Source organism: Rousettus aegyptiacus, unplaced genomic scaffold (assembly GCF_014176215.1).
Source record: "Rousettus aegyptiacus isolate mRouAeg1 unplaced genomic scaffold, mRouAeg1.p scaffold_m13_p_2, whole genome shotgun sequence".
NCBI lineage: Eukaryota > Metazoa > Chordata > Mammalia > Chiroptera > Pteropodidae > Rousettus > Rousettus aegyptiacus.
This window is the reverse complement of record NW_023416295.1, coordinates 153,890,862-153,962,950: the sequence shown is the minus strand read 5'-3', so window position 1 is coordinate 153,962,950 and position 72,089 is coordinate 153,890,862. Positions and strand designations below refer to the sequence as shown.

Below are 72,089 nucleotides of genomic sequence, written 5' to 3'. Positions count from 1 at the left end.
TAAATAGGCCTAAATGAAATGCCTTCAAGTTTACTTGAATGTCAGAAAAGAAAGTCCAAGTGACGCATTGAACGAAGAGACAGTGCTGATTCAGATTCAACACAATCAGGTGCTAAGTTTTTAGAAGACTACTTAAGAAACATTTCCTAATCTGTTCTATTCTCCATCCTCCTGTTATTTTTCTTTTCTGAGATATGAGTTCCTGGGTCTTCCTACTCTCTCTCTCTCTCTTTTTTAATTTATTGGAGTTGCATTGGTTGTTAATAAAATTATACAGGTTTCAAGGATCCAATTTAATAATACATCATCTGTATATTGCATTGTGTGTTCATCACCCAAAATCAAATCTCCTTCTGTCACCATATAGTTGACCCCCTCTACCCTTATCTACCTCCCCTCTACCCCTTTTCCCTCTGGTAACCACTAAAAACTATTGTTTATCTCTTTTAGTTCAGCCATTAGTTGAATATTTCTTAAATACAAGTTTGATAATGCCACTTTTCAAATTATGCAATCAGGCATTCCCTTAGTCTATACCTTTTTGAAGCATGCATATAAAGTTGTATGGGAAACAAACATCTTGATCCTAAATCAGGCTCTAAAAATCAGAGGGAGACCCTTTATGGTGTACATTTTAGACATATTTTAGAAACCACTTTTATTTAAATTTCCATCCTGTCCTAAGATGCATGAGGTGCAATAGCAACATTGGTCCCCTCTTTTATCTAGATCCTGACAGTGACTTCCTGAATCTTTAAGATGGTACCCATGGTGTGTGAATGTGTATAACACCTAACTTTTTCTCCGGACCTACAAAAAATCCATGCTGATAATTTCAGGCTGTATAGTTTAAAATGTAAAAATATCTAAATAAATCATTAATTTATTCATTAAGCTAACAATTCTTAAGAGTCGACATTATAACAAGGTATCTGCTAGGCACTGAAGACACACAGGTACTATAATCCACTTGTCTAGTTTATTAAAAAGATATAGAGATAATTATAAATAATTGTGGAAGGGGCAGTGGTAGGGAGGTGCAACCTGAAAGTAAACCACAAAATCAAATCTTGTCATGAGTTGAATGGAGGTTAAGAACTGTTTTATTTTAAGAGATAGTATCTGATTTGAGTCCTAAAGATTTATCAAGAGTTAATGATGTAAGTTATAGGAAAATCAGACAATACAAAAAAAAAAAAGACCCATAAAATCATATATACAGAACATTCAGTCCATCCATAAAATGTTAGGAAAGCAGTGAGAGGAAATAAAACTAGAAAGATAGCAGGAATGAAGAACAATCTTGTGTCTCTTTAAGCAGCTTTATTATTATCCCATAGGCAGCAAAAGCTAATTAGGTTGCATAAATGACCTGACTTTGACTGATTTGGCCTTACATATATAACTGGCTACTGTGGAGAAATGAATTTGACATTTAAGAAAAGCAAGGAAGAACATAAAGAAACAAAGTACCACTGACAGTTTGGGAGAAACATGACAAGGGTTCTAATGAGGAATAGGAATATGAAATGTAGTAAATAATAACAACATTGATTAATAAGAATAATAGTATATCTATGAGTGGTACTATCAGGGTATTAAATTGGCATTATCTTGGAAACTGAGTTGGCATCAGAGGTAGAGATTACTTAATATTTAGACATGTTTAGAATGAGGAGTCTAACCTCAGAGTTTAAGAATTTATCCTGCCCAAACCTGGAGTTTTAAAACACTAAAGGACAGCTTTCAAATGACCCGGGTGAACCCACTCTGCCATATATAAAACAAATTAGTCTGAGTCTTGGTTGACATTGATTTAGCTCTTGAAGTCTGCAGGTAAAGAAGACTGACTCCAGCTTAGAATCTATTCTGTTTAGTTCTGTTTAGACGAAAAAGATAAGCCTACACCATTTTTTGTTTCCTGAGTCTGTCTCAGGACAGAAATGAAGGTTCTAGGTTAAAATCTTTGCTAAATACATCAGTAAAAAATAAATTAATTAAATACAGAAATGTTTACACTATTTTCACATATACCCCAATTTAAACCTTGCTAAAACCCCTGAAATATTTCATGAGTAAAAAAATCAAACAGAAAATTCCAAAAATGCTCTTTGATCTCTTAGCACTTAGATATTAATATGTAGTTAGGTCTATAAATTCTAAGTACTATAACAAATATATTTCAACAATTAAGATTTTTTTTCAAATAAGCACCAGCAAGTAACTAAATTTCCCAACAATAAGACTACATTCAATTGAAATATAAATAGAGCTTATACTGAACTCTATCATAAACTAAATTCTTCACTTTATTGCATTCCAACATAATAATTCAAAGTTTTGTGAAAATTAACCCATCATTTATTAGAAAATAGGACACTTTGCAATTTTACTCTGAACTTATAAAGTCACATCCTATTCCTTTATAACATTTAATCCTTTAAAATTTTAAAGACTTTCCTCAAATTTGCACATACCTAAGCATTAAAATGCCAATTTCTACAACCTTGGGTTAGAGGATTTTCTAAAATTTAGCTAGATTTTAGACTGATCTTTTCAGCCATCGCTTTTAGGAACTTGGTCTTATATTTTTCCTTTCTTTCTCATTGAATCAGTAGTTGATTTCGTATCTCGTACACTATCACTTCTAGGCTAAAGGAATTTTGACAAATATATTATTCAGAAATAAAAAAATAAAATTAAAGAGCTTAACATTAAATTCAGCATTAAATACAAATATTTAGTAGAACAAATAGTATTTTTTATATTAATCCCCAATAAATCTTATCTCTGTGTACAGGAAATTTCAAGTTTATAAAACACAATTTTTTATTTCTATAATTGAAATGTTAATTAACAAGACAAACTGCTGTCAAAACAAATCACTTTCAACCAGAAAAATAAAAGGAAAACAACTTAGTCTTCTTAACAGCATTTTTATATTTTAATATTAGTTCTAAAACCAATATGAAAACATACAAAATGTTATATACACAGGAAAATCCAAAATATCTAACAAATGGACCTCATATGTTTAATGAAACATTAAAATGTTTTTTTAGTCATGCCTTAGTAGAATAAGATATTCAATATTTTCAATAGATTTGTAAAGTCTTTTTCAATCACTAACTCAAAATCATTGATTTAAATTTGTTCTGTCAAATCCATTTTCTAACATTAAATTTAATATTTATATTATTCCGTTTATAAATATAAGCAATAATAACCCATTAATTCATGGATATTAGTATCTTTTCTAATAAAAAGGTGATTTAATTTTAATATCGACATAATCCCTAAGCTTCCAGACTCTCCTCTACTTATGTAGGCATGGGTAAATTTTGTATGTTCCATATAAAAGCCTAATCTTCTCTCTACCTCTTTTCTAAAATATTCGCGAACATCTACAACAATCTCATTTTCTCCTCTGGTGTCTTATTTACTTTATTGCTATGAAAAGTTTCCCATTTCATTCTCTGTAGTAATCTTGTTGCCAAAAACATGTTTACAGAAAAAGCTTGATCTCAAACCTTTCCATTAAGCAAGTCACACATAATTTAGGGCATTATTTCAGCCAAATAGAAAACAGCACCTCCGACCATGTAGACGTCATAAGCTGAGCTACACATGCCCTGGAAGCCACAGAGTCCACCACAACCTTGTTAGTGATAGTGTTCGCTATACATCTAGAGGTGTGAACAGACACCCACTGCACACACCCACTTGCATTCACAGTGATTTTTTAATTTATGCTTCTATTATATATATATTCAGTTTTTGTATACATTCAATTTTACTGGTCACATTTCTTTTGTTAGTGCTTCCTGAGTGTAGGAGTTATACCATCTCATTTTTCAATTTTGTTCTGTTGTTGTTTTTATTGGATAGAGCATACAGAAATCACTGAGACAAAAAGAACTTAACCTTTAAGGCTTTATGGGGAAAGAAAGTGTCAGGACCAACAGAGGAAACCAAAAGGGAAGCAATGGCAGGGCACCCAGCCCCCCAATCTTAGTTTCAGCTCCAGTCTCCAGCTCAGGGACAAATTCTGGGTTTGACAGCCTACCCAACCCAGCTCAGTGACCAGCACCAGCGAATGGCATTGACACCTCTGAGACCATTACCTCTGAGGAAGTAGGTCTGGATTTTAAGCCAAAGTTGAAAAGGATATGTTCGATAGGTCAAGAGTGAGAGACAGCAGTGCTGATCATTTTTCTGGGCTAGGTGAGCAAAAAGAAAGACCAAGTCTGTGGTGTTCTCAGAACTTCTATTCCAAGAGCTGGGATCACTTCTCTGCTATGGCAACGCAGCTGGGTTCTGACCTTTTGAGTATTCATCAGGAAATGGCATGTAGGCAGCTTTGCTGAGCCTGCTCACAGGGGGAAGGGGCCCCCCACCATATTTGTAGGGAAGCCTTGCCTGTTGCTCCCACAGAATGGGGGCCTGTTGGCTTCCTTAAACCAGGACTTTCTGAGACTGAGTGACAGCCCAACAGAGGATGTGGGTCTCCTGCAGGGAGCTAGAAACTTCTTAGCCATCAAGTATACACTGCCAGAGCTAAGCTCAGGAGTTTCCTGCCCCTGCACATGTGCAGAGTTTGTGCTTGCTTGTGTATGTGGGGGACCGTTCCCTTGGGACACGTGTGAGCTCTACCACTGGGTCAGGCTCCTTGGTCTTGGGTTCACCTTTATCCAGTTTAGAGCATAATTTGTTTTTGGCTATCTCTCCTTCAGCCCAGAAAATTTCCTCTGGTGGTTGCTGTAGCAGTGCCCTTCCAGTTGGAGAATTTGAACAGAGATCTGTTAATGAACAGTTGGAGGGCAGAGGTCAAATGTCACAACCTGTGGAGACCTTTACTAGGACACTGCTTCTCATCTAACTCTGTCTCTCCTCATGAGGTGTGCTCAGGACCTCAGAGTTCCCGCTTAGCTTTTACACCTCCTTCTCACCACTGTGGAATTGAATTATGTATACATATTTTTTAAAATAGTGTATCTTTTAACATGTTGTGTCTTGCCCAATATGTTCTTTACTCTCTTTCATTGGTTAAATTTTACTATTGCAAACAACTATTTTGGAATACACTCTACAGCCTACATTTGTGTGATGCCTACTTGACATCCTCTTAACACAGCCAAGGTCCACCTTTGCCGTCATATTAAATCTCTGAACTGTATTATCTGTGTCTTGCTCCGTCATAAACTATAAGTGTCTTGATGGACTATGCTTACTTATCTTTGTAATCCTGAGACTAACACAAATATTAATAAATGTGAGTTCAGTGAATAAATAGTGTGAGATTTATTCCTGTAACTTCTATTCTTTCTGTACCAGATAGAAAAGTACAAAATAATGTTTAAGTTATAACTCAAGTAACTGAAACGAATCTCTCTCTTTTTTTTTCACTTTTCTGACAATCATAATTTTGAAAGTAAATAAAGAAAAAAGCATTTGTGAAAGGCATATAATCAATTAGAATCCAATATTTTTCAAAGTAAACCATTTGGAAAATTTTAAATGTTTAATACAATTGAATTTCCACCTTTTCTACTTTTAAAGCAACTCTCCTAAATAGTAGACTCAACCATCTGCAGTCAAAACTAAAAATTGCTTCTATTAAATTAGTTGTTAGTGAATATAGTTAAGAAGTATTAAAATGAAAGTGTGACTTAAATGTGAAGACTGCAAATATGATCCTCTTGTTTCTATTTTCAATTAACAAAAATTTGATAAAAATACTTCAAAATATTTTTAGTAAATTTTACAACTATCAAATTTATTTTTATTATATAGCCAGGTAACCCTACTATTACATGTTCTAACAAAACAAGGAACATATCACAGATAAAAAGAGTCAATTGAAAATAACAAAGGCATCAAGTATCCAAGAAGATGTAAAAATCCTTAGTGTCTGTACCTAAGTGTAGAATATAAAATACAAAAGGCAAAAACTGATAACACTACATGGAAAACTAGATTAACTAAATTAACTATTATTGTTGAAGACTAACACATTTCTAAGAGTAAGTGACAGATTTAGCAAGCAGAAAATCTATGAGGATATAATTGACATAACAACACTATCAATCAACTAGACATTATTTACTTTATAGAATAATTCATCCAACAATAGCATACATATTCTTCTCAACTTGCATAGAGCATTCACCAAGATAAACCACATTAACAGCTGTAAAAGTCACCTTAATAACCTTAAAAAATAGAAATTATTTTTAAAAAAGAATAGGAATTATACAAAGTATTTTTATAGACTATACTAGAATTCATATAGAAATCAATAATAAAAGAGAGCTGGAAAAATCTCCAAATAATTGAATATTAGACAATACTCTTATAGAAACAAATACATCAAAGAAAAGTCTGAAGAGAAAGAAAATATGTTTTCAACTAAATAAAAATAAAACAGCAAAATTTGTGAGATGTAGCAAAAGCAGTGCTTACAGAGAAAATTTAGAGCATTATCTGCATATGATAGAAAGATAAAAACAAAAATTCTAGCTTCCATCTTTAGAAACTAGAGAAAAAGAGAAATTTACACTTAACATAAATAGGAGAAAAGATAAAATGAAAATTAGAGAAAAACTAAATAAAATTGAAAACAGAAAGCAAAAGAGAAAAATCAATGAAACCAAAGCTCGGTTCTTCAAAATATCAACAACAACAAAAAAAGATAAAATTCTAGCTACACTAACCAAGTAAAAGAGGACACAAATTACTAGCATCAGAAATGAAAGAGAAACATCATTATAGATTACACTGAGACAGTATGGTATTAGCATAAGGGTAGATATTACAATTTAATGAAACAGAATAGAAAGTATAAGAGAAAAAACTAGAGTTATGGTCAATTATCTTTTGACAAATGTTATTTCCTTTCCTTTCAATAACTGTGGAGTCTGTAGCTATGCCTTTTTAATTTCTGACTTGTTCTTTATTTTTTTGCCTCTTGGTCAATCTTCCTAAATGGTTTATCAATGTTATTAATTTTTTTTTAAAGATTGATTTTAGTTTACTATTTTTCAACCTTCAGGGCCACATTCTTAGTTCCTACCTTTATTTCCCAAGTTGAGTGTGATCTTAACCATCTGATTTAAACATTTTCTATTTTATTAATCCAATTTTTTTGAAGTCTTTTGTTGGTCTATAATTATCAGAAAAGTAGTACTTTAAACATTTTATAAGTGGTTCATTTAGCATAAATTATATGATATAGTAGACAGAGGAATACCATTTAGGTGAAAACACAAATAAAGAGAAAAAACTAGAAAGGATTTAATGGTCAAAAGGACTCAGTTATGTCATTTGATGTACTAGATACAGGTAAAATCCAATAAGTGAAAATTTATTGAGATAGGAAGTGATTTAACAGTATTTTGTATGTTTTAAAAGTAATTTGTATGTTTTTAGAAAAAAATTACATAATAATAAAAAGTGAATTTAATAAATATTTATATAAGAAAACTGATATTAAGACCAAAATGTTCCTAGGAAAAAGCTTATAATTATAACTTTTATTATTTAGATGACAAAATTATCTATTCTAACAGGTGAGTAAAAACGAAAAGGAAAAATTGTCACATTTCTTTCTACTTTAGTTTGCTTTGTAACTTCTGATTTTTGATTTGCATCCAATTTTTGTTTCATTTTTGGATATTTCAATCAATTTAGAGTGATGTGTTAGTTTTCTTCTGTTTCATGGTTGGTTTTACATGGGAGAATTTTCATCAGCTTAAATGTTTTGATTTATCTTTTCTGTGTTCTTCCTATGGTATTTTCAAATAGGTGAAAAAATACTTTTCGTGGGCTGAGATGGTAGTTGGGTACTTTGTTGGGTCTCTAGGTCAAGAGTGCCCTCTTCTGTCAAGATAATGCAATGCAGTCTCTTAAATGGATTTTGGAAGAGGAAAAGAGGTGTTTTTTAAATGTCAGTCTGTCTAACACATCCTGACCTCTACCTTCTTCACACACATTTACTTACTTCTTTTTCCTTTCACTGCACAGGTCCAGGTGTGCTTCTTCCTTTCTTTTTTTTTCCCCCCAGAGCGTTGCTTTGACTGTTAAGTCCTTTTCTACCCAACACCTGATCTAGCAAGACTCATTTTCAGGTATTTCAAACAATTAATGTGGTTTTCTCTTTCTGGGGGTAGTCTCCAGTTTCTCCAAAACCTCTAGAGCTCCATAAAAGGTTAGAAATCGCTACATAAAATTTTTTTACTTTTCTATTTATCAGTAATTTTAATTTTTAGTGTTTTCTGGCTCCTAGTCACACTAAATTTGTGTGCATTTGTGTGTTTAATTTTTAAGGTCATATGTATAGTTTTGAAGACTATTTTAGGATATTTGGATTTAGATAATTGCTGTTATCTCTCTCTGTATAAATCATGGGCTCTTAATTCACTTTCGAAATTATGAAGGAAAACATTAACTATCACTGTATTACTTTTTCTTAGTCTTGGCCTTTATGTCATGAAGAAACAAAAGCAACAGAAAGGTAGGATATAACCAATGTTTTGTTTTTCTGCAGCTTGGTTAACTTTAGTAAATTTCTTAAATTTCTTATACAGAAATTACAGTCCTATCAATCTATCACATATTTTATTAATAACGAATAATAATACTGTCAAGAAGGTAATATTTTATAACAACAAAGATGGAGAATTACAGTTATCTCAGAGAATGTGAAAATTTAGGTCATTTAAGTGGTTATCAAAGCAAAAATAGAATGAAATGTGGATTAACCAAAATCTTCCCTGACTACTTTACTTAAACATGAAATCCCTCCTTTGACACTTTGATGGCTTTATTTTTCTCACTAGCACTTATGATCACCCATTACATGTACAATTTACTCATTCACTGTCTGTCTTTTTTCCACTATAATGCCACTCCATGTAGACAGTGACTTTTCTTAGTTTCGTCCATTTATATATCTTCAAACCCTAGAAGAGTACCTGGTATAAAGGAGATACTTGATAAATATTTGTTGAAAAAAAATAACTTTTAAAAATATGTTCTTGAAACAATATAATTATAATCTTAAATTTGGTTAAAGAATATGTACTACATATAAAGATGAAAAGAATGAGAGAAAGAAATAAAGTATATTTGGTACAATCTGTTAGGACAATTCCAGTTCTAAATTGTGTCTTTATAATATCTCCAATACAGCTGCTATTAACATCCATTAAAGTGACTGTAGAGAAATTAATTACTAATATAAACAATCAACCTAGTGCTGTTACCCTCCTACATGCCAAGCACTTAGTTTGTAGAGCAAGAGTGTCACTAGAGATAAGCTCACCATGTCTCAACTCCCAGCAAAAGAACTGTGCTCAAATAACTTGCACAGGGAATATTGTTAACAGTAATTTCTTTTGGGATATATCTCCTTGGGCAAGGGAAACAAAAGAAAAAGTAAACAAATGGGACTACATCAAACTAAGAAGTTTTTGTACAACAAAGGAAACCATCAACGAAATGAATAGACAACTGACTGAATGGAAGAAGATATTTGCTTATGATACATCTGATAAGAGGTTAATATCCAAAAACATATTTTAAAAACCACATAACTCAACAACACAAAAACAAACAATCCAATTAAAAACTGGGCAGGAGACCTGAACAGTCATTTTTCCAAAGAGGAAATACGGATGGCCAATAGAGATATGAAAAGATGCTCAAGGTCACTAATCATCAGAGAAATGTGAACTAAAACCACAATGCGATGTCACCTCACATCTGTCAGAATGGCTATCATCAATAAATCAAAGAACGACAGATGTTGGTGAGGATGTGGAGAATAGGGAACTCTCATACACTGTTGGTGGGATTGCAAATTGTTATAACTACTATGGAAAACAGTTTGGAGGCTCCTCACAAAATTAAAAATGAATATACCTTTTGACCCAGCACTTGCACTTCTGGGTATTTATCTAAAGAAAATATGAAGAATAATCTAGGCACTCCTGTGTTCACGGCAGCACAATTTACAAAACCAAGATATGGAAGCAACTTAAATGCCCATCGATAGACAATTAGATAAAGAAATTATGGTTCATATAAAAAAATGGAGCATTACTCCACCATTAAAAAAAATGAAATCCTACCATTTGCAATGACACCGAGGGACCTAGAGGCTATTATGCTAAGCGAAATAAATCAGACAGAGAAAAATAAATACCACGTGATTTCACTTATACGCAGAATCTAAGGAGCAAAAAGAACAATCTAATCAAAAACAGGCTTACAAATATAGAGGACAATTTGGCCATGGCCAGAGAAGGGGAGGGTTATGGGACTGGAAGAAAGGGGAGAAGGGATAAAGAGGTACAGATTCGTAGATGATAGATGGTCACGGGGGTGGGGAGCATGGCATAAGGAATGCAGTCAGCATTAATGGCTACATGGAGAGCTATAGGAAAGAACAATGAGGGGGGTTGTTTTATAAACTCTCTCTCTCTCTCTCTCTCTCTCTCTCTCTCTCTCTCTCTCTCTCTATATATATATATATATATATATATATATATAATCAATGTACTATATACTGAAAACTAAAAATAAAATAAAAATTTTAAAAAATACATACATACATACAAACAATTTTCACAGGGAGTGAAGCAGACCAAAGAGCAAAGTTCCAAATTCTTCCCACAAGGAATTGAAGGTTGTAGAACAGGGTAAATGGCTTGCAAAGATGTTCACATAGTACTCCCAGAACTCATGAATATGTTTGTAACATGGCAAAGGAGAAGCATTTAATTGGCTAACCTATTTTACATGCTAGGGTTCAGAGAGAGGAAAGATTTCCTCTCCCCTTTTACCTTTCTTGGTGAAGTGCAAAAGATAGCTAACAATTAGAGTCAAACAATGCATTGCATTCTCCTGGTCACCATTATTGTTTCAGTGTATGCTGCTCAATCTCGATGAAAGCTGGGTGTTTTCAGGAACTATTAATTATGAATTATTCCTTTTATTTACTCTAAAACTATGGGAATAAAATATTCATAGCCTCAATAGCCATCTTGTGACCTTGAGTAGGTAATCTATCTAATAATAAAGTCAGTCAACATAAGACAAAAGATTTTAAATAATTTTTACATTTGAGCAAAACTTTTTTGTGAAACTGAAATTTTCAGAGATTCACTGGCAAAGGTAGATTATTTCAAACACATAGATCATTAGTTCAGAATCAATTTCTTGTCTGGTTTTTAAATCTTCTAGATCTCTTTCCTTTGTTTCTATTTAGTAATTGTGTGTGAATGAGAAACCTGATGTGTGAACTTTCTCTCATCAACTACCCAAAAATGATATAAATAAAATGACTGGAATTTTCCTGTAGTAAATTTCACCTCCAGCAAATAAAACATCAAGTTAAAGTCAATTTCAAAAAAACAAAATCATATGTAGCTTAATTTTTTTCAAAACGTTGCCACTACTGCAGAATGAAATAAATCATCTCTCTCTCCTTTCTGTCTTTAGAAATTACTTGCCTTTTCTTTAAAACAAAAACTGTTCGGCACTCAAACAAAATTTAAAGAAACCACAACATAGCTTTTTCTTTTGAATAAAAAAATCAAGATAATATTAGTAACTTACCTTCTTAATTTAAAGAAGAAAAAGATACAGTAAAAAATTTTTCACTGTCGACTATTCTGTGTCTTCTTAAAAGTACAATAGCAGACTTCTATATAAAATTTGTTTTCTTGTAAAGTTCCATTAAAAAATATTTATCTGTAATCAACTGAAAAAAAAAATACTTTCTATCATGTTCTTAGAATAAGTAGTTAAACCTTTGCTAGTCCTGAAGATAGTATTGTGATTATACATGCCTGGGTATTATTACTGATCTAAAAGAACACCAAAGCCTTAATGCTAACTGCATTCCCCATGCCACATTTGGCTAGGTGGAGAGTCAGAGAAGAGAAAGGGCAATTACAGGGATCATTTTATAAACTATATAAATGTCTAACCAATGTATTGTATACTTAAAACTAATCAAATAAAATTTTTAAAATGAATGAATGAATGAATGAATGAATAAAAGAACACCAATGCTCATGTGTATTTTTGAAAATATATTCCCTCAATAGTTCAAGAGGAAAAAACTGGATAATCAAAAATTTTCTTCTGTGAGTGGAGGGTTATTTAATTGTTTTTTTTTTTTGTAATTTTAAAGTTTTGAATCAACAGACTCAGAAAAAAAGTCCCTCATATAGGATTTAAATATAAAAAGTGGTGTGTCCTTGAGTATATATAAGTTCTTGGGAAAATAGTTAAAATATATATATATTATATGCTAAAGCAACTGAGAATGGTTAGGTAAAGTCTGTCTTCCTTTGAAATATCTAATATTTATGTGAACTAATATTTAATCCAGTACTTATCCTCTTTGTTTCCATATTCTTAAGTGTTGGGGAACTTACTTTTCGATTCATAGATCATTGGGTTGAGAGGGGCCATACCTGAGCATCTGATCCCAATGAACTTCACTCAAGGGTCTTCATTCACATCTTGACTTGATGTAAATAATGACATTCTGGACTTCAGAGGAGTGTATTTCAAATGTGGGAAAGATGTGAACTGTGTTCATAGGGTAAGCTATTGTACATTGTGTTTCCAAAATTAGCAACAAAAAATAACTCCCTTATCTTATGCTCTCTGTTATGGATCTGTACTTTCCCTTCACTAAAATGCATAATCTATTTCCTTTCTGCTTGGGCTGGTTTTATGATTTGCATTAGCCAATGGAATATGGCATAATTGAATCTGCATGATTTCTGAGTCTGGGTTATGAGATGCCTGAACCTTGCACTCTTACCACTTAGAATGTTCCCTTTTTAAGTTCAACCAATAAATTCTGTAACTAGAAAGGAGAGCTATAAAACTCAGGAAGAAAAAAATTAGCCATCAGTTTGACAATTATTTCTTGAAGCAATTAATGCAATCAGAACCCTAATCTTAGCTAATATATAGAAGTTGCTTACATAAAAATATGACAGAAATTAAAGAAATATATGAAAAAACTAAATAATTCTAAGAAGCTAAGCAAATTAGACAAATAGGGACTACTAAATGCCAATAATTTTATTTTCTTGATGGATTGAAATTATCATTTAAATTTTTCTGAATTTATATTTTGCATAAATTATGCTAACAAATAAAAGGAAGATAATGGAACTGAACTTTCTGACCCTGTCTGTGTTATAGGTTCTTGTTTGGAGTTCCTTGATCTATAGAATGAAGATTTAGACAACTAGATAATATATCTATATGAAAAGTACCATCTCGAGGATAACATATTGCTCTTGTTCTTCTTTCATATGTTTGTTCAAACCATTATTGTTTTATCACACATCTTTATATTCAAAATCTTACAGACATACCATTGCCTATCTGGTGAATGCAAAGAAATAGAAATGATCACTTTGTACCTTAATGGTTAAGCCAATTATCATTTCTATCAAGTTGAATACAATTATTGGATTGTTAGAGATAATTTTTTTCATAAAGAATACAAATAACTCTATTAATGTTCACCCAGTTTATCAAAAACCATGTGCCTGAATGTACATTTCCTAAAAAAAGAACCACTTAGACTTGGAATAAAAGATATTAACAATAAAACAACTAAGGCAGAGATTACTAATAATTCATTCTTCTGCATGTTAATACCAATTTTTTTCATTTTATGAATCAGTAGAAGAATCAAAAAATAGACAACTCTGTGTAAATTAGTTCTTTCAAACTATCATTAGGCAATCAATAAAGTTTATATTAAAATAAAAATATAATGGTGTGTGATTTTAAGAATGTGCATGTGTGCAAGCTTGTGTGCATAATATGTATATCTAATGAGAAAACCAGCCTCACTAAACAACAGAAAAAGAACCTGAGAAAAAAATTAAATTAATCAGCTATCAAAATTATCAAAACTTTGAAATATTAAATAAGATAGGCACGGAGTGATGTAACAGCTTGTGTATATATATATTTATTTATTTATTTATTTATTTATTTATTTATTTATATACAAAAATATTTTTTGTCATAGTTGTCTAATGCAATGTTTCTGGATAGCAATTTAACAATATGCACTTGAAAGCATAAAATGGCCCCAATTGTTTGGCTAAGGGATAACAATTCTGTACTTCCTCCCAACAAAATGCTAGAGGTAACCTAAAATTCATATGTAATGAGGTTCGTTCCCCATATTATATTTATTATCTGAAATACTAATCAATCAGAGCATCTAATTTTAAAGGTACATTTATACAAATTGTGGAATATCTAACTGACTTACTGAGTTATAAAATTGTTGACAGTGATAATATAAAATAATGTGAAATAACAAAAGCAGGGTCTCAATTCTGTCCCCCGGAATCATCTCTATTTTCTCCAGTTCTTTAAGCAAAAGACATTGAAAAAGGAATAAGGAATTGAATTATATAGCAGAAACTTACAGGCCAGGAGGAGAGGAGTCATCCTCCCACTTCCATTCTTTGTCTTCTGTCTTGTAAGACAGGCCAAGACAAGTATGATTTACTGCAAGTAACTTCATGATATTCTTCATGGAGCCAAAATACACAAAGACATTAATACTGAACGTGCATTAGAGACAAAAAATATGAAACTTGCATCAAGTGAGAAGTAAAGAATCATAAAAATAAAAATAATGCAGTCTATACATGCCCACTGATAAATAAAACATCAAAATATATTTCAGTACTATAGCGTCTGTACATTTCTCAAACTAGGAATTACATTTTTAAACAACAGCTAATAGAAAATTTTTCTTTTTTTTATTGTATTAAATTTATTGGATGACATTAGTTAATAAAATTACGTATGTTTCAAGTGTACAATTCAATAACATGCCATATGTATATTGCATTGTGTGTTCACCACCCAAAGTCAAATTTCTTTCAGTCACCATATATTTGCCCCCTTCTATCCTTTTCTACCTCCTCTCCTCTAGGCTCTTCCCTCTGGTAACCACTAAATTGTTGTTGTCTGTATCTATGAGTTTTTATTTATTCATCTTGTTCATTTGTTACTTACAGTTTTATATCCCACATTGAGTGAAATCATACGGTTTTCGATTTTTTCTGACTTTTTTCACTTAGCCTAATTATCTCAAGCTCCATCCATGTATTCAAGAGAATACTACACTACAAAAAAAAAAATACTTTTCGTAATTCATTTGATCACTTATTCAACTCTGTGCATGCCAGTTCGAAACAGATATATCATTGAACGAAAATGAGAAAAATCTTTGTTTCAAGAGGATTTGAGCCAGATAGAAATAAACATATAGAAGATATGGCATGTAAAAAGGTGACAAGTGCTATAAAAAAAAATAAAGAGAGAGCAGGGTAAGAAAGACTAAGAGTACAGAGGAGGGCTTCTGGGGGGGAAGCTGACACGCAGGATGCAATTTTAAATAGGACCGTCAGGTCGGGTCTCGTTATGAAGGTGACAAATGAATAAACACTGGAAGGGAAGTAGTTAACCATGGTTGTATCTGAGAGAAGAGCAATACATGCAGAGGGAACATAAATACAAAGTTTCTGCACTGGGGGCATGTGTGGTGTGACAAAAAAAGAAAGACACAAAGGTGAGAACAGTTTAACCAACCAAGAAACCATTTCCGTGCTTTGGTGGTGGCAGTGGTCTCTGTAACACACCCAGCCATGCAGAGGAGGGCCGCATCGGTCTCCCAGGAAAGAAAATATTTATTACTCAGAGCCCACAGAACCTCACAAACAAGGCCTTATGGCTTCATAGTTTTTTCCTCTCAAAAGAATGAGGATGTTCTTAAGAATTATTATCGAATCAAAATTATTTCACTTCCAAATTACTTTGTTTCTCATTTAGTTCTTATAAAGCCCTGGTTTCAGAACCATTCTAGGGTTTCTGTACAGAACAACAAAACTTAACATTAGATGAGAATACATATTACATCTGATTTTTTTTTTTTTTTACTATTTCAAGGGTCATAGTAATAATAATAATCAAGTGGGAAAATATATAAATAATTTTAGTCCACTTCCCTTCCCTACTGAATTAGTTTCATCTCTGGCTGAAATAATCAATTGCTTAGAAACTAACCTTTTAAAATGCACAAGGTGGTGATTATCGACAACAATCCTGTATTATAAACTCAAATTTGTATATTGAGAACAAATCTTATTTGTTCTCAATAATAAATAAAATCATGTGATATGATAAAGACATTAGCAAACAATATGGTAGTAATCATCTTGCAATACATAAATGTATCAAACCAAAATGTTGTACACCTCAAATATATATTATGTCAATCTTTTTTCAATTAAAAATTTTTTTAAAAACAGTCTCTCAACATGACCAATCACTAAAGAACTCTCACACGTTTGATTTAATTGTTTTAAAAGGTTTAATACCTAACAAGAAAAAAAAATTAACATTTTAATGCAAGACCTTTGTAAATATTTACTTATCATAAACAGACTACTTTTATATTACAATTTAATTAGCATAAAATAAACTTACAGATTATTCTAATATTTTAAACTTCTCTCCTTAGGAGGCATTTAGAAGCTGTGAAATGATGATTGCTTTTCAGATATTTAAGTTATTCCATTTTAATGCTCCCTGAACATCTTGCACAAACAAATGGAGAATCTTGAAAGCAGCAAGAGAGAAATAATGCATCATACATAAGGGATTATCAATAAGATTTCCAGCTAATTTATCATCATAAGCTTTGATGGCCAGAAAGCATTGGGATGACATATTTAAAAGGCTGAAAGAAAACTGCAGCAAGCCTATTTCTTTTGTTACTTAGTTCGTGGACGTTTTGCTAAGTTTTATGGTTATATATTGAAGGTGAAAAAAAAAAAGAAAAAAGAAAACTGTTTTTCCCCAGAACTTGAAAATCCAGTATGAAAAACTAATCAGGAAGCCGTAGATTTTATGAGGAAAGCATCTCAAAATTCCTTTTATGTTGGCTTCTTCACTTTTTTGTGTTTTTAACATATTCTTAGTCACTTATACAGTCTCAAGCGATCTATAAATCATCTACTATATTTTATCAAACATAACATAACAAAAATGTAAATCAGAAGAATTATACATCTGGCTTTATTATACTTCCAAAAGAAGAAGAAATTTACCCACTCTCAGTTAAACAAAAGCTGAGGGAGTTTGTTAACATAAGCACTTATCTATAAGAAATGCTAAAGAGAGTATTCAAATGGGAGAAAATGTTTGCAAATCAATATCTGATAAAAGTTTAGTACCCAAAATATACAAAATACTCCTACAACTCAGCAGCAAAAGCAATCCAATTCAAAAATAAGCAAAGGACTTAAAAATCCACTTTCTCAAGAACATACTAAATTGCCAGTAAGCACATAATATGATGGTCAACATCAATAGTCATTAGAGAAATGCAATTCAAAACCACAGTGAGACACCACTTCACCCCCATTAGGATGGTTATTATTAAAATTAAATTAAAATAAAATCATTAAAAACAAATAAAAGTTGACAAAAATGTAAAATTAGACCTCTTGTGCATTACTAATAGAAATGTAAAATGGTGAAGCCACTACTATAAAAAATTAATTTGACAGTTGCTCAAAATACTAAACATAGAAATTGCCATAGGTTCCAGCAAGTCCACTTCTAGGTATATACCAAAAAATCAAACACAGGGACTCAACCAGATAGTGTACCCCAATATGCATAGCAGCATTACTCACAATAGCCAAAAGATGGAAACAACTTATGTGCCCATCAATAATCCAACATTTTATTCGCATGAATGGATAAACAAAACGTAGTGTATACAGACAATAGAATATTTTCATCCACAAAAAGGAATAAAATTCTGATACATGCTACAACACGGTGAACCTTAAAAACATACTAAGTAAGCCAGAAAAAAAAATATTATATGATTCCAGTTATATGAACTATCTGAAATTCAATAGAAACAGAAAATAGAAGCAAATTAAATTCATAGTGACAGGAAATAGAATAGTGGTTACTAGGGGCTGGGAGGAGGAGACATGGGAGTTACTGTTTAATGAGTACAGCTTCTGTTTGGAAATAATAAAAAAACGTTCTGTAAATAGATAGTGGTGATAGTCGTACAACACTTAATGTACTTAAAGCCACTGAATTATACACTTTAAACTGGTTAAATTAGTAAAGTCTATGTTATGTAGTTTTCCACAAAAAAAAAATTATGAAAATGAGCTCTTGAATCACTTAACAGCATAGATAAATCTTACGTGCACTTTACTAAATGAAAGACTACATCTTGTATAATTCCATTCATATAAAACTCTGCAAAAAAAAAAAAAGAGAACAACAACATAGAGACAGAAAACAAATCAGAGATTGCCAGAGGTTAGAGGATTTATGACTGTTCCAAATCCTTGCACTTTATTTGTAAGAAGAAAATCTCTTGTCTTGCTACCTAATGAGACTACAAAAACAAAAGACAAGCATAATGATTTTTCTTTATACAAACTCAGACTCTTGGAAGTTCCAGAACCAATCTCTCTCTCTCTCATTGCAGAATAGCTTTGCTGTTTTATGGACTGCATCAGTATTCTAGCATCTGACTGAGGTGAGACTGGAATAGTGAGTACATCGGATCCTCTCCTTCTGCCCCTTTCACTTGAAGACTGCCAAAAGTCATTGGTTATGAGCAGACTGGTAGAGGAAGAGAGTGTCAGTGCTTGGGCTGAGGAAGTAGAGTTCTGTATACTTTATTTCTGCAATTCAGACAGATTGAGTAAGTAATCCTACAAAATTCAGTCACTGCCATGCACATTTTGGCTGGGAATTTATGCCAGCAGTAATTAAAGCCATTATTCTGTATGAATTGTGTATGCATTTCTCTTTGATCCCTTACTTTTTAGGAGAAATATAATATAATATACTAGAAAGAGAATAACATTTTGAATCAGATCTGAGTTTAAGATCTGCACCACAACTAATATGCGTTCACTGGCAAGTCCAAACTTCCAAGTCTTAGTTTTCTTTGTAGGTAAGCTACCAAACTGTTTTGCAAAATGACTGTAGCATCAGCAGTGCTTGGAAATTCCATTTGCTTGCATTCTTCCAAAATTTAGTATGGTCAGTTTTAAAAACCATTTCAATAAAGGTGTGGTATGAATTAATGGTTTTAATTTGTATTTCTCTAAAGAATAAATAATGCTAATCATCTTTTCATCTGCTTTTTTGTCAATCATGTATCTCCTATAATAAAGTATCAGTTAAAATCTTTTACCTACTTTTATTGGGTTGTTTTCTTATTGAGTCGTGAGAGTTTTTGTATATTCTGAATACTGGTATTTTATCAGATATGCGTTTTGTAAATATTGTCTTCCAGTCTTTCATTCTTATCTTTCATTCTCTTAATATTGTCTTTAGAAGTTTAGTTTTTTTCCTCCCAATAAAATCTCCACCCTTACTCTGTCACCTCTCCATCCTTCCCTCCTCACATAATCACAGTGAATTCACGCCCGTAGCGAGCTTTCCTATGTAGATAGGAACCCATGAATGGCACAAACACTTGCACATGTTTTCAGACTTCACATACGTAGAATCGCACCGTATGTCATTTGCCACAACTGTCTGTCATTACACTCAGGAGACTGATCCATGGAATCTCCAAACCATAGACACTTCTGTGAAAAGAGCTGAGACCAGGTAGTGCAACTCCGGAGCTTAAGCTGATCAGCGTCGTGCAGGGTAAAACAGACTTCCTCAAAAGGGAGTGAGCTCCCTGTCCCTAGGGCTAAGCAAGAAAGGATCTAGCAGGGGCAAGAGAAGAGGACCTCGGGAACCACTGTCAACCCTGAGAACCCTGGATCCCAGGAATGCTCCTATGAAGTTCTCAGGCAAGTTCAGGGGTTGGTCCAGCCTGAGGTCATTGGATGTAATACTTAGATGTCCCAGCAGAGGGACCCACTTGGCTGCTACTAAGTCCTAGAAAGGGTTACCTGAAAACCCCCAGATCCCTGGTTCCCTAGGAGATCCAGGGAGGCCAATGGACCTGGCTCCTCAACAGGCCTACACATGGAATAATCCCCTTCACTCACGTCTTATTCCTTGGCTACAATGCCCTCTCCCAGTTTCTGTCTCTGACAACCCAAATTCTTCTGCTCCCTCATGCTTCTAAAGGGTCGGTGGCACTTTGTCTGCCTGCCTGTTCACCCTCCACACAGAGAATATAGTCCACCAACACAGCCTTCAAGCCCTGAACACTTTGGACCCGCACCCTTAACCTGTGCTCACCTCCCAACGCTCAGCCCCTCTCCCTCTGCCTCAGGCATGCCGTCCTTGTTTTCATTCTACAAATAGTGAACTTCTTCAAGCCTCAGGGCCTTTGCATTTGTTCTCTCTGCTTGGGACACCCTTGCTAGTCCCACAGCTGGCTCCTTCCAGCATTGAGTTTTTGGCTCAAATACCATGTGCTCGGAGGTCCTCTCTAATCACCGGGGCATGTCTTTCCCAGCCTTCTGGGTCTTGTCTCTGTATTGGATATTTTCGGCAGCATCTCAGTACCTGGGATTATTTTACCCCACCCAGGCCCTAAGTCACCCCTCAGTGATCCAGCACCTAGAGATATGAAAAGAAAAAAAAAGAGAGGTAGATAAAAGTGTGAAAACAGACTTCCGTTCCAGTTCTCCCTCTTCGGCTTTTTCAAACAAGAGAATATATTCTGCTCATCCACTGCTGCAGAATATATGTCCCAAAAGCATATTGGTTTACGACAATGAGTAGAAATCATCCTGTTTGAGTTATAAGACTATTGATCTCAGCTTGATGGTTCTCCTTTGAGGGTGCAATCAAGTGAAGAGACTAGACTATTTGAATGGCTTCTTCCACTGCATCCCTTTTGCTGTGACCCAAGCTCAGCAAATCCACCCACTGTTTAGTCAGTCCTCATCTGGACCTTCAGCCAGTTGTGGTCTTACACTTTCCAGCCATCAAGAAGTCCAGGTATTTTGTTATGGGAGGAACCTTGGTGGAGCCACTGGGCTTAGCCATGGCAAGGCGGTCCACATTCTCCCAGCTCAGCCTTTACAGGGGAAATGCGCGTATGTGTAAGTGAGGGCTTTTAATTAGACATATGCCTTGTCCCCCAAAGAGCCAGCTCCAGGAATCAGGTTTCTCCGAACACCTTGGTTTGGTGCCTGGTGCCTGGTGCCTGGTGTTTTTAAACTATGGGGCCAACCCCTGTACAATAGACACAATATGCGCCTGAGGGGTCCCTAAGCCTGGGGGACTTGTCAGGGTGCTTTCCAACCCTCTGCATAGATGCCGGCATGAAGGGAGCTTCCAACCCGCCCGGAGGAATTTGTTTTGTGGTAGCAGTTTTAGAAGTGATTACGGCCCAGTCAGTTCTTATGTGAACTTGCAGCCTGATGATGCCCCCACCTTCTCCAGCCATCATGCAGTCCAGTCTCTCGCCGGAGGGAACCTTGGCCAGGACTCCTGAACTCGGCCTGGTGAGGCAATCCAAACTCTCCCAGCTCAGTTTTCAGACAGAAACGTGTGTGTTTGTATTGATAAAGATTTTATTGGCAAAGCCAAACAGATTGGTAACACGCTGTGGTGGTAAAGATGTGAAGGAGCAGGCACCCTTGAAGGGCGCCATTTGGAGACTAGCTGCACAACTTCTATTTAAACATTAAATACCTATTAAAATTTAATGAACATGGCTTGCGACACCGAAATTACACTGCTAGAGATTTAGCTTACAGATACGTTCTGTGGCAAATGATGCTATATTAAAGGCTATTCATTGAAACATTTTTCTATAATTGCAAAACTCTGGGACAATCCTAAATATCCATGAAATAACACTGGTTAAACAAATGTTAGTACATCCATTAATGTAACACTTGCAGCTGCTTACAAAAAGTGGGACAGCTCCTTATGTACTGATATGAAACAATCTGAAAAATATGTTTTTAAATTAAAAAAATAGGAAGGACTAATGTTTATAGTTATATAGCATTTGGTCTGGCAGATAGCATGTATATGGTTGTACTTTCCTAGAATATCTCTGGAATAATATCTATAAAACTAGTTACATGTTTGCCTCTGAGAAGGGAACTCGGTGAGTAGGGGAAAAGATGGGAAAAGAGAACGTATTTATCATTTTGTACTTTTTATATTTTGAACAGATTGAAATGTATTACTTACCTGGTCAAACAAATATAATTAAATAAGAAAAAATAAATTAATATACTTCATTCAATTGAAATGAATGTTACATGTTCTCTAATTTATTAGTACTAGAAGTCTCAAAAAATATTTTTTGATTTATTTAATTTTACTATATATAAACTTGTTTTATCCTTGCTCAGGGATGTTTTGAGAGACCATAATCTGTCATAAATCAGGCCAATTTGAGTGAATACCCAAAGTTTTTTGGGGGGTATCAAAATATTAAGACTTTGATGACAGTTCTTCTTTTAGTTATCAAGGCCGGTAAAGTTCTTTTCACAAATGAAACGAAACTCTCTGGTACAAACAGCAGTATTAATACTTGTTGACGTGAAGTGCCCCATGTTCCATCAAGTGTAGCCTGTTGAAAAGCCCTATGTCAGAGAATATATTCATTTTAGAAAGTAATTCCTTAGGCAAAATTCGATTATTATATGTTTACAATATCTGTGTGTAATTATTTCAGTGACTTTGAATGTGTATTCCAGAAGTGAATAAGTATGATTTCTAAATTCCTAGTGCAGGGATGTCCAAAAAATGTATAATTTTGCAAAAAAAGAAATATATTAACAGATAAACTGATACATATGTATTTCTAAAAAATTGGGCAAACCAATGAAAAGCAATTATTAGCAATTTTCATTTTGGGGACTTTTTAAATAAGCTTCTAGGTTTATTATAATTAAAACACATATAGTAGCTTCTAGAAAATCTAGCAAACTATACAGCTGTGAACATATATATAGCTTTGAGTATTTTATCAAAAGTATCTACAACAAGTAAATAGATAAAGGTTCATGCAGCATTATTTGTAGCAAATCTCAGGGGAAAAAAATGGAAATATACAAACTTAACAGTGTACACTGGAAGGGGGAATTAGAAGGGGTTATAGAGTCAGTTTTTATTCAATGCGTTTCTATATTATTTTTATTTTTAAATATTAACTCTTTTATTAATTGTGAAAATTTTTGAAACCTAAAAGTGGTCATATGAAAGTCACAGAAACGACACTCATTCCATTTGAAGGTATTTTGATACCAGAAAAAAAAATATGTATGCAAGTCGTCAGGTCATAGTCCATCTTGATTTCAGAATGTGCAATTTCTGAACATCAATTCAAAATAACTCAAATGTATTGGCCATTTTTTCACAAAGTATATAAGAGATACAATATATTGAAAGGAAATCCAGCTAACAGATGAAAAGGAATACTATTAATAGTTTCTGAATGATATTTATTTTTTTCATTAAAATAAATTCCACTTAAATCAAGTTAAAGATGCCACCTGTCAACCACATTCCCATGCAGATGAAACTCTGACACTCAGAATATCTACATCAAATCACAAGTCCTCTTGTGTATGCCATTAACCTCACAAATAGAGCAATGTCAAGAACACAGAGCATTTGCCTGCATCCTTCAGGTAAAAAGTATATGAACAAAATTGTTCCTTACTTCATTTATCTTTACCCGACGAGGTCAAAATTAGCATAAATCTCATAAATAAATAAAAATTGCTTGGTATAGGAAGTGGCATCTACTTTGGTTGCTGTGGTGTATACTCAGGTGTCGTTAATATTTGACCCCCGTAGAACTCTCTTTATGAGGGAAAAAAAGAAAAACTGGGCCTAATGATCAGATACAAATTATAGTTTCAGTAAACTGCCATAGACGAGAATGGAGTTAGATATTCAGCTGTTTGTTTATTCATACAACAAACATTTCTAGAGCACCATCATACATCAAGGCTCTGAAATACAGATACAGAGAAAATCTATTTTTGTCCTAAGGGGGTTCACATTCTGAGGAGACAACACCTTCACTGGGCACAGAAGTGTAGCTTCTAACTCAGACAAGGTGCAAAGAGTTTGCCAGGGAAAGCTGTTTGGATGAGGTAACAGTAAGTCTGAATGTGAAAGAAGATACACACACTTTGTGAGAAGGGATAGATTTCTAGAAGTGGAATCATTAGCTCAAAAAGTACTACCTTTCTTAATATTACAAATAATATCTTGCTAAATTTATTTGCAGCAGTGGTAAACTAACATTCCCTTATAAAGTAGCCGTTTATGGAAATATATTCATTACTTTATTCTTACCATCAAGATTTATTTTTAAATTTGAGTCTTGATTTTAGAGCTTGTTTTGTGTGGTGATGCCATCTGGTGGCCATACAAAATTTAAGCTGCAATTAAAGAGCCTACCTAATTTTTATGTTTTGTTTCAAGTATGCAGTACATTGGTTAGACATTTATAGAGTTTATAAAATGATCCCCCTGATTACTCTCTCTCTCCTCTGGCTCTCTACTTAGAACTATTTTCCTATTGAAAACAATTATAAATGCTGATATAAAAAAAATTAAACCTTGAATAAATTTATGAACTGGCAAGAAGCAGATTCGTAACTCAGGCTGAGTGGTAAATGAAGGCAGAAACCCAGGAGCATAATAAAGCACTGAAGCCAGTTTTTCCCTTAATTGATATAATAGGCTGAATAAGGAATCTCACCTATGATTCCAAATAGAAGACAAGCTACATAGAGTTGTGACGCCAAAAGGATATATCTTTGCCATAAATCACCCAAGAACTGTCTTAAGCCTTAGATTGAAGCAGAAGAGAAGAACAACCCCACCTAAGAAACCAAAATCACAAACCATCCTTCATGGTATTTGTATATGCTGTATTATTTTAAAATGTTCAAATCTGCTACAGGAAAATAAGAGAAACAAGCAAATCAGAAAGATAAATGAAACGAGGTAGCTTGTGAGGCATCTGCAGAAGCACGAGATATATTAAGTATGGATAAGTCAATTAGTAACCAGGAGACACGTTTAGTACAGATACAGTAAGTAGAGCACCTGTGTGCTTAACATAGAAAAGGAAGAACCAAGTCGACAGTAAATATCATACATAAAACACGTATGATACACACAAATAACCAACATTTATGAGGTCCTAAGTTTGCTACCGCTTGGTGATACTCATTTTGGCCTTCTGCCCAAAAAACTCAAATGAAATCCTGTGCCCCCCTGTATCTTCATAGTAGAGAAAAATGTATGTGCTGGCCACAAGAACCTTCTGTCTGTTGGTCCACTTACTCAAACTTCAGGTGCTCTTCCTGTCCTAGGCTGAATTGAAGGATGTCTGGAATAACCAACCCCCAGCTCCGCAGCAAAGATGGTCTGCATATTCCTGGGAAGAGTAAACTCAGCTGGCCAGATTCTCACCTCCAGGAATATGTGTCCTAATGCCTAACATTTAGGCCACTGAGCGATACTAAATTTCTCGGCTCTTACAGTAAAAACCCGAGACTCTTGTTCAAGGTTTCCTCTTCCCCTAATTAGCTACCTCCTTTGTTGTCGTTATCTTTACTGCTCGAGTTAGAATCCTCTAAATTGTCCTAATTGGCCTCTAGCAGTCAATCTAACTGTAACCATCTTTCCTCCAATTTCTAAGTAGCTAAATGAGAGGGTCACCTCAGGAAATAAGCAAGCATAAAGAAATAATGGCAAAGAAAGACTTTCAGATGGCTATTTGTGCTTTGTGCCACTAAGGGATAAAGTCTATTCACAGATTGAAAGGGAAAATAGTTCCGTGAAGCAGTGCTCTAACTATGAAGTTTGATTCTTCAGAGTTCTATCCACTGTACCACACAGTTCAGACTTTAAGCTCACTCGCAAAGTACTCATTTACCTTTCCTGTTTATTTTTATTATTTGTTAAAATTTTCTATTCCAACTTATTATCACATGCTAGAAAACCAGTTATTAAAATAATCAATAAACAATGTTTACACAAAAAGCTGCATTTATTTATAGTAGCTTTACTCATAATTGCCAAAATTTGGAGGCAATCAAAATATCTTCCATATATGAATGGATAAATTAAACTGTGATCCATCCAGACATGGAATATTATTCAGCGCTAAAGATAAATGAACTTTTAAGCCATTAAAACCATGGAGGAAACTTTAATGTATATGTTAAATGAAAAAAGTCCATCTGGAAAGGCTATATACTCTGATTCCAACTAAATGACACATTGGAAAAGATAAAACTTTGGAGACAATAAAAAGATCAGTGATTCCTAGGGGTCGGGGTAGGGAGAAATGAATAGGCGGCACACGAGGGTTTTTTAGGACAGTGAAAATACTCTGTGTGATACTATAATGTTGGATACATGTTTCTCGAACCCATAGAACATTTACTGCCAAGAGTGAACCGTAAGGTAAACAATGGGCTTTGGGTGGTCATGCGTCAATGTAGGTTCATCAGTTGTAACAAGTGTACCACTCTGGTGGGGTATGTTGATAATGAGGGAGACTAACTCAAGGGGGGCAAGGGTACGTGGAAAATCTCTGTACCTTCCTTCCAATTTTGCTGTGAACCTAAAACTGCTCTAATAGTCTTCTAAAAAATCATATGGATCAGTGGCTCAACTTACTGCACAACCCATGTTCACAGGTCTCACGCATTTCAAATCAAAGTAGTCTAATGATAGGTCATATAAAATAATCTCAGCGATCATTTATAGACAGATAAAAATTTCCACATGAATACCCAGCCTGATAATCATTGAAATGTCTGTCTGCACTCTATAAAAAGCAGAGGCATAAAATCCAGAAATTCAAAATAAAAATATATAAATAAAATAGAATGGTAGAGCCTGGCAGAACACCTCGTTTCTCACCAGTCCTCTTTGCTGTGCTGTATTTATTGCTTTGGTTGAGCAGGGTTAAAGTACTCTACTCAGATTATACCGGAGAAATCAGGATTACAATTGGGCCAGCATGATTCATGGTAATTGAATGGTTTCCATAGCAACAGAAATGAGTATCTTCTATCTTAGACTAAATTCAAAGACAAATAATCTCAAGGCAGTAAGTACAAAAGACAATTGGTTTAATAAACATTTACAAAGCACCTATTATATGGAAAAGACTGTGCTAGGTGCTTAGCAGTGGCACTCCATCCCATGAAAGGGAAAAAGGAGGGCTGGGCACTGAACCACTCAGAATATGTTTGGTTATTGCAAGAAGTCTCTTTATTATGAGATGTGGGAGTAGGGACATGTATCTGCTGACCTGAGTGCTATACATGTCTAGTTTCTCATAAAATTAGTGCTGCACAAAATTTAAATTTCTAATGATCATTGCCCACCAGCTGGTTGCAACGAAGAGCCATTACTAACAAGGTATAAGAAAATCAGAGACAATATAAAATATTTATCCTAATGTCCTACTCTCCAATCTTGGTTTGAATGAGAAACTTAGTAGATAGTAGGAACGAAGCATAATAAATAAATCAGCACTAGAGGAAAGTTAGAGAATGAAGACAAAGAGATAATATGTTAAAGATTTTTTAATGTAGGAATTATTTCTCCCCAACCTTGCTCAGCCTTGAGTGGATTATCTTATTCAACAGGAGCCACAGAATAAAAATTATTTTGAGGAGCAATCAAAAATTGTGGGCCCACAGGCGATTCAAAAAGTGATTGTGTCTTCCTTTCTCCTTGAGGTTGACATCTAATTGTAAAAGAATTATAACATGGTTTTATACTGAACATCCATTAAGATCTATGACTTGAACAGAAATGTTTATTTTCATGTAAGGGACCTAAGGTGACGACAGTGTCGTCTTGCAGGTTGGAGATGGGGTGACTTTCTGGGGTGACCCTGAAGAGGATGGCCATGCATTTTTTTTTTTTTTTTTTTTTTTTAGGCAAGGCAACCCTTGGTTGACCTCACAGATTGCAAGGACCTTATCAGCTTACAATCTATTATTTTTTAATATATTTTTTATGTCTACAGCACCTGGTCTTCCGAGGTGGTCTCCCATCCAAGTACTAACCAGGCCCAACCCTGCTTAGCTTCTGAGATCAGACAGGATCAGGCTTGTTCAGGGTAGCAGACCATGCTTTTTCATGCAACATAAACCAAATACTCCACTCCAAGCCAGGCTAGAGCTACACTGTCCAAAGGTAGTGATAAGCCACATGTGACTATCTAAATTTAATCAAAATTAAATAGTGCTTTAAAAAAATTGCTCTATTGGCACGATTTATACAAGTTATTTCACCCTTAAGTGGAAAACCAACAACACATAATTTATTGTAAAACTTATTACAGTAAAAAAAAAAAAAGTCCATTATAGAATCTACATTGATAATATGGATGTTCATTGTATAATTCTTTCAGTTTTCTATATTTGAAATTTTTCATGTTAAAATTTTTTTTCTAATTAAACAGGACTATAAATTCAGTTATATAAGCCACATATTAAGTACTCAGTAGCCATATGTAGTAGCCAGTGGCTATCTACTGGACTACACAGATACAGAACATTTCTATTGTCTCAAAGTTTACTAGACAGAGTGCTATAAGCCTTCAGAGACCAGTTCTTTCACCCTAAGGTCAGTACTCACTGGTCTTCAGGCAAGTGGATTATGAATACCAGAACTGCACTTTTAATGAGTGGGGGTTCAGATGAAGGAGTAACAGATACTAGAGCATGGTTACTGACAGGTGTAATGAAAGGTCAAGTCTATCAGAAAGAGGTTGAAGGGAACTGTGGGTGTATCTATATATTTACATTTTAACTCATTAGGAGTTAAAATGTAAATATATAGATACACCCACACAAACATATACACATTTAAGTCTAAATTTTAAATAAATTTTAAAGCTGAAAACTCATTTATTTCCCACAGACATACACAATATGTATTTGTGAAGCAAGAGTCCAGTAACAGATACGCCTGACTTGGGGTACTGACTTTACCTTTGAAACCCTTAAGGAAATTACTGCTTATACCAAAAAAACTGAAATGTAAATAATTCCTGAGGAGTTTATGTTAAATGTAAAAAATCCAGAATCTTCTGCAAATAACTTCTATAAGCACCAAAAAATAAAATTCTATCAGATATGGAAGAAATAAGGAAAGATCTACAATTGCCTTTAATGGATGGGAATCCTGCTACATATTTCTACCTGAAAGAACTTCTGCCATAGCATGTACCTATTAGAACAATTTTTTATTATCTTTAAAGTGAGTAAGAGACATAGGCTCCTGAAAAAAAACATTCTCGATCCAGGTTTTGATAAGTTTATTAGAGCAAAATTTTAACTGAAGGTAGTTTTTATTTACAAAATTTAATGTGTGTAGAAACTGTCCAACCCACTTGGACACAAGTGAAGATAACCATTAAGCCTGTTAATGTATTTTCTTATTTCAGTTTGCATACAAAAAATGTCTGCTTCACATTCATAAAAATCCCAAAATTGTAAATGACAAATAAACCCTCCCTACCCATCCCTTAATTAAATAGAAAAACAGCTTCAAAAAACGTACAATTTAGATTGGTTTAATCTTGAAATGTAATCCAATAAGACTAAAAACTAAACATTTCAGGTCCTGTACCAAATAGTAAAATACTCGAAGGCCTTCAGGATCCCTAGAATTTAAAAAGGTAAATGTTATTTTTTTGATCCTAGCATGAAACAACATAATTTTACAAATAATTCCTAAAACAAAAAAAACAAAAGCCTAAAACAATTAAGTTAAAGGAATTCAGGAGAATTTGCTTTAACTAAAATGAACATACTGAACAATTACCATATCTATCTTTTTTAAAAAAGATAAAAATAAAATTTCCGTCACTAGTATTCATTTCATACTTAAAATGTTTATTCGCTTATAAAATAGCTATGTATCACAAAATGTATAAAGTAGATAAAATTATAAAGATAGAAAAATAATACTTATAATAGTCATTCCTCACAGAATAGCTACAAATATTTTACTGTTTTTTTTTTTTTGATAACTAAAATCATTCCTTGTGCCCTTTATAACATTACTTTTTCCATTACATTTTTTAAAAATTCATATATATTTTTAGTTAATTGAACAATTCTCTCCATGGTATACATTTGGATATTTTCCCAATTATAAATAAGACTTCAATGACCATCTTTATGAATAATAGAGCTTTTTCATTATTTGAGAATATTTTCGCAGAACAGACACTCAAAAATGAAATTACTAGGACAAAGATGAGTGAAAAATATTAACGGCTTTTGAAGTATATTATCAAATTCCTTTCCAAAAAACACTGTCACTGTACCAGTTTATAATCCCAGTAGGATATGACTGCCACATCCTCACTGTGGGAAAACCGATAGTTTAAAAACATCTGGTCGGTCTGTATGAACATAGCCTTCTGTATCCAATAGTTACTATGCATTCCTTCCTCCCTCCTTTCCTCTGATAGATATTCATAGAGCATCTATTATATTCCAGGTACTGTGCTAATTTTGGAGGTATACAAGGTTCTCATGGAGACTATGTTCAAACCAGTAAAGCAAACAAATAAGTTAATACAATTCAGAGTGATAGGAATAAGAGCACTATGAGGACTTTTTAAAGGGAAAGAATGGAGAGAAATAACTGGAGGAAAAAAAGATTTTTCAAGTAGAGACAATAATATGAACTACAGGGACACAGAACTTGAGAAGGCATAAGTAGCTAAAGCCATTAAGCTATACTAGATTTTTTCCCTTTCTTTGAAGTATTAAACCCAAGGAGAAACATGATGTGGTATGGGGCTAATGAGGCTGGCATCCAATAGAATGTCTTTTAAATTTGTGACACTGTGTCCAGATTTTTACAAAAAAGTAGCTAATAAAACTTGGGCATTATTATACATAGTTGTCAGATCGTTTTTTGTTTGTTTGTTTGTTTTGAAAACAATAAAATACACTGCTACCTTCTTTGCTAAGAAGGCTTTAACGACATAAAAATCAAAATTGCATTTGTGTAATAAACTGATAGGGTGTCACAGAAAGAATCTTAGCAAACTGGTTACAGTTCCAAAATGAACCTAATAAATTTTATTACTTTAGAAAAAAGCTTTAACATACTCACTTTGACTGATTTACATCAATAAGAGAACCTATTTTTGATGTGGTAAAAGAAATGTGTTCATCTCCAATTACAATTTCAAGCTCCTGAAAAAAAATAAAATTAAGAAATATAGTTAACATAAAAATCCCTCCCAGAGATATCTGTATTCTTGCTACCAAGGTCTTCATTTTAGCTGCAAGTTTTCTAGCAGTCATAGAGAAGATGAGAAAAAAAACAAAAACAAAAACAAAAAACCCTCGATCTGTTAGACACAAACTATGTCCCCAATGTTAAGACCAATCAAAACTGCTTTCCAGAGATCTCATAAAGAGGATACTATAAAATGAATGACATACTGAAAAGTGACGTTCTTGTAACGTCAGTAAAAACTGAAAGCATCACTTTAAAGCACAATGGTGTAATAATATGGGTATAAGCCTATTTTTAATATAATAAATGCAAACATAATTACCCTTACCAAGCTCTAAAAATAAAATACATAATATTAATAATAGCACCGCCAGAGATTTTACAAACATTATCTGTAATCCCTAAAATGCACTTATCAGGTAGGCTTTATCAGCCTACTTTTACAACTGTGAAATCCAAGACTCAGAAAGCATTGGAAAAAACTTGTTGATATTTATAACCACCAATAAGTGATAGTACTGATATTTGAATCCTGGACCACGAGACTGAAAAACTATACATTTCGACTTCATAAAACAAAGAAATTAAGAACTAGTATAACAAACACAACATAATATAGATGTTCCTATTAGGCCATAATTATTGTATATTTTTCTCTACATTTTACCTGCAAATCTAAAACTAACAATTAAGAGGCTATGTCTGTGGTGATTTCTCAGGTTAAATACCAGATGTGATTAGACAGTCATAGTTATATAACTGATCAGAGTCTAATTTATGCAGTTTATGGAGAATTAACTAAGGTTCTCAAACGATCAAAAAATCTTTTACTTAAAGACCAATTTCTGGAGCATGCCTAATCCTCCCCAATATCTGAAACACATGACTATATCAAGGGGGTAGATGAAAATACTGGGCTCATCCTGAGTTTACGAGAGATAAACGGTCTACTGCTATTGTTTCTGTTTTTCAGTATTTATGTACATAGGCATAAAACAAACTGAGATCTAAATTTACTTTTTAAAAGGGTTTACAATGCATAAATATTGTTAACTATATTACCTTTGCTCTCCTAAATAATGTTTCTTTAAATAGAAGAGTTAAGTTACTGCTACATAGTGTCAGCATCTGTTAAGACTTCTCCACATTCTCTTCTAGTCAAAGAAAATGTTACCAAGTACAATCCTGGGAACACACAAAAGTGAAACTAAATGTTTCTTCCTCTAGGGATCATATTTCATTTCTCCAAGAGTTGAAAAACCCAGTTGAGAAATCAAACTCTTTCTACAGAGTGAAATTAGGCCTTGAGAGCTCTTCAGAAGCCCTTTGGGAAACATCAATTACTCTGAAGGGAATATGAGAGGCAAAGGCAGTGGTCAGTTTGAATGAAGAAACCAATCAAATCCCTCTTTGGGGCATAAAGATGCAAATAAGAGTTTTCGAATTTATAAATTTGGAGAAAGTAAATTTTACATAGTAAATGAAAATCTTAAGTCTTGAATTTAACAGCCATCTGTACGTATTCCTAATAAAAGTGATTATTATAGAAATTATTCATCATAGCGTGAAAACATCCTAACGTTGGCTGGGGTGACTACAGACTGTACAGAAATGTCTATATTTAGAGCTATGAATGGACTCCTTTACTACTAGGAGGCAGTGCAAAAAATGAGGCTAAGTGAAAAAAAATTAAGAGTGTTTATCAGGCATCTACTAAATGGAAAACTAAAAAATCAGTGAGGATCTAGTCTAAATTAAGAAGAAACAATTATACTATCAATTTTTAATATTTATTTACTTAAAGAATCACTAAATACAAACCTGTCGGCCAACCCTATCAGGAGGAGGCCACAAGGCATCATCTTCTTTTGTAATTTCACTGTCATCAATAATTCTCTTCAGTTCTTCCATAACACTCTTGTGTACATACGCCTGAAAATAAGTTATAATAAAAATTTTATAATGCCTCTATTTCCTTCACAACGCAAAAAGAAATAAGAGTTACAAATCCTAAATATTTAAATAGAATATCACGGAAAATTTTAATGCTGATTCCAAAGTACAAGAGAGAGAATAAGTCATCCTTCTTAAGATTTTTCTTCACTCTCTTGCTTTTTCCTTTAATATGTATTTTTCCATCTTCACATTACTTAGCCTGCTTTTAAAACCTTGTATACTGCCTTGGTGAAATGGGACTCAAATATCTCCAAGTGGTTAGTGGTAACAATACAAAAGCTATGAGATGAACAGAGACAAATACAAGTACACACTGCAGTCATCTGAATTTTTTCTTTTCCCTAGCTTTTGAGCCTTTTATTTAAAATTCATACTCTGTCTAAATCATGATTATCATTTTAAATAGTGAAAAGAGTAAAAGGACAATTTAATTATAAAATGAATTAAATGATATGTTCAAATGTGGGACTATAAATATATTCAGATTGCATTTGTTCTTGCAGATGCTAAAATTATAACTAATTTAAAGAAAATTCCTTTGCAATCTATAAATTGGCTTTTTTTTATATTACAGCCTTATGTGTACTTTTGTAAGTTCAATACAGATATGAGGAAAATGACTAAATGTAAAAAGTTAGACATTCGAAAAGAACCTACCTCTTTTCTGATCATGACATCATTTTTGTAATTACTGTTGTTGGCATATCTAAGCTTTCCTGTGGGGAGTGGAAAAAAATTCAATCTAAAACAGCAAAAACTGCTAAAAAAAAATAAAGAAATGACATCATAAGCAATTTTGAAGATAAAGACCACTTTATACTACTACAATTAAAACTTCTTCCCTCCTACCATAACATCAATGCTAGACATGTAGACACTCCATGATCTGCTTTAAATTAGCTGCAGTTGAAGCTAGTCAAAATTTTAAATATACCATGCATTTGATATAATTTTTAAATATTCCATGCCTTCATTATAGTGGGAAGGCCATTTTAAAGGCCCATTTTCTTAAGTTATGTTCTGAACTAGACAGGAAATCTGAAAAAGGAACAAACATTTCTTTTAAAGCTTATGTTTTATGTCTATATTGGTACTAAGTGATTAACCCAGAGCATTTAATCTAATCAATAAAACAACCTTTAAAAATGGGTTTTATTTTCTCACCTATTCGTAATTGAGAAAACAGTCAAGTATTTGTCCAGGGTCACAAAAGATTTAGATCTAGATATACTTCCTTCCAATACTCATGCTTTCCCCATCACTCCAAAATGTCCTTTTATTTATTTTCCTTCAAATTAATATAGGTGTAATAATATAGCAATGCTAATATTTTAAAATTATGATTAAGAAGCACACAAACTATGTACTGCTTCTGGATAAAAGTTGGCCATTTTGTTAGCTGATCTATATTTAACTTTAATCCATCATAACTTTTGTGCTCCCTAATGCATGCTTCTCCTCGTGGCTAAGTCAGCTGCCCAAGTACAGATACAATGTAGTCCTGGACCTCTAAAATAATCAGTTAGCCTAATGAAGCGAACCCCTAACGAATCACTATTACTGATGGAAGTACGTGAATAGTATGGTGTCAGATAAATGGATGGGAACTACTGTTTTGGCATAAAAACCTCAGATAATATTAGACTACTTAATTTATGTAACTGGCTAAAAGTGATATAAACACTTTTAGCTGAAAACTATTCATCAGCAAAGGCAATGAAAACAGTATCACATAAGGAAAGAACAGATGGAGAATTCAGATAAATTGGCTGCTTTGCTAAATTTAGAAGAGACCTGGGAGAATAAGGTTTCTAAATAATTGCAGAGCTGTAGTTATCTTGAATTCTGTCTGAAATGTCTGATACTCTTCCCCTTTCCTAATATGTGATCCTACCCTAAGTTTTCTTTCATGCTGTCACAGAACTTCGTCCATACTGCTTTATGGTTAGTTTCATGTCCGTGTTGCCCATCAAGATATAACCCCTTGTGGGAAATTAAAGTCTTCCTCATCATTGTACCCTTGATTTTTGTATTTACGTGCTGCCTGACACATATATAGTATGCATTCAAAAAAGAAAAGTCTATGCAGTTGGACCATTCTTGTTCCAAGAGTTCAATATACAAAAACACTCTCAAAGAGAATCAGAGTTGTTAAAATATGGCATTTGCTGCACATTTCATGGGCACCAGGCAGTTTTACCTCTCCTTCTGCTCATGCTGCTCTCACTGCGTTTTTCCTTCAAAGACCAAGTAGTAGGAGGAGGAGGAGGAGGAGGAGGAGGAGTAGGAGGAGTAGTAGTAGTAATAATAATAATAACCTGTTTCAAGACTCATCTCAATTGTGACCTTCTCTATGAAGCTTTCTCCACTCCTTCCTGTAGGACTAACCACTTCCTTATTTTTTACTAATAATGCATTCTTTGGAGAACAATTGTGTTTAAGCACAGACAACACATCATTACACTCATTCTTCTACACATTGTGCTCCCCCTTCAGAGCGGGCCTAGACATGTTTTTCTGGATATGTTGCCTTACATACAGCTCCAGAATGAATAAAATGAATGAGTGGGTAAATCCAAAAATTATCAGCCACCAAAAGATTTTAAGCATCCACTGGACTACTACATGATGAGGATGTTCTTTAAAACGTTCAAGTATTAAGTGGATAAACTGGATGCTTTAACGTCCTTTCGGGTGAGCAGACTCTAGGATGCTGATTACCGTAGATTGAACTTCGATCTGGCAGGATTAGCTTTGCTGAATTACACCGATTAACTATTCACAAAACCAATTTATGCCTCCTGTATTCTCAAGCTCCTATTTACTTCGGCTCTAGCAGTGGCCTCAGTCCCCACCGCACACTTCGCGCCCCCGCCCGGTGGCTCGCTCCCTCCGCCCGCTTCCCCAGGCCCAGCACCGCGCTAGGTGGCCGCGCCGGCCGCGGCTCCTCCGCTCACCGTCCGGCCGAAACTCGAACTCCAGAAACTCGTGTCCAAACTTGCCCTTGTGCCCTACATAGTAGCGCAGGTAGAAATCGCTGGCCATAGCCATTTTTGCCCCCCACAAAGCCCCGCCGAAGCGCTGGCCAACGTGCCTCCTGGCGCCCGGCAGTGACGTCAGTCGCTCAGATAGATGCGTCACTGCAGGCGCGTCCTCGCTGAGAGGCCTGCAGAGTCCCCAGGGAGTGAGGCCCGCAGCCCCGAGGGAAGGTAGCAGCGACTTGAACTTCGCTTTACTGGGGACGGAAGCATTCATGTTATTGTCATAATTAAGTAAATCATATTATATTAGCAAAGCACGGTAGTGTGAAAATGTGATAGCATTCTTATGGGCTTGCAAGTCGCATTTTTGGGTCTCTAATTCTTGCAGCATCTTAGGTGGGTGTGGCATTGCACCCTTTTAACTGGTGGGATGAGTAAAGGTAAAGCACAAAATCGCAATAATCGGGAATACAACTGTTTTCTGCTAGATGCCTAACATGGAGTTTTCTCCCTTGGGCAATGCTAGTTATCTGGCAACTTGAAGCTTGTAAATAATAGAGACAAAGTAGAAAGAATCCATCAGATGAGACGTCTGAAATTTTGAAAGGCACACTCAAACTGAAAATCCTGACAATCATGGTTTAAGAGATTTCCTTTTAATAGTGAAACTTGTTTCATTCAGTGAGGGCGAATCTTTAGTGGCCTGTGGAGTGTTGGCAATGTGAATTAAGATCAAATGGTTTGGCCCACGTTTCTTACCAGATAGAAATAAATTGGGGAAGGGAGGACTGCTTCCCTAATGGGTTTAGAAGATGGGCAAAAACAAGGTAAACTTTTACAGAAAGCCTGTTTTTCAAATATTATTGATATTATTGATCATCTTTTTACCAACGCACAGCTAATCCTATCTGCTGATGACCTTTAACCTTCAGTGAGATTTAGTAGAAAGAATGGCAGGAGGCCTGGGATTTATTTCCAGCACTTAACTTCTATCTAACCTTGGTTAAGTCATTGTCTCTTAGCCTGTTCATTGATCAACCAAATAAATAAAATATACTGCAATCAACTTTGCCAAGCTCACAGAATTGTTGAGAAGATCAAATGAGATAAGGCATGCAAAATAAGTTTTAAAATTTATATAGCATTATACAGTAAGTTTTAACAGGCATTCCTACGTACCAAAAATAGTTAGACACTTAATAAAAAGATAGAGCTTTTTGTACTTGTAATCTAGAAAAGAAAGCAAATGTAGACAAATATTAGGAAGCAAATGCTATAAGAATTTTTTTCAATGCTGGTAGTACAACTGAGGAAGAAAGCCACTTTATTGGGGAATAGGGGAAGTTGAAAGGGAAGTATCAGAGGCTAGGTGACAGGATGTACTATTTGAATTGGACCATGTGGGAAAAGTTAAATATATGTTCAGAGGGACAGAAAAGCCATTCCAGGCAGATAATAGCCTGAGCAAAGGCATAGTTATGTGAAAATGCATAATTGGGGAAAGCCAAGAAATTCAGTATAGTTAGAACATGGGGTTCATGAAAGTGGAATAACTAGAAAGGCAGACTGGGCCAGGTTATATTGAGTCTATATTAACAATTACATAACTGTCAATATAGAAGTCAACATTAACCATTGTATAATATAGAAAAATTATTCAATTCCTACTATAAGCTGCTATTATGGAAAATATATAAGAAACATAAACCACCATCCCTTACTTGGAGGGTGACTAACCATTCCAGTTTGCCCAGTACTGAGGAGTTTCCTGTGATGTGAGACTTTCAGTTTTAAAACCTGGAAAGTCCCAGGCAAACGGTGACAAGTCAGTCACTATACTTACTACAAAAATTATACACAGAAATCTGACCTTGGTATTCCACAGTATCTCTGAAAATACAGGCAATAATCCATTTGGGTTTTTTTTTTTTTTTTTGGTAGGGAACCTCATACAATATCTTTAGATTCCCTAATTCATTTTCTTCATATTTTTGGCACATGTGTTCATCTTTGTGCTTACCTGAATAGAACTACAAATACCAGAACTGTGACCATGTAAATAGAGCATGTGGAATGCATGCTGCTAAGATATTTATCTGTGAGTCAATTACTGTCTTTATCCCATTTATAGGTTCTGAGCTCAATAGTAATCCTCTCTAATCCTGTTTCTAAAATAAATATGAAAATATTTACTTAATCCTTTATATATTTAAGCAAAAACAAATAAAAAAAAGTCAAAACATGTATCTCTTGAATCATGATAAGGAATGCAAAGTGATATAAACACAGTGTTTTGTGATCAGGGATGTTATGTAAAAGATGTGGAAATGTTGTGAATGATTTTTGAGCACTTGAAATATGGCTAGTGAAACTGAGGAATTGAATTTTTATTTTAAAATGTTATTTGTTTGTATAAATTTAGATTTATATTTAAATAGCCATATGTGTCTAGTGGCTATGGTGTTGGACAGTAAGGTTATATGAGACCCATTTTATACCGTTTCCTCAGGCTGGAAATACCTAAAATATTTTTCAAATGTCGAAAAATCTGAATTTCAGGCTTCAAATTCTTCATGAAAATAAATGTTTGGGCTGCTTAAATAAAGCCAAATAAAGAACTACTTCCACCTTTGCTAATGCAACCTATCTATGGTTAGCATTAAAACACCCTTCTGAAGTTATTAAGAAATATTAACTTTACTTTCAACTGCAGCTGAAATTAAGGCTTAATGATTTAATCAAATCAATATTCATCTAATTTAATTTATCACGATATTCATCGATAAGTAATAATTTCCCACTAGAGTTTCTAAAAGTTTATTGCTTTCAGCTTCATGGTGATGGATCAAGTCAGAAGGCTATGGTGAGAGATGATTATTTCTTATGTGTTAATTTAGCCTTTTAAAATGTTCTGCAGATTTTTTCTAAGTCTAAAATTCTCTCTTCCTTTGATCTCTCTTGTCTGCTCTGTCCTCACACATCTTTTACCTTTTGCCTCACCATTTAAAATTATCAAATCATTCCTACTTATGACTTTCAGAAATATGTTCTGAGTTTCCTACGATAAACACTAAAGAGCATGGTTTTGTTTGGTTTTGCTTGCATTTGATTATTTTATCAATAGCTTTTGAATAGTTTTGGCTTTGTATTTATAGAACCAAAGGTGTCAAGGCTATCTCATTTCATTAAATGGATTAGAGTAATAAATCAAGAATACTATATGGTCTAAAACAACATTCTCATGAATTTAAATTTTTTAATATCAGGATGAGATAATCTATTTCCGTCTTTATTCCATTCACCCACCTTTTTCTCTTCTCTTCTCCAATAGACTTATCAATGGAATTTTAATCATATATGTCTTTTTAACCACTCAGTGACATTACTTTAAGAGAAACATCGTCATACAAAAACATCAAAATTTCCACACTATTATTTCTCAGGTATGTTCATATGTTGTGAGCACTTGGAGCTATTGCTAGATTACTATGACATGATGATATATTTAATTTCATTATACAAACTAATATTTCAGCATATGACAATATTGTATGCTTCTAACACAACATAACCACTAACTCTTATTTCCAAAACAGGTAAAAACAGTCTGCTAAATTAAGCATAATGGGCTATCCTCCCAGTCTTCCATTGTATTTGCTACATATTTGTTTAAATGTGTTACAGTAAAGAAATAACTTAATAAAAATTATTACAGCAGAGTTAAGACTAGAAGAGTCTATCTATTAGCTTACTTTTTTCCTTTAAAAATGGTGGGGGGAAACATTTATTATTCAAATTTGTTAATGAAACACCTAAATCTAGCATGAAAAACACTGGCATTCTCCACGAGCATGATCTGAAAGTTACTGGTTCAGACTATTCTAAGTTTAAAGTACATTGTCAAGTTTCAATTAGATACTTTATCCAGGTGGGTGTTTGCTCAGTTCCTAGCTATGTTGGATTTTTTTAATAATAAAGTATAAATTGAAAAAAGCAATATTGGAGGTGAGGATCAAAACCAACTCTTGCCCAGATCCAACTTGTTTAAATAGTATATATCTTAATTCTCTTTTCCATTAGTTAGCTTGGAAACACCTCTTATGCTTAAGTCAAAGATGCCAGAAATATAATCCCCCCTTTGGAAAAAAAGTGTAGCCAAGTTAGAGAAAAACTTAGTTTTCTTAGAATATACAATTACTGTGTCCCATTTTCCAGAACTATGTTCAAAAAACAAATAAAATTATGGGTAAAAAGTTAAAATAGCAATTGTCCTCTGCTTTCCCTCCTTAAAAAAAAAAAAAAAATTAACATACGGCATGAAAGAACGATGCCGTTTCATCATGCACCACTTTCCTCTCACCTCACTCTGCTCCCTTCCCACTTGCCGCCTTGCAAGTCCTCAAACAAACTATGCTTTTTTTTCTTGCCTCAGAGTTTTCACACATATAGTCCTCCAGGAAGACTCTTCTCACTGTACATCAGGCTTACTTCCCCATCCGTAGGTCCCAGTTTAAATGCCATTTCTTTAGGGATTTCCTCATTTGATACTCTCTTCTACATTTCTATATTTTTTCTTCATAGCGCTTACCAAAATTTTTAATTTAGAAATACCCACACAAATATGTATATAATGTCTTTTACTTTCTAGGCTAACCAAAAGCTCGCTGTTCCTTTTATCCAACTCCTAACACAATGTCTAGAAAGCATTGTCCTTAACACTCAATTTTTAAAAAAATATTTAAGTAAATAAATTTTATAAATTTGACTTAAATGGGCAGGCAAGAAACAACAATAAGATTTCATAGACTTTATCATTTTGTGCTAAGCCACTCAACCTGCCTTCTCTCTACTGCCACTCATCACCCATTTCATTCCTGACTGGTCACTGTGGTATTCTTCCACGTGCAAGAATCATTATTCAGTTGAATGACTCATCATGACTACATTAGGGTTCTAACTTCCACAAAATTTTCAACTGCCAGTCATCTTTCCTACTTAGATGTCCCTCCCAGATTACCCAGAATGAGTATTCTTTAAAAATCATGTGTTCAACTAAATTGTCATCATCACAATATTTTCAGCATTTTAAAACAGGAGGAAACTACTATCGTCATCCAGAAGCTCACACAAAAATGATGAGTTCATCATTTTAGTCATGTGGTACCTGCATCATGTCATTGTCTTCAAGCATGTCCTGCCATACAGTGTGACTGACCACAGTAGATTTTAAATGAAAAAGATGTGAAAGATTCCAGGATAGAAAGGTGACAAAAAAAAAAAAAAAGAAAGAAAGAAACTAACATCTATTGAGCACATGTTATGTGCCAGATACTATATGAATACATATTCTCATTCAGTCCTCATAACCCCATGAGGTACCATCCCCATTTTATCCCTTTTCTGCCAGGGTAAATTCAATACTGAATTTTTCTGTTGACATTAACTTCCATCTATTTACTTTTATCCTCTTTATTGTAAAGATTTTAGCAGTCGTATACCAGAAAAACCCACTTTCACTCAATAAATATTAATTTAATGAAAAAGTTTCACAGTACATCAATGAATGATTGAAAGTCAGAAGCTACCACCCTTTTTCATATGACATCTTTTCCTAGCCCTTGTTAAAGACCTATGGCCTAAGCATTCTCGCTTTGTTTAAACAAACACAATATATTTATTATTGTCATATCTGACTCTCTAGGCTCAGTCTTCTTAGTCTTACCCAGAAGCTAGCCTGATGAACAATACATGTGAATGTTCCTAATTATAAAGTGACCCCTCTGGCTTCTAGTTAAAAGTAATACCAATAGGGTTCACCTATCTTAGAATTAGATAAAAAAGGGACCATCTTTCTCTTACCCATACCCAGGGAAAACTCAAAAACTTTCCCTGACAGTTCTCCTCCAGCCTTGCACGAAGGGACCAGGACCAAGGAACTTGGCATCTCTCCTCCACCTTCTCTTTGAAGGATGACCTTGGTCCACGTCTATATCCTTGAACAAATAGAACCTTTAATTTTCTATGTTGTCAAGTCCTTTATTGGCCTTCTATTCCCTCATTTGATTCTAATTTCTTTAGACCTTACAATAGTCTAGATAAAAGCATACTTCACGAGGAAACTAGCCTGTGGTGGGAAGGACCAGCTTATTTGTGCTGTGTCCCAACGAACACTGCAGATTTCTAAAACTTCCTCTGCAGTGACACAGTCTATCACTTCTACCCTAAGTCTTTAGGATTGAGACCCCAGAAACAAAACTGTATTTCTTAACCTCAAGGGTATATGGTGTGGATAGTCTCACCCAGCATCATTTCATATGTCTAGGGAAATGTACAAGGGAAGATCCAGGATCCAGGTCTCATTTCTCTCTTTATGGCCCATTAGAAAGTCCATTCTCTGTTCTTGGAAAAATTGGTTCCAAGAGTATATGATCGTCCATAAATGTTTCTTGCACTGGGACTTTCAAAGGACTCTATAGCTGTAGGAGAGGCTCTCCACACTGATGCCTGCCACAGCTGCATACAGTTCAGGCACCACCAACTCTGGTACCTGCAACACAGCTTTGTCATTTGCAGTTCGAGCAGCAGTTTCTATGCCTGAGCATAGCTCTCTAAGTGAGGGGCGGCTGTCCTCATTCCAGCGCCAGCAGGACTTCATAAGATTATACCTGAAAGGGAAACAAAAGAAACTGACTTCCTTGATAAGGCAAATGCATGAGGAATGTGTCTCCTGTCCTAACAAACCTTAACAACAACAACAACAACAACAACAACAACACCTGCAATTTTTAATCTACTTCTCATTGTCCTGTCTCTCATATTTTTCCCAGAGATTAATATCCATCTCATCCTCTTAATACTTAGTCTCTTAATATCATCTTCTCAACAAGGCCCTTTTAATAATAGGAATGACTGAAGATTTCTCAAACTACAATCAGTATGACAGAACAATTTGTTTCTTTCCCCGTTTTATTGCCAAATGCTCTTTCAGAAGTAAAGTGTTCTCATCTTAACATGTTACTAACTTGCAGCTTTCCGTATCATTGCTACAATTTAACTACCAGTAAAATTGACATTAGAGCCAGGAAAATAAGGAGGTATGGAATAATATGATTCATTCTAATTTTGGATAATGTAATGAGGTGTTTCCTTCAATTAATCCAGGTCATTCTCCCCTTTATAATTTAGCTTCTTCAGGAAATCAACTTATACTGGATAAAACTCTTAATCTATCTTTTCTTCAATCCACTTTAGAGATAGTATTATGCTGTGTGCTTTCAAATACTTTTAATCACATCCATCCCTGCTCAAGAACCTACAGTGATTTCCACTGCCTACTGCATGGTCAACATCCTACCTTCCAGTTTCTCCACTTGCCTAACCAAAGCTCTCTCCTTCAGCTGAGTGTCTTGCTATGCCCTATGTGTGGTGTAGTTATAAACACCCAACTCTGCCTTTGCTCATGCCCTGCCCGATTCCTTAAATATCCTCCTCTCTGTGGTCATTTTCTACAGGTTTGCTTTAAATCCAAATCCCAAAGTAGAAAATCACATGATATCACTTATATGTGGGATATAAACCTAAAAAAAACAAATGAACAGGATAAACAGAGACTCAGGGACATAGACAATGGACAGGTGGTTACCAGAGGGTAAGGGGTGGGGGAATAGGGGAGAGGTAGAGGCTTCATATATCTCCTCATCCAATGTTAAGTTATTCAAAATTAGGTACTTTATCAGTTAAGTGTCTCTCCTCAATATTAAGGAGAATCTTTTACACATAAAAGATTTGCAAGAAATATTTGTCAGCAATTTCATTCTGGTATAACCAGCCAGTATCACTATACTTTGTGTGTGTGTGTGTGTGTGTGTGTGTGTGTGTGTGTGTTTTATAGTTGTGAATGTTAGCATTTATAATCTGCTTGATACAGTAAATGTTCATTATAAGGAAACCCAGGTACTGGAAACCTACCCTTTAAATACTGAAAAATTTACAAAATTTATAAAATTTATACTTTTAATGGAAGTGTGTATTATTATATTATATTCTCTCCTGCCTTCTTATAAATAATTTAACTTTTCTTATGTTATATAATTATCCATTTTTGTACTTTATTGGTTGTAAAATTCTGTGCATAATTTGAATTTTTCTATTTTTTTGCATCTACATTGGTTCACCAGCTGTCTCTTTCTGCTGACAATATTGGATCCTCCTTCTCCTGTCTTTCTAATTTCTTCCTACCCTCCTCCCCTTCTTCTGGTTGGCTTCTAATATGCTCAGAGCTGGAAAAACAGATAGTCAGTAACTTTTAAAAGTTAAATACTAAATAAGAGCCAGTGAGTCACTCTAGTGCAATGGATTTTATGGCAGCTATGTTAGAACTGAGGCTGGCAGTCTCTTACTGAGACTGACATTTAGACAAATAAAGCATTACTATACTTGCAGTGGATTTGGTCTACTTCTTATCTATCTTAGAAGCTTCTGGAGGAACTAAATTTTACCAAATTTAGATTCCTAATACAGTTCTCAGTGGTTTCCTCAACACTATGTGTGTGTATACACACACACATACATGTATATGATGTATATGTATATGTATATATGTGTATATACACACACAAATATAATGAATGAGCAGATGTGTTTTACTGCATAGATTTGGTCTATGGATATACATTAGCACATCAAGGACAGCTCATCTGAGCCACTTTGAAAAGGGCATGATTGATAGGGAGCAAAAACTATTTGAAATGAGAGAAGAGTAGGCCTTAAAAGCTACTTACATGGCGTGTGAGCAACTACTGGGTCTCTTCATAATTTTACTTCTTTGAAGATGCTGTAGAATGCTGTTAGGAGGGACTTCAGGATATGGGGGTGCCCCTGTTGGTATGGAAGGAATAAGAGAAGGAAGAGAACTTTAGGTCCTCTAGAATATGAACTATAACACTGCTCTACATCCACCTGGGCTAATTGGCTACAAAAAGGTAAGTAAATATAAGCCATAGGAAAAATATCAGATACAATATAGTTGCTCCCCAGGGATCAAGTAAGGATATAGATTACTTGGAGAACTTTTTGGAAAAGGGGTATTTTGGGGTGGGAGGGACTGAAATTTAGGAGATTGTTGAGACTTTAAGAAAGTAGTGAAATAAAGCAAAGTGAAACATAACACCTGCCCTCCGCTTCCCAAATGTGGGAAAGTGCTGTAGTTTCTCAATCAATTAATAAATCTGAAGACAACATTTTGTGTTTACTATGCAAAGTCACTCTCAGAATTATCCTTTGGATTTTAAAACATCCCTTGAAATTGCTGAAGTGTTGAGGATAAGAAAGGGAAAGAAAACAAAAGAAAGTTAAAAGGAGGAGAGAGATTTCATATCAGCCCAGTTCAAATTTCAGAGATTGAACTAAAACCTCTTCTTATAACATATGTCATCCATGACCCAAATAAACATATTTGCATACAGGTACATACCTAGAGTCACCATCTCATAAAGCAGGATCCCAAAGGCCCAGCTATAAAAGAAACGAAGCCATTTACTTAATTTCTATTTCTGCCTTTCCCAAAAAAAGCTCACTTAAATATCAGAAGCCCTCAGGAAGAACCCTATGAAGAAGGTAATGAAGGAGAACAGAGGGTGTCTGATAAAATAAACCAAATAATAGTACCATTGGAAAACATTTTTGTCCAATCCTCCGAGAGTCTAATCTCTTTGAGGACAGGATTATGTCTCCTTTTTTCTGTATTTCATAGTAATAGATGTTTACTATTAATGGCTAAATTGTGTGTGTTTATGCAAATACACACACATTTATCCTCTACACATCTTCATCCTTTCCATTTCTTCCTGCTGAAATTCCAGGCTTTGTTCTTAGCACAAGGCCAAGTGAGGTTTATCATTTATCTACTATTTCCTCAGTAGATTTAATTGTCCCAGACCTAGGAAAAATATTAACAATATTAATTGGAATAGGTATTTGCCTAAGCAATATGCCTTAAGAGACGTATATTTCACTATTCCATAATATCATCATTAAATATGCACTATTTCCCAGTTAGGCTTATTACTTGCTGACCTCTGTTGAAAGCAGATGTCTGTGAAGCAGGAGTAGAAGTCTCTTATTTGACTCACCATATATCAATGTTCTAAATTTACTCTGCTGCTCATGACATTCATGGCTAGTAAGATATTCTATGTTACATGTATGTACTTCTCCAGTCAGTTTAGTTATTTGGTTACCAAAAGTCAACTGTGATTCTTTATGGTCCTGTTTATGCCAAGCATATGTGTAAGCATAATTATGTAATCAATTAAATATTATGCAAGTTGATTAAATATAAGTGCAAAAAGTATTAGCTATATGAATGCTTCAAAGATATTCTATAAAAATAAACTATTAAAATGAAGGTAGTATCAAATTTTGTGGGTGAGACAACTGTAAAAAATTGGGGAAAATACAATAAATGTCTGCGAATTGCTTTATAATTGTTTTCAAGTTTCTCACTGAGAATCATTCTGAGAAGCAAATATAACTTCACTAAAAGGTTCATCCTCATTTAAAAAAAAAATAGGAAAGTCCTTAGCCTTCCTCCAAAAGATCAACAAACAAATATCCATTTATATGTTTTAAGTTAAAATAAATTATTCAAGGTATACACTTATTTTAATAATTCTTGGTTTAACTGAACTTTCGATTAAGTCAACCCGCCTCCTTCAGATAAAAGGACTCTACTGAAGTCCTCAGATATCAGTCCGAATAATCTTTTCATTTTTCTTTTTGCTTTCTTAATTAAGGCTGCTAATCTAATACAGAAGGAACACTTCAAAAAGTGCTAAAAACGATTGCAGCCAGATGCCAGATATGAGCTCTGTCACATAATACACATTTCTGCTTGAGAGTCTGTCTGATTTCTAAGTAGAGATTTCATTGTTAGACATAATTAACAACAGACGCAGTCATGGTAAGGGGACTAGAGGACACCTAGGTCAAAAAAAAGGAGAAATCCAAATTATAGAAACAAATTGTACATGTCTCCTTTGATGCCAGCTGGTCTCAGCAGAAGCCTTTCTGGGGCAAGCCACTTGAGAGGTATGATGCGAGTAGAGGAGATGGCCCCTTGGGTGTGGACTTCATAAGCCAGGCCCAGTCCACAGAGCTTTGCGGTAAGATCACATTGGATCAGAATATTCCTGGCTGCCACATCCCCATGGAACAGATGCTTATCCTGGAGAAATTCCTGTCAACATAAGACCAAAGATAGATCAGCTGTCTGGGGTCACAGCTTAGGTCTCACACAAGGAGAAGCAGCCCTAAGAATCCTCAAAAAGACAAGGACATTTGCTGTTCCAAACAAGTCTCATTAATAAGGACACGTCACTTCCAAGTCATGACAGTGAATCACACATTTTGCATTGTGTTTAGGATTACTAAGCTGATATTAATACTGGGTTTGGAAAGTATAATCATCCATTGTGTGTCCAGCTCTAACCTCTGCCTGATTTCACCTTCATCTCAGATTGGACCCATCTAGACGCTGGAAAATGGAGTAGGTTTCAAGTTTTTAGCAGCGGTCCCCCACACAAGGTAATACATACACAGAAAAATTGAGTGTCATAATAATAAATTTATACAGAGTTTTACACCACCTAGTTTTGTCCCTAAAATAACTAGATGAGGTAAGTTAGGGAAGTATCTTTTAGATAAGTCTAAATGATTACACAAAGTCACAGTTATTAAGGAGTAGTGACTAGAAACAGGTATTCTAATTCATAGGAAGTACTACAAATTCTACTAACAATTCTCAAGCCAGGCTGAAAATCAGAATTGCCTGACAGCTTTTTAAAAACATAAGATTTTCACCCTGATTTACTTAACCGAAATCTAGGAAGAAGAACTTGGTAATCTATATTTTTAAGAAGTATCAAAATGATTCTAGCATGGCCAGTGAGGCATTGGAGAACCATTGAACCTGATGACTTTGTTTTGCTGGCGTCATTCCCCACAACATCAAGCTATTCAAGGCATATGGAGAAGTTGAAGAGCTATAGGTGACCAAAGAGCTAGAGGTTAATTACTAAACAAGAACCATATGAAAAAATAAAAGTTCAAGGTGGTAATTTCCAGTCATTGATGATAAAGGAAACAATGACCAGCAGTTTTTGTCTCTGGTGAGGTTTTAGAACAAAGAAAATTATACTGTTAATGAGAAGAACTGAAGAACATGGTGGCTTCAAGGTTGTGAAAAGTCAGAAAGAGTAGTATGATATTTCGTATGACTGGTAACTTAGGGTTCTGATGAATGCATCACTAGTATCAATGAATCTACAATTATGGTTCAGAATACAAGATAAACTGTATCCTGACACTAACTTTATCAAGGAAACTACCTATTACGCCCTCCAAGCACCGTAGATAATACTGATTTATGTGATGGGCTCTCTCACTTGCCCCATGGGAACTTTAACTATAACTATTGTTCTTTTCTCACCTCTAAGCTTTCTCTGATTCTGTTTAGATCCCTGGTATATTTCATACCTCCAGGTGGCATGATATATCAAACACTTAAAGTAGTAGCTTTGCAGAGCCCTGATTTTTCTATAGTAAATGCTATTTTAAACACAATTATCTAAATTTAAAAAATTCATAGAAATAGTCATCTAAATGTCCTAAGTAATTCTGGTAAAGGTAAATTTTTTTTTTCCTTAAACCCCGAGGTCTTTCTCTTACCTCTTTTGTTTAAGTTGGTTTAAAATAAAGGAATGATCTCACCATCACATCTTTTTATTCCACTTCTTCTACCTGTTTCTCATTCTTTTTAAAGTATATGCACTCCCTATCACATTCAGTATCAAAGCAAGTCTCCAATCAAACATGTTCTGAACTAGTACTTCTTGTTTTTCAGGCATAAAATTGTATACTTCCTTTTGGTTCTGTAGTCTTTTACCCATTCTGTTTATCTTCCCATATCTTCTCCAAACTTGCTCCTCTATTTGCCCCTTTTATATCTATTAATATTAATATATGTGAGGAAGTAAGAGTATCAAGCAAATGGACATGTTTTTGGCCCTGGTTTTTGACCTTTAAGTCTAAGAAATCTTTTAAAACCCTTCTTAATCCTCTAAAAACCATAAAGTGACTACTTTCTGCCTAGAATTACCAATCTTGTGGTATGTTATCTAAATGATTTCATAAGTAACTGAAAATAATTCATAAATGTTTGAATTTCTGCCCCCTTACAGCCATCTGATTTTTAAAATAATACATACCTTATTTGAGATTATAAATATGCAAAATATGACATCAAATACCAGTCTAACGAGAAAAATCCCTACTATCTGTTATCATTTTTCCCAGCTTACCAAAGCCAAGAGGACCTGCTTTCCAATGTGATATATTTGTTTTTCTGAGAGATCATAGAGAAGCCCATCCATTGTCATCACATCCTAAAGAGACAGAGAAAAAAACATATCAAAATGATGTGAACAGATTTGAAAAAAAAAAAATGGGCAGAGATATTCTTACATGCAGATATCAAATCTAAGGAAAAGATTCAAAAACATAAGAACTGTAAGATTCAAGGAGAAACTGATATGAGAGATTCTCAGATATGCAGAGAAGTACAAAGATTTATTGGACTGGAAAAACAGTAAAGAATGTAGATAAATAAAGGAAGAACAGAATAGCAGGTAAGAAAAACAAGTATATGTAAGACTACCTATTGGTATACATAAGACTATTCACTGGATAAAGCATCAATTTTCCAGGGGTAGTGTGTGTCTAATTAATTAAGCACATTAACTCAATACATCTTTATTAAATGCCTACTATATGCCAGATTCCATCTTAGGAATAGAAGAATGAGTGAAATAAACATGTCTGCTGCCTTCTGGAGTTTATAGTATGGTAAACATGCATGAATCATAACCAAATAACTATATATAAATATACATTTACTTATCTATAAGCACCAAGAAAGAAATGTAAAAGGGAGTCTATAATAGTGGGGAAAAAAGAGGAGGAGTAATGAAAGCTTTTGATGAGATGTAAAGAATGGGTGAGCACTGACTATACAAAGGGGAGAAGGGAGAAGTTTAGTGTAATGAGAAAAGCATGTGAAGATGATCTAAAACAGAGAAGCATAATAATTTTGAAAAATAGAAAGAAGCTAGTGAGGTTAGAGCACAGAACAAGTTACAGATAGATAACCTCTTTAAAAAGTTTAAAATGCCTAAAACTTGCACATTATCCTATTTGCATCACTGGAAGGAAGACATTAACAGGGTCTCTTTTTCATACACATTTAGTAGTAAAATAATCAGCACATTGATTAACATTGAACTTGTTCACTGGCAAGTGAAGAACTAACTAGGGAAATGTAGCCCTTCAGAATGAGAAATATAGAGAGAAGTGGAGAAATTATAAGCAAAAGGATATGCACTTTACTCCAGAAATTAATTGTCTTTTTAAATATGAGTTTGAGGTACAAAACCTTAAAAGCTGAATTTGTCCTTAAGTAAGCCCTGGCATACTAAGGTGATATTACAGAATAGAAGACTCAACACCACTAATAATGAAATTATGATCGATACTAACAATAGTTATGTTGTTATGTAAATATCATAACAACTACCATTTTGAGTGCTTGCTATCACTTCTGTTTTTACATACATAATTTCTTTAATGTTAATAATAATTTATTATTACTCCTATTTTACAGATTTTAAAAACTTGAGTTCAGAGAGGTGACTTGCCCAAGTCACATAACTAGTAGGAGGTGGAGCTTAAAGTATATACTCTAATTCTGCACTGCCCAATGCGGTAGCCATTACACACCTGTGATCATTTAAATGTGTAATATTTAAAATGAAATAAAACTAAAAATTAAGTTTCTCAGTCACATCAGCCACATTTAGAGTGCTCCATAGCTACATGTGATCAGTGGCCACCAAGCTGGACAGAGTAGATATAGAATATTGTTATTATTCTAAAAAGTTTTATTGGACGGTGATACTAAGTCACTCTGTTATGCTATTATAATGTGTCCTATATTGTCATTTTTCAGGTTAATCAACATGTGAACAGCTAATTCAGCCAGGTCAAGTCCCTTCTTCTTAACATCTCTACCCTACTGCTCACCCGGCGACAGGTCCAGAGAAAGCTGAGCAGGTCCCCCTGGGCCATGTCCTCCAACACCATATAGAGTGGCAGTCTTTCTGTGCAGCAGCCTTCCAGCCGTACCAGGTTCTGGTGTTTCCCCAGGTACTGATAGAATTGGATTCGCCCTAAGAAATCCTGGATCTCATGGAGCCCAGCTGGTTCTGTGAAGAACAGAAGAGCCATGGGCAGTGAACAGTCAGAACATGGCAGATAAAATGGGAGGTATGAGGCAGGAAGCAACCTCAGATGATAATTCTCTAAAGAGGAGTGAGCATGGAGAAAAAGTAAGTAAGAAGGGAACCAATTAGAAGATGATCTTCATTGATCTTTTGTCAAAGATAACAGAACTATAGGTCTTGGGACTGAGTAGGCTTTCATCTGCCTAAATAGGCATGACTTTTGTTCACATTAAAATATTATGGTCTAGGCCTTTTGATTAATATTCTTGCTTGTCTTATCTCTGTTTTATGCATCCACCATTACTGGCCCATAACATGAGTATCAGCGAAAAATGAGAAACACAGTATCAGGGAAAGATATATAGTCAAGAAAAATGAAGAAACAACCTCAAAATCCTCATCCAAGTAATATCCAATATGGAAAAATCAGTTTGAACCAACTCAATAGGCAAGACTGAGCTAAAGAAGACCCCAAGAATAACATTTCTGTCTCCCATTTTCACTTTTTATTCCCTTCTTATTTTGCACACGATTGTAATCACAACTACCTATTTTTGCACACAATTGTAATCACAACTATCTATTAACATCTTAATGTCTGCAAAGCATATTAACATTCACTATTAGGGGTTCACAGTAGAGAAGCAAAAAGGGAAAGGGAAGTCCAACACTTCTCCTTTTACCTTTTAAAGCCTTGAGGACAATACTCTTGGACTTAGGAGGGTCTCCAGTGTACATCTTGGTTCGATAGATGGCCCCACAACTACCATTGTAGATCTGCTCCAGAAGTTCAGAGAGTTGCTCCCGGGGCACCTGCAGCTTAGCCATGTGTGGGGCACGTGTGGAAGTTTGTAGAAGGCTTTCCACCGATGTTCCCGTAAGTGGCACAAACACAATTCCTCCATGTTCTCCTGTTTCCCGGTTTAGGCTCCCAGATGGGGGCACAGAAGCAATGCCTGGGACAAAGAGATGATACCAACCAGCTTTACCCTACCAACCCTCCTGACCCCCAGGAAAGCAGAGCTTGGAACGAACTGTCAAGGAAGTTTCTGTAATGACTTTTTCTCTGGCCATTGTACGGATACCTTCTGATGCTTCTCTATGAACCAGCATCAATACCAACCTTATATAAGCATTCCATTACTTCTAAGACAACTCAAGACGGATCTCCGAAAAGTGGTAATGGCAATTATTTGTGTCTTTCTCAGGATCACAGTTCAGTATGAGTATAGTATGGAGACAATTAAAGAGGTTACTGAATGTATATTCAAATCACAGATACCTAAAGGTGGTGGTAACTGCCAGTGGGAAACTATCATTTAAGTTAATCGAATGGCTCCCAAAGATAGAGAGGAGGTATAGGTAACTACTCAACTCTCAGCTATCGCTGGTTATTCTTCCTCCCTCAAGTTGTCTCCATAGTCAAACTATTCCATATTTCCTAGTTACAGTCAGAAAAGTTTTCTGGTACTTTCCCCCTTCCTTAGCCAATTTTTCTTCACTGGAATAGAGAGAGATCTATTCTTCTTATTAAATCTCCATTTATTAATAAATTCATCCATTTATTTAATAAATATCATCTCCTACATGCCAAACACTGTTCTAGGTGTTGGGAATGGGCAAAGTCCAGCTCCTTACGAAGATTGCTTTCCAGTGGTAGGAAAGAGGAAGAAGATAATAATATAGCAGGTAATGAATGTTATGTAGGAAAATAGGGGAATTAAGAGACTCATTGATGCTGTTTTCTGTTTGAAGGTCAGGAAAAGCTTTTGATGACATTTGAGAAACACCTGGAAGCAATTAGTGAGCTTGGATACCTGTATGATAACTATACAGGTATCAGGAAGGGTATTATAGAGAAAAGGAAGAAGAAGCACAAAGGTATTGAGGAAGGAGCATACTTGGCATGTTTGAGAAAGAGTAAAATGGAATCAGCACTGCTGGAATCAAGTGAGGTAATTGGAGAGTTATGGCCAGAGAGTGCCCAGATCATGTAAGGCAATTGAAAGAATTTTGTCTTTTTTCATTCTAAGATAGGAAGCTACTGGGGAGTTTCCAGCAAAGAATACACAGGATTGACTTACACTTAAAAAAAAAAAAAAAGAATGAGAGAGAGAGAGAGAGAGAGAGAGAGAGAGAGAGAGAGAGAGAGAGAGAGAGAATAGACCATAAAGGAATAGGGGCAGAGCAAGGAAACCAGGTAGGAGTACATTACAATGATCTATGAAAGGCAAAGTGGCATGAGTTTATCTTGAAGATAGAGACAACAGGATTTACTAATTGGTTGGATATGGAGTGTGATTGAGAGAAGAGTCAAAGATATCTCTAATATTTTAGACTGAACGCATAGAACACACTAGCTTGCCATTTACTAAGATAAGGAAGACTATTGGTAGAAGATATTTGGGAAAGAATTTCAGGACCCTTGTTTTAGATATATTATATATAAGATGTATATTTGATCTCAACTGCAAAGTAAGTAGTTTAATATAAGAATCTGGAGTTCAAGGGAACCATAATCAAAATAGAGAAAGCATTTGAATCCATAGACTTAAAATGAGATCATTTAGGAAGTGACTAGAGATTTAAACGAAAAAATGTCTCAAGAAAGAAAAAATACAAAATTGTTTCAAATGCTTTTGCAAGGTCAAGTAAAATGAAGATTCAACATAGTCGTTATTGGTGATCTTAGAAAGAGTTCTTTGGGTGTTGTGGTGGGGATAAAAGCCTTATTTTAATATAGTCGAAAGAATGTGATAAGTAGAAGTAGTGAGAGTGAGTTTAGACAACATCTTTAAGATGTTTATCTGTAAAAGTGAATAATAAAAGGATTGGGATAAAATTTAGGAAGGATTAGGGATCAGTCACTATAAAGTTTCATATTACTGTCAGATTTTTTTCTTGCTTTTTTCCATTTAATTTCATGTATGAGCTGATTCTCTTTCATTATATGTTCAGTAGTACTCCAAAACAGCATGTAATCATTTCCTACCTAACATTTCCAAGACTATTACGAAAGCTACTCTTTTTCATCATATATTCTAAGGGCACAGAATAGGGCTAGAATGTATTATAGAGTAAAATGTCACCCTTCAAAGCTGGTAATGAAGCCTTGTGTTTTACCAAGTAGGTCTTCCTTCTAGATCCTTAGACATTCACATAGCCAAAGATTTGATAATTAGGTCACATGAGCCTCTCTTGCCTATTCTTGTTTCAACTAACAAGCATATATTGAGTTTCTACTCATGCCTTCCTAGAGAGAATCTCACCTCCCTCTCAACTGCACATAGGGGACCCATGCCCCTTCTTCCACTGTAAGGACCTAGACCTCTATTCCTGGGCCCATTGAGACTTGGGTTTTATTTTTATGCCATCTCCATCTTCCCTGAGCCTATGTCCAGCCCCCCAGTTTTAGCTTTACCTTGAAGTCCAGAAGACTGTTGTTGAGATCGTTTTCCTTTGATAAAAAGCCACAGGATGACTCCAAGAAGGATGAGGAAGACAGCAACCAAAAGGGTTGGAATGATGATGATTTCATATTGCTGCTGCAAGATAACTGAGTAGGAAATTAAACAGGAAGAGAAGAGATTGATGTACACACAACTTCCCCTACCCATCAGTCCTCAGCTCATCATGCTAAAATGATCATCTCTTTCTTCTGCTGCTCTATTTCCATTCAATGAAATCTTTACTGGGAACAACTCTTTAATCAGAAATGCTAGTGTCCCTGTTTCTTAGCCCAAGCGTGCTCTGTGACTCTTCTCTCATTTTTCCAGTTGTGATGAAGAATGCAGCATCTAGATCTGACTGGCACTTGCCACTCTTCAAAGACAATGGCCTCTAGTGCCCATCTTTATCAACACTGTCTTTATTTCTACTAAAAATCAAGTCATTCTCCTCCTAGAATTTATCCAGATCCTAGTCTCCATAATCCTTAAATCAGAAGATAGACATCTGTGGTGTCTGTACTTACTACACAACTTGTCATTGAGACTGCATTCCTGTATCATGTCCTTTTCATCTCCCATTGCCCCAAAACTGTCCACGTCTAAGCTTGAGCCATAGACAATGCACGGAGCACAGCTGAGAATAATTCCCAAGGATTGAGTTGTTCTGAAAAATAAATAAATAAAATGGAGCCCACAGAGAATCTTAAACACATTTATACATTACTAGGTGTTAAGTACATGGCTACCTGGAACTCTGATCCACACATTTATCTCTGTTCATCTACCTGATGTTCAAGCTGGAAGAAATTTATTTTTTCTGGCATTTTCTTCTTTTATACAGCAAGTACAGCCCTGATCTTGTCAATGCTACTTATTGGGGCAAAGTCTTTTAGTGCCTGAAACATATGTAAAGAAGTTTCCAAACTCCAGACGAGCTCCCTTTTCGCTGTCCCTGGAGCTCCATGAACTTGTACGGGTAGATGAGAGTTAAATAACTTTCCTACAACTCAAAAGAGAGATGTGTGATTGGTTGAATGAAGCCCAAGTAAACAGAGGAATAGCCAGAAGGAGAAAAATTGCAGAGAGGATAGGGAAATTGTTACCTCTGGGCTTGTACATAGCAAGGTATCTATGAAGTCAGTGAATAATAAGACAGCAGAATCTCATTTAGTTTGTAAGCCAAAAAGGCAAGGTTAAAGGTAGTTGAGAAAGTTTTCACAATTCCACAAGACCACATGAAAGGAAAAAAACTAATAATCAAGCAAGAAACACAGAACCTTGAAAGAGTGGAGTGAAGGAGAAGGTCTTAAAAATAAGCATTAGCTCAGCCAGGGGAATTCGAAGCTATTTGAAAATTTCTCACTGCCATTCTCATTCTTATTTTCCTTTCCTCTTACTTCCTTTCCAGTGCCTTATCAAATGTAATTATTTTCATTCAGGGAACAGCCAGCTTAATTAGTTTGACTCTCTGAGGAGTAATTCTGTGAGCATAATCTCTCTTACCATAGTACGAGTAGAACAAAGGTCAAGTGAGCAGCCAGCTCAAACGTGTAAGCTCTGCCCAGAAACCACGCCACACACCCAGTAAGAGCACTTTGAAGGAAGTCACTTAAAGCCCTCTGTGTATGTGTATCCCCACAAAGAACTGTTCATGGTGGGCTACTCTCAACTACAGGCATGTGGCCAGACATACGTGCACCCAATGGCTTGTATCCATGTTTCTAATACCCTGAACCTGGATATCACACTTATTACAGAGCATCCACCTTTGGATACAATATGAGTTTTAATGGCATTTTCTGAAAAGCATTTTACTTGTGCATTGATAGGTTAAGGTTGCTGGATGAAATGAAATGGGATGCTGGAGCAAGAAAGCAAAGGTATGCTGTGGCGAGTCCCACTCAATAAGCTGCTTTGCAGCTATTTGTACAATAAGCTCTTTCCAAAGATTGCAGTTTGGCTAGAGATCTGTGGGATATACCACATGATTAGAAATTTTAAGGTATAAACACCAGCCATACCCACATATCCATGAAAGCCCATACAGGAACCCTTACCTCACAGAGCCCACCAAAGCGCTTCTATTAGAAGATACTCATATTCACTTATAACAATAATATTTCTCTGTACATTTTTTTTCTCCCTGCAAAGAACATTCAATAACCACATGATTTTTCCTCCCCACTCTGTGTCAAGCTGAAAAAAGGAATGCCTTAATGCCAAAACCTTCTAGGATGACTCTTCCTATGGGTTAGATACTAACCCATCTGATGATTAGGAGAACGTTCCTGAGCAACATTTCTATGTGATGTGACCAATATTCTGTCCCCTTCAATTACATCTAGAGAGTTTTCTCACTGTGTTAAAAAAAACAACAACAACAACAACAACAACAAAAAAACACGTATGTTGGCACTGCTTGTCTCTTAACTGGATTGCAAAATCCTTAAGTATATAAAACATTATCCCACATGCCTCATCTTGTCATGCCATTGTTTTTCAACATATTTTTAAAGACTCCCCTTCTACCTAAGACTCCTGCTCCAGTGCTCAAGTCCATGTTCACAGCACCTGTTTGAGCAGCTGTGGTGCATGAGTTATGTGGAAAAGATCTACCTTTCTTATAGTCCTTAAGCAGGTCTGATTTTCTTTGCTGTGTATTACTTTTTTCAAAATAAAACATTTAATTTTATTTTTATACAATGGTAATAGAGACAATGAATAAATCATTGGTAGAGTTCAAGTTCTCACTTTATTGCAATACATTACTAAATTCAGAGCATTGGAATCAAGAATACAGTGAAATTGTGAAATCATTTATTCTGATAACTATATTTGACAGTTGGACAATACGTACATAGCTTGCCCACAATTTATACATATCTACAGTGCTAAATCTCTTTAGGCAGGGTTCTAATTAAAACAATATTATTGTCTCACTTGTGATTGTAATTCCTTATATTTTCTCTTCTCAGTTTTTTTTTTTTTTACTTTCTGTTAGCGTATTAAGGTTAGCTCCCCTCCTGAATTAAGAATCTAGAGAGAAGAATAGCATAATGAAGAAGAAGGAAGAAGGAAGAGAAGGAAGAAATGGGAGGTAAAGTCCCCTCCTAAATTTTTGCAAGAGTAGAATTTGGAGACCATAAAAGTTAATGATTATATCTAGAATTGAACTAAATATTAAAATTAACTCTACGAACTCTTATACAACCTCAGAATGCTTGCAAGCACAATGCCACACTGCATCTCCGCATCTGTTTTATAATAAAGACAGTTCTGTCTGCAACAATAACACAACTCTCAGTAGTCATTTCTGTTCAGTTAGCACAAAATAGTCACCCAGACATAATCAGCAATTTGCCCATGAGTATTCAAAAGAAACTCTTCTTACCGAAATGCATCTACAAATAAAACTAAAAATTAAATTTATCCTCTTGTGCATTGTCTACCTATATGTTGTGAGAAATCCCTTCATTGACCTCTGTATAACATCTGGTCCCATTCCCATAAGGTGTGATTAAATCTATTACACCAGCTTCACCCTCAACGTTACTGCCTGCATCACAAATAGACCTGCCAACCATATTCTTTTTATACAGACAAGTGACCCACCTTCCTAGATGAATGTCACACTGGGTTAACATAATTATTAATAGCTATGGGGTAGAGGACGCAAAGACAAAGTGAGGAGTATAAAATATATGAAGGTAGCAGCCCCCAGAAAAAGTCTGCCTTCCTGCTCAGTTTTCTCTTCTCCACCTGCTTTCATCCTTACCCTTGAGCTATTTAGCAAAACAAAAACAAAAACAAAATAAAAACTCTCAATGGAATGAACATGTTAGGTTGGAAGCAAGATAGAGAACCACTCAGATCTAGAGGATTCCAGAATTACTTATTTCAACATTCTGAAAAACAAGCTGTCATTCCTCTGTTTTCAGACCCAATAAACATATACTGAACAACTACTATGTGCCAAGTATTATGCTAGGAGGACACTGATTTAGCCAACATTAAAAGAAAAACAAAACAAAACAAAACAAAACAGCAAGTGGCAGAGAAAAGAGCAAAATTCCATACCCCACCCTTTTAAGTTCAAACCCAATGTTCCTTAAACTACTTTACTGCATGTATCTACTTGTCACTCAAATGGACAGGACCAACGGTGTCAAGAAAGATTTATGTCAGAATCCAAATGGTCCAAAAGAATCATAAAAACCATAATGCTGAAACCAAATTCCACCAACAAATATATCATAAATTAGAAAGAAGAGTTGAGTAGAATCTGCCTCTAAGTGTGTCCTCTATGTTCTGATAGGAGGACGGATAATGTCTGAATGTCTGCCCTCAAAATATATTTTGAAAATAAGGGTCAAATTAGAATTTTTTCCAGTACTTGCCAAATTATGAAATCTTGCATTATTTTATTTGTTCATTTTCTTGTATCTGATCCCAATCTTATTTCTATCTTCTGCTTTTTGAGAGAAAGACCTAGTTTCCAGAGCTAATAGTCTTTCACTGTGAGCCTGAGGGTCAGGAACGGGCCAGAACTCCCAGAGGACAGAGCACCGGCCTTAGAATTAAGATGGCCATGCTGCATCACGCAGCGCCACAGGCTCCACCTTTCTACTGAAGCAAACTTGTGAAAAGACAAAGAGTTGAATGGAAGGGCATGCTGAAGAGGTGACCTTCTCTAAATCTGGAGAATCAGACTTGTATAGATTACTTGCTTTATGTTTGGTGATACATCCTAGTGTGAATGAGACAAAAAGGGAGGAGATTACCCAGAGGGAATTCCTTGTCCTCCTGTCCTTCTCAGATGTGGAGGGATTGTGATTGTTCTGATCTTCACCCTTTCCCACCTTCCTAAAGACTAGAGACCCAGGGCCTGAAATGCACTTTGAATAGTTATTCGTATTTTGGAAAAGCGGCTCTGCCATGGTGGCTGGAGTCCTGACACTGTTTAAATAAAGATCTTTTGACAATAAAATCAAGGATTATCAGCTTTTCTTGCTTCTTATTTTTACCTGTCTGCAAGAATGCCTGAAACACAGATGATAATATGCATCTCTATTGTGTATCAATAGAGATGAGGAAGACTGATTTGTGTCTTGGCTCCTTGGGAAAAGTTTGCTCTGTAAAGGAGCTAAGTGGTTGCAAGACAAACAAGCCCCGTAATATGTATGTAGATAGGAACCGCATGCTCACGAACACTACAAGCAACATCAGATTTTGAATACGATCACATAGATGAACACATTTTATTTCCTTTGAGGTATTATGCAAATTCAAGACATTTTATTTTCATTATAATTATCATTCTATTTCCTATGTTCCTGATTCCATAATTCTGCATCATTGTACTATATGGGAACCTCAAAACCCCCAAAATAATATATCTTTTTTTAGTTAATATTATTTGTTGGGTTATTTATTTTTGTCATCAAAAGAGCCTTTACCGAAACCTTAACCTTCAGCCCAAAAGTATATTTTCATTCATATTTCCATATTTTTAAAGCAGATGTTCTCGTGTTTGGTTCAGCAGCACATATACTAAAGCAGATGTTCTTTAGCTTTCATGAGATTCTCAAATGAAATGTGATCCCCCAAAAGGTCAAGAACTGCTTTTCTTTATTTTTCTATTTTTCAATTACAGCTGATGTACAATATTATATTATCTTCAGGTATACGACATAGATTAGACATTTCTATAACTTACAAAGTGATCACCCTGATAAGCCTAGTACCCATCTGACACCATACACAGTTATTGCAGTATTACTGATTATGTTCCCTACGCCATACTTTACATCCCCATTACTGTTTTTACAACTGGCGATTGTACATCTTAATTCCTTCTCCTTTTTTACCCATCCTTCCCACTCTCCTTCCCATCTGACGACCGTCAAAATGTTCTCTGTAAGTTTGTTTGTTTCTGTTTTGTTTCTTCATTTATTTTGCTTGTTAGATTCCACATATAAATGAAATCATGTGGTATCCATCTTTCTCTGTCTGACTTAGAAATAATATATCTTAAATTAGATATTCTCCTTTTGATTATTTTCTTTTCCTGGGATTACTAATCAACAACAATTTCCCCAGCTCAGTATAAGGACTATCGAGACCAGGGAAAAGTCAAGAATACACAAAGGACATCCCCATCTCAACACAAATTTACCTCTGCTCTGTCCATGTCTCCTTTCTCTTACCTGATTGACACTCCGGAAGTCGTCTGCACTTGCTGCTCTCCAGACTTCTTTAAACGCCGTGTTCCTACTGTTGTCAGTCACATTATATTTCCAAGAACCAGTTTCCTTCTTTGCAACTCGTCCTGCTCGGCTTTTCCTTCTAAGGGAGGACTTCTGGTACATTAAAAATCTTTTGGCATTTCCCCTCATAAATGAGGAGATTGATTCTGTTTGCTGGCCTCTCCTCCGGCCTATTCTAGTACACTGCCCTCTGGCAGAGAGGAGGACCCCGGCTGAGGAGGATGGAAGGAAGACTGACTGCAAAGGGTTTCACACTCAGACACATGTGTATGGCACACACACACACAGTTCTCACTCTCTGATGAATGAGCACCAAACCCAGGCAGGCAGAGGGACGAATGGGCAGCTGCTTTCACAATCAGGAAATCAACTCAGCTGCTGTTTACCTCAGGACTATGTCATACAGGGTGTGTTACTGTAAAGATTCTAAACATAAAATGTAATCCCAGATAAACAAAAACAAATGCCTGGCAAGGTGAAAAAGACACTTCTGAGAACACTTAACTGTCTCATTCTGCACAGTCATGAGCAAACAGCAGATTCCTGCCTCAGGAGTAGGTGAGTGTGTTTCAGACGGAGTTGGGTGGCCTGGGACCTGGAGGAAGTGGAATCAGCCCTGACCTGGTGCTGTAACAGAGTAAGAGCTCTGAAGTTTTAGTTCTAGTTTGGTGGTGGGTAGTTTGTCAAGTATCTGAAGGCATATCATCTGACCTTGCCATTTCTCCTCTTCCTAATTTAAAGACCAGGACACCTGTTTCTTTCCTGAGGCCAGTGAAGAACTACAGAGAGCAGCAGGAAATGAATCACACCAGAAAAGGGGCAGGCCACCTGCCAAGTCCCCTCACCAGTTATTCTACCTTGTCTCTCTCAAATTCTGAAGGCTTGCTTAGACTTTCATCTTCCTCCCCAGATCATGGGAGCCCTAGTATCTCACAAGTTTTCGTTGCTGTCCCTGCCCCGCCTACAATTTCCTAAGGGGTGGTGGGAAGAGAAGGAGACGTGGAGTTGAGCTTTTCAGTTCTACCACACATTATGGCTGTTATTCTAACTTTCCGAGCCTCTGTTTTTCCATCTGCAAAGTGAAGACAATGATATTACCTTCCAAGACAGTTGAAAGTCATATGGAATAATTTATGTAAAATACCTAGCATAGTGCCAGACCTATTACAGACTACCAATATGTATTAGTCTCTCTCTTCCTCCTTCCCTTCTTTACCTGGCTCCCAGGTTGGGAGGTAGTCACATAACTATTCCAATCAAGCATGACTAAATTGTCTTAATTATTTTATAAAGAGAAAATGGAAAGGAAGAAAGGCTGGAAGGCAGAACGATTGGAAAACAAACATATCAGAAAAAGAAAATTAGCTGAGGGTGATAAAATACAGACAGGCAAAAAAAAAAAAATCTTCCCAAAGACCTACTGATCAAAATTAAAGATGAGAGAGAAACCATAAATCAAGATTTATGGCTTCAAAGAGGAAACTCTTGGTCAAAAGTCAAGGTGAAGATCTGGATTTTAACACAATATTCCTTGTTGCTTGCTAAAGGTATTATCTTTCCTTCCTGGGAGACAGTCAGTTGGAACTTCCAGAAACAAAGTTAATGTATCATCTCTGTCAAACTGTGGTATAGTAGAGTGAACACAGGGACCAGAATCAGAGATGCAGATGGATTTATCTCAATCTTGTAAAGCCTTGGTTTCATAATCTATACAACTGAGATAAGCATGCCCACTTGCCTCAAAGGATTCCAGTGAGAATTAATGAGAAAGTAGAGTGTTCTTCACTGGTAATAGTTACAAGCTCCTCTTCTAGTGAGAATTCATTTATGTACCATAATTACTTTCCCAACCAAGGGTTCCAACTGAGTTTCCCTGACATAGATGTAGTTCAACAAAAGTACCAAGGGACTTGCTAAATATTAAAAGAGAATAATTGGAAAAGAATTCAATGAGCAAAAAGTACAGAATCAGTGTGTGTGTGTCTGAAGGTGTGAATGTGGATGTGTGAGGTGTATGGGCATGCATTTTCTTCAGTAGATGTTTGCAGCTGGCTTCCTATCTTAACATAGCCACACAGCCTCGAAACAGCTGGCCCAATCTCAGCCATTTCCCTTTGTCCTTTAATTCCCTGCTCTGAATTTATATGCATGAGAAAGATGCTGTTTTCAGCTACTTCTTTCCTTGAAGTCTTTTATATATCTTCCAAGATAAAGCCAAAAAGTCATATTCCTAGGATTCAACTCACTTTCAACTTTTATTACAAGTTTCAAAGCATAGCGCAGCCCATTTCTGAAATCCTCTATTCCCATCTCTGCTACTAATTAGCTATGTGCTCTTGAGCAAATTACTTAATCTCTCCTAAGTCTCAGTTTTCTCATCTGTTAAACTAGGTTTACAATATTATCTAACTCAGAGTCATTGTAAGAATTAAATGATACTTAGACAATACCTAGCATATAGTAAATAATAACTATTACTAAATATTTCTATAATTATAGGAATAAAAATATCCCTATAACAATCCCTATTATTATTATTCATCAAATTATGAGATCTTCAAATGGCCTTTCTTTTTGTACAAGATCTTCATCCTATGCAGCATCAATATCATAATATAATACCATAATTAGAATACTCATATTTCGGGAATAAGAGAATTATTTCCTGAGATCTAAGTTTAATGTACCCTTACAGTAAATCTTACTTAGTTTTCTACTATAATTTTCACACCTTCCTCTGCAAAGTATATGCTTTCTTCAAATCTTAAATTTTTGACTTTCCTGTTCTTTTTTATAAACTATTTCAGAGTATTTTAATTTAAAATATCACATACAATAAAAATGGATGTAGCAGATTTTGGAATTCTTTTCTAGACACTAACTCCCCAAACTTAAACCAATGTACTTCTCCTTGAGGACATTTTTCAGTCTCAATGCCTGGGATGCATCAATTAAGTCAGAATCAGACTCTCTGGGAATGGGAACCTGGTCCTGGGAATTGTTTAATGCTCCCAAGGTTAATTCCAATATGCAACCAAGTTTAGGAACTCTGCCTTAAGCCCTTATTATCTTCCTTTCTCATTAATATAGAGGAAATTCATGGGGTTCTAATTTAATGAATAAAGAGATAAGGTCCTACATTGGCCACCACGTTTTGGTGTCTCTGTCTCTCTGTCTCTCTGTCTCTCTCTCTGTCTCTCTCTGTCTCTCTGTCTCTGTCTCTGTCTGTCTCTCTCTCTCTCTCTCTCTCTCTCTCTCTCTCTCTCTCTTTCTCTCTCTCTTTCTCTGTTTCTGTGTCATTTGGGGCAATTTTTGTCACTTCCCTGGGTTTTAATTCTTAATCTATAACATAATGGATCATCATAATCCTGCACTGCCTAACCAGAGACATTCCAAGACAAATGAGATAAAACATATATGAAAAGACTGTCAAACTGTTACCAAGGTTTTGATATTTCAGAGAATTTCAAACCAACTCTGTTCATTGTCCTATCATTTGTTGACCATACTTTTTCTCCTCTCATATATCACTACTAATGATTTTTAGGGAAACAAAGGTTAATGCATCTAAAGAGAGGTGATATGAAATGAACTTTGAGGAAGAATCTGAGATCAAATAAATAATGCTATTTTTGTACCAGCGTGAACTGCAGTGTAATGAGGCCCTGGCAACAATCTTCACTTTGGCTTCAGCTGCCTCCTGCCCTGGAATTTGCCATATTTTCCTCACCTAGATTATTTCCCAATAGAAAGTTCTAGGAGAAATGTACAGTGAAAGGGAAGAGTCCTCTCCTAATACAGGCAAAGGAGTCATAAAATTTATTTATAGTCTTGGGTCAGCAGCGTCCTGCATGTGACCTTAAGCAAGTCAATCAACATCTCTTTGTCAGAGAGTTGTTATGTAAAGGATTGTGAAATATATAAAGAGTAAAAATTTATAGTATTGTAATTATTTATAGACATTCACTGGAAAACATTCAAGAAACCACAAGCGTGATGAAGCCAAGAACATATAAAATATATTTATATAGAGGTCAGAAGTGTAAAACCAAAAGAAAGGTAGACGACAGTGTTTCTCTGTCCTATTAAGTGAGAAATTTAACACCTTATATCTATCCCTCAAAATGGAGATGTAATCTAGTCCTTCTAGTAGAATCTCTATTAGCGGTCAACAGAAAGAGCAAGATCTACAGAAAAATAAAGAAGTGTGTGCATATCTCTACAAAGATGCAGAAAGCAGTTCAAAGCAAAGGGAAATGGATATTGCTAATGTATATATGTGTGTGTGTGTGTATACATAAATAATAAAAAATAAAAACTACAGGCCACACTTTCTTGGGTTCTTGATTTGCCCTCGGAATCAAAATGTGACAATGACATGAACTTTAAATTTTTGTTTCATCTTACTTTTTTAAATAAAAAGGCAACAAAGACTTCAGTAAAGACAAGAGAACAAAGATGATGAGTTTAGTGTCGAAATTCCAGAAGTAAACCCTCAGATGTTTTCGCCTAATATTTATTTATGAACAACAAAAATATATAAAGTACTATTCATGACCCGTTGCTCTGGTTTCATCCTCTGTGTCTCCCATAACATATTTTAGGACCTTTTTTCCAGGACCCTGGGAAAAAGGTTAAATTTAGGTATTGTATCCTCAGTCCACGTTATTCCTCCCTCCTTTTCCACTACACCCATTCATCGTGTGAGTCAGATGGAGTAGAGTTCAAACAGTAAACTAAATATAGCAATCTGCTTCAGACTCCACCCTGTTCTCCTCCTTAACCGACATTTACATTCAGCACAGTTTCCTTGATCCTGGTTTTTGCTTCCTACCGTGGCCCAGGACATTTAATGGCATATAGTTAAAGGGACATTTATGTAGCACTTGCCATGCGTTAGGCACTGCTCTTTACACATAGATAATGCACTTTACACATAGATAAAGAAAGCGGGTCACAGAGAGGTTAAATAACTTCCTCCAGATCACACAGCTAGTAAGCAGGGATTTGGAACTTGAACCCAGGTCACGTGGCTTTAGAATCTCTGTGCTTACATTGTCCTATACCTCCTCCCTAGTAGATTCTCGTAAACATTTTTTTTCCTTTAAATTAAAATGACCTTTAATATTGCTTTTGGTTTTTTGATTGATATATAATTTACATACCATAAAATTCACCTTTTTAAAATGCACAAGTTGGTGGTTTTTAGTATATTCGTAAAGTTGTGCAATCTAATTTTAGAATATTTTCATCTCCAAAAAGAAACTGGTACCAATAGCAGTCACTTCCAATGCCTACTCCCTGCCCCCAAGCCCTGGCAATCACTAGTCTCTTTTCCGTCTTTATGGATTAGCCTATTTTGGACATTTCATATAAATTCGTGGCCTTTTGTGCCTGACTTCTTTCACCTTAGCATGTTTGCAAGGTTCATCCACTGTACTACTAAGGGTTTTCTAGAGAAACAGAATCTATAGAACATGCATATATATATTGAGGAGATTTAGTATAGGAATTGGCTCATGAGGTAATGGAGTCCCACAATCTGCCATCTGCCATCTAGAAAATAGGGAAAGCAGGTGTTATGATTCAGTCCAAGGCTGAAGGCCTGAAAACCAGGGGCCACTGTTTTAGTCCTAGAGTCCGAGCCCAGAGAACCAGGAGCTCCAGTGTCAAAGAGCAGGAAAAGATAAAAGTCGCAGCTCCAAAAGAGAGAGAATTTACCCTTTCTTTGCCTTTTTGTTCTATCCAGGCACCAGTGCATTGGCTGATGCCCACTCACACTGTGAGGGCAGATCTTCTTTACTCAGCCTACTGATTCCGATGCTAATCTTTTCCAGAAACATCCTCCAGACACACCCAGAAATAATGTTTACCAGCTATCGAGGCATTTCTTAAAGGTCCCAGTCAAGCTGACACATAAAATTAACCCTCGCATTCATGTTGTAGCATAAAACAGTACTTCATCCTTTTCTGTGGCTGAATAATATTCCATTGTATGGATATGCCATTTTTGTTTATCTTTTTATCAAGTAGTGGAGATTGGAATAGTTGTCACTTTTTCACTGTATGAATAACATGAGTATAAACATTCTCATACAAGATTTTGTGCGGACATATATTTTTATTTCTCTTGGGTATATACCTAGGAATGGGAGTTCTGAGTCACGTGGTAACTCTTTAAATCTTGAGGAACTGGCAACTATTTCCCAAAATGACTGCACCATTTTATATTCTCGCCAGCAATTTCTAAGGGGTCCAGTTTCACCACGTCTACTGATTTTCACTAACATTTGTTTCCTGTCTTTTTTATTATAGCCTCTCTAACTGATGTGAAATGGGTATCTCATAAAGATTTTGATTTGCATTTCCCTGATGATTAATAATACATTTTTGCATGTGCTCATTAGCCACCGGTATATCTTCTTTGGAGAAATGTTTATTAAAATCCTTTACCCATTTTTTTAAATTGAGCTATTTACATTTATTGTTAATTGTAAGTATCCTTTATATATTCTGAATACTAAATTCTTATGTGATATATGATTGCCAGTCTTTTCTCACAATTTGTGTTATTTTTTTACTTTTGATATTATCCTTTGAAGCACAATAATTTCTAATTTTGGTGAAATCCAATTTATCTATATCTTTTGGTAGCATAGCTAAGAAACTTGCCTAACTGAAGAGCACAAAGAGTTATGCTTATGTTTTTTCCAAGAATTTTATAGCTTTAGTTCTTACATTTAGGTCTTTGATCTATTTTATAGTTAATTTCTGCATATGGTGTAAGGACATCTAGTTGTTCTGGCAGTTTGTTAAAAAACAAAAACAAAACAACAAAAAAAATCTCATCTCCTAATGAATTGTTTTGGTGCCCTGTCACAAGTCAAATGGCCATAGGCATGTGAATTAATTTCAGACTCTCTGTTCTATTCCATTGGTATATATGTCTATCCTTATGCCAATCAATAGCACTGTCTTAATTACTGTGGCTTCGTAGTAAGTTTTAAAATCATTCAGTATTAGTCTTTCAACTGTGTTCTCTTTTTGAAGATTGTTTTGGATATTCTAAGTTCTTTGTGTTCCTATATGATATTTAGAATCAACTTGACCACTTCTGGAAAAAAAAACATTTGGAATTTTGGTAGCGATTATATTATAAATACACAGATCAATTTGGAGAGTACTGCCTTCATAACAGTATTGTCTTTTTACCTAAGAACACAAGATGTCTTTCCATCTATTTAGATTTCCTTTCATTTCTTTCAGTGATATTTTGTATTTTTCCATGTACTTCAGTCTCATTTGTTGTTGATGATAGCATTTAAGTTCCACGGCCTCTAAACATAAAACAAGAATTTGTACATAATATGGTGATGTTACGGAATGTTCTGTCTCTAAGAAAATCAATTCTAAAATAGATTGGACAATACATGCCGTCCTAAAGGCTGGCCAAACATGCTATCTGTATCTAGTACCATAATATAATATAAGGCCACTACTAATCTTTCTCATATCTGGTTAAGTACACAGACTATAGAGCACCACATTCTGTAGCTCTAAGAGTCAGAACCTAGTTTCTTTTCCTTGACAGTTCTAAGCTGGTTTCAATTTTCAGGTTGCCATGAATTGGTGAACCTGGAGAGAAAAGCCAAAGCACCACATCTCTAAATTCCTATTAATATAAATGCTTCTACATAACTAACCTGCAGAGACCGCTGCTCCCTGGGCACCCAAAATATATTGGATTGAGGTTTAAATAAAAGCCACAAAGGTGCAGCCCCCAATATCACTGTTGAACCTCATAACTCGGGTATGAAGATATGGGGACTTTCATCTAGCACAGAGAGTACTATACAGGGTTCACTGAACTTCTTTTTGTGAGCAATTTATCTCACACGCTTTCTGAATATCTATAAACCCACAACCTGTGGCCTTGCTGATACTATCAAATCTTTATTGCCGCTCAGTTTGTAGATAAACTAAGCACATACTTTTATTTTTAAGTCAACGCACCTCTATTTCCCAGTTAATGTCAACTCAGTAAACTAAAAATAACCAATTTTAATATCAGTTCTAGAAGAGCAAACTTACAAAAACAAATTTGGTTGTGGTGAAGGGCAGGTGATTTATAAATAATTATAAAATGACATTTGTTTAATCTACATTTCTTTTTTCCCAATCCTGCATAATTGAATTATTCTTCAAAGTCATCTTCAATTTTATAAGAGAAAGCTACTTCAGAATAATCCATGGCTGTTTTAACAACCTCATATTGCAACTAAGATCTAAGTGAACAGGTAACTTGCCCAGGGTCAGAAAATAAATCAGAGATCTAATGAGATGTGGGACCTCCTGATCATGAATCCATTTTTAGACCAATCTAAGAATGGAAAGTGGATAAGAACAAGAAAGACAGGGAGTGGTGAAATCAACGTAATTTGGCATTATGCGAGCTGCTTGGGTTTCAAGAAGAGATCAAAGACAGCAAGTTCAACTCTCAGTATCAAAAGCTGTTCTCTTCCTACATTGTAAATGAAGTAGCCATATCTTCTGTGCCACTACAGTCATACCTCCCTGCTAAAGAAACAATAAAACAGTACTTCTATCTTCTATTTCTTATTCTCCCTGACAAGCACACTATGAATTGCAATCTGTGCTCCACGAATGTCATAGAATTCTAAATGCATACAACCAGGAAGCCCTTAGAAAGCAGCCAAAAAAAATCTAACTTCCATAACTTACTGATGAGGAAACTAAGTCACAGAATTTAGGTATCTTCCAACAGCTAATTAGCACTCAAGTTAAGACTAGTATTGTGTGTCTTGAATCTCCATCTGGTGCTCTTTCATTTCAATTTTCCACCATTCATGAGGCTGTCTGCATATTTGATCTCTTTTACTCGGTTAAGTTTTGCAGGGCTGAGGAGAAGAAGAAAGATCCTAGTTCTTGTAATATGTAGTGTGCATATTCTTTCATAGTTTCTTCTGCCTGCCAGGCCTTGGTATCTGAACTAGGCTCTAGAAACCTACTCTGTATGTGTCCAAGGCTGAAGACTAGTGACTTCACATTCCAGTTGTATTTTCATCACTGGCATTGCAGGCCTTTACCGATATGCCAGCGACTACTTTGTTTCTTTCTTCTTCCTCCATCAGAACTCATTTTGACTGATGCTAAGACATCAGCCCCAGGGGACACTAAAGAGGTCAGGCACTAAGACCTGCATGGAAAGACCACAGAGGTAGAAGGCAGAGCAGCTTCAGATCATATTGACTGCCTTTGCAGATCTGCTTATAAATCTGATGGAAAACGAGGTAGTCGGGATAGATGTTCGGCATTCTCGTAGCCCTTTTCCTCCTTCTTTGAACCACATGCCAATATCATCGTTTTGACTACCCAGATAAACAAGTCCTTTCCTGCTGCCGTAGCGTCTAATTGGCCAGAGGCAGCACTAAATTTGGGTCCAGGCTGAAGGAGATGTTGTAGAGCATTGAAGCAAAGGGTCAACAGGTCTCTCCCTGGTTAAGACCCATCCAGTCCTATCTGAGAGACTTGGGAGAAGTTGACTCTAATTACACAACCTAGGGTGACTTTAACATACTATTAGTCCTGATAGCTGGTTATTATCAGAGGGGGGAAAAAAAGTGCTTAGGATCATCTTCTCTAAACTACAAATGACCATCTTTGGCAAATATTTTTCATTATTCACTTGATAGCATAAGATAAATAAAACACAAATAGTAATCTCCTGGAGTTGCTCAGCTTAACAGCCTGCTTTAACCCAGTAATACAGTACATCTGGTTAAATCATTCGACAACTGATTAAGAGACAAAAGCTAGTAATTTTAAAGCTTTCTCCAGCAAGCCACCTGGCTGACTTTGAAACAGGAAGGTTATCCTGGATTATTCAGCAGGTCCAGTGTCACAGAGATCCTGAAATGTGGAATAAGAAAGCAGGAAGGGAGTCATAAATCAAGGAACGCAAGCAGTCTCTAGAAGCTGGAAAAGGCAAACAAACGGATTCTCCCTTAGAGCTGCCTATCCACTTCAGACTTCTGATCTCTGGAACTGAAAGATAAAAATCTGTGTTCTTTGAAGCCACCAACTTTGGGGTAATTTGTTATCACAATAGGAAAATAACATAGGTTAAAATAAAGAAGGGCTGCAGAATCACAGAGCTCCCAGGGCTTGTAGGAGCTGGTTGTGAGGGTTTGGGAAAGGTAGGACAACAAAGCAGAAGACAACTAAAATCGATGTGATGCTCAATTGACTTTGAGTGCATGCGTAACTAGAGAACTCATCATCGTTATGAGCTGAAATATGCTGCCCCAAAGTTCAAATGTTGGAAGTACCTCAGAAAGTGACTTAATTTGGAAATAAGGAGTTAACGAAGGCCATCAATGTGGCAGGTCATTAGGGTGGGCCCCAATTTAAGATGACCGGTGTCTTTAAAAAGTGGGGAAATTTGAAGGCAGACGCATATGCAGAAAGGATACCGTATGATATAAAGACAGCCATCTACAAACCCAAGAAAGAGGTCTGGAACAGATCTTTCCCTCACAGCCCTCAGAAAGAACCAACACTACCGACACCTTGATTTCAGACTTCTAGCCTCCTGGACTGTGAGAGGATAAATGTCTGTTGTTTGAGACATTCAGTTTGTGGTCCTTTGTTATGGCAGCCTTTGCCCACTCATGGAGTGATAAAGGCCCTGAAGTGTGTCTTCGAGAGACCTAGTTGGTCCCCTGCTGGCTGTGAGTGGAAAGTCCAGTGTCCTGAGGTAAGCAAGGGCGA

The 72,089-nt window shown here is 35.4% G+C and overlaps 2 protein-coding genes and 1 pseudogene across 4 annotated transcripts; all 3 read right to left on the bottom strand.

The window, feature by feature from the left end:
- Positions 1 to 28,060: 28,060 nt before the first annotated feature.
- Positions 28,061 to 28,178, bottom strand: LOC118614130 (annotated as a pseudogene).
- A 1,170-nt stretch (positions 28,179 to 29,348) lies between these two features.
- On the bottom strand, positions 29,349 to 36,393 carry MAGOHB (mago homolog B, exon junction complex subunit). Of its 3 annotated transcripts, none has more exons than XM_016156420.2 (5): positions 36,225 to 36,393; positions 33,925 to 33,983; positions 33,133 to 33,243; positions 31,183 to 31,265; positions 29,349 to 29,713 (listed from the first exon to the last, which is right to left on the bottom strand). In XM_016156420.2, the coding sequence occupies exons 1-5, from the start codon at positions 36,316 to 36,318 to the stop codon at positions 29,614 to 29,616; spliced, it is 447 nt and encodes a 148-aa protein (XP_016011906.1). In that variant the 5' UTR covers positions 36,319 to 36,393; the 3' UTR covers positions 29,349 to 29,613. The 3 variants fall into 3 exon arrangements, with proteins under 3 accessions (XP_016011906.1, XP_016011907.1, XP_016011908.1); XM_016156421.2 differs by having other exon boundaries at positions 33,925 to 34,027; positions 36,225 to 36,374; XM_016156422.2 differs by having other exon boundaries at positions 33,925 to 34,024; positions 36,225 to 36,317.
- A 5,652-nt stretch (positions 36,394 to 42,045) lies between these two features.
- On the bottom strand, positions 42,046 to 55,626 carry STYK1 (serine/threonine/tyrosine kinase 1). Its single transcript, XM_016156419.2, has 9 exons — positions 55,557 to 55,626; positions 55,005 to 55,139; positions 52,267 to 52,539; positions 51,384 to 51,565; positions 49,607 to 49,690; positions 47,276 to 47,484; positions 45,721 to 45,761; positions 45,029 to 45,125; positions 42,046 to 42,913 (listed from the first exon to the last, which is right to left on the bottom strand). The coding sequence occupies exons 1-9, from the start codon at positions 55,609 to 55,611 to the stop codon at positions 42,709 to 42,711; spliced, it is 1,281 nt and encodes a 426-aa protein (XP_016011905.2). The 5' UTR covers positions 55,612 to 55,626; the 3' UTR covers positions 42,046 to 42,708.
- Positions 55,627 to 72,089: the final 16,463 nt, after the last annotated feature.

Bases quoted from the DNA above. Each gene is read 5' to 3' on its own strand.
- MAGOHB (XM_016156420.2), bottom strand. From the start codon at position 36,318: ATGGCTATGGCCAGCGATTTCTACCTGCGCTACTATGTAGGGCACAAG. The intron at 33,984-36,224 runs GTGAGCGGAGGA...CACTCCCCACAG, and splicing joins GTTCGAGTTTCGGCCGGACG to GAAAGCTTAGATATGCCAAC. The intron at 29,714-31,182 runs GTGAGTATGTTA...TTTAAATTCTAG, and splicing joins ATTGATGTAAATCAGTCAAA to GGATCCTGAAGGCCTTCGAG.
- STYK1 (XM_016156419.2), bottom strand. From the start codon at position 55,611: ATGGGAGATGAAAAGGACATGATACAGGAATGCAGTCTCAATGACAAG. The intron at 55,140-55,556 runs GTAAGTACAGAC...TTTCCTACTCAG, and splicing joins TCTCAATGACAAGTTGTGTA to TTATCTTGCAGCAGCAATAT. The intron at 52,540-55,004 runs GTAAAGCTAAAA...TCTTTGTCCCAG, and splicing joins ACAGTCTTCTGGACTTCAAG to GCATTGCTTCTGTGCCCCCA.